The 59,737-nt window shown below is 43.3% G+C and overlaps 2 protein-coding genes and 1 gene segment (V, D, J or C); 2 read left to right on the top strand and 1 right to left on the bottom strand.

Moving 5' to 3' along the window:
* The first annotated feature begins 19,128 nt into the window (after window positions 1–19,128).
* On the top strand, window positions 19,129–26,511 carry LOC135243127 (Ig lambda chain C region-like). The segment is given in 4 exon segments: window positions 19,129–19,233; window positions 19,355–19,668; window positions 25,125–25,158; window positions 25,964–26,511. Coding segments are annotated over 3 exon segments (609 nt in total).
* A 2,235-nt stretch (window positions 26,512–28,746) lies between these two features.
* LOC135243124 (transmembrane channel-like protein 6) lies at window positions 28,747–47,051 on the bottom strand. Of its 2 annotated transcripts, none has more exons than XM_064314690.1 (21): window positions 46,900–47,051; window positions 42,776–42,945; window positions 41,857–41,981; window positions 41,378–41,521; window positions 39,789–39,938; window positions 38,383–38,491; window positions 37,483–37,570; window positions 36,775–37,032; window positions 36,213–36,403; window positions 35,874–36,018; window positions 35,574–35,720; window positions 34,125–34,300; window positions 33,537–33,627; window positions 33,071–33,168; window positions 32,447–32,542; window positions 31,689–31,764; window positions 31,434–31,567; window positions 31,002–31,178; window positions 30,786–30,864; window positions 30,203–30,301; window positions 28,747–29,907 (listed from the first exon to the last, which is right to left on the bottom strand). In XM_064314690.1, the coding sequence occupies exons 2-21, from the start codon at window positions 42,829–42,831 to the stop codon at window positions 29,890–29,892; spliced, it is 2,457 nt and encodes an 818-aa protein (XP_064170760.1). In that variant the 5' UTR covers window positions 42,832–42,945; window positions 46,900–47,051; the 3' UTR covers window positions 28,747–29,889. The 2 variants fall into 2 exon arrangements, with proteins under 2 accessions (XP_064170760.1, XP_064170761.1); XM_064314691.1 differs by having other exon boundaries at window positions 42,776–42,940; window positions 46,900–47,046.
* Window positions 47,052–50,312: 3,261 nt separating this feature from the next.
* On the top strand, window positions 50,313–58,002 carry syngr2a (synaptogyrin 2a). The gene is made up of 4 exons (XM_064315154.1): window positions 50,313–50,543; window positions 53,961–54,201; window positions 54,546–54,679; window positions 54,948–58,002. Exons 1-4 carry the CDS (start codon window positions 50,445–50,447, stop codon window positions 55,158–55,160), a joined length of 687 nt encoding a protein of 228 aa, XP_064171224.1. The 5' UTR covers window positions 50,313–50,444; the 3' UTR covers window positions 55,161–58,002.
* The last annotated feature ends 1,735 nt before the right edge of the window (window positions 58,003–59,737 follow it).

Here is a 59,737-nt window from a genome sequence, read left to right on the forward strand (position 1 = left end):
AATTAAAAATGTGGAGGCAGGAGACTCAGCAGTGTATTACTGTGCCACATGGGACAGCTCTGCGAGTGAGTACGTATCACAGTGATTCACGCCATGACAAAAACCTCTGAGCTTCACTTCTGCTTTAAAGCTGCTTCAGAAAGGAGAGAAGATGTGCATTTACTCAAGCTGAACCAGGCTCTCTCAGCCATGGAGCCATTTCATCTACAAAGTAATGTTAAGAGAGAAAAGTCCCCTGTCCTCAAAGCTGAAGAAACTACAAGCAGCAAAATCAAATGAGTCAATCAACAAAAAGACAAATATCAATAGTCAATAAAGATAACATATTTGGCATCTGCAGTAACAGCACTGTTCATTGTATCCAACTCAATCCAACCAGTCAGCCCATTAGGGATATAAAAGCTATATCTCCCCCCAAAAGAAGCCTTAAACCCAATTTGCTGAGGATGCCAATTTAATGTACATTTCTATTCCCTAAACATTACTGGATACTCAGTGAACAGTTTTGTGGTGAACAGTTGGTGAAAGGCCATCTAGGTGTTAAAGTGATAACTCAAATGTATTTGGTTGGGAATTGAGTTTTCTAGCTGGCTAGGATGTACCCAGGCTAAATCCAGGTAAAATCTGAACTATATTGATGTTAACCTAGTCCGTTTATGTCAAAACGTCTCTCAACTTTCACCCTTACAGAAATCTATATTCCCACTTTTGCTCATTGGGTACTTTACTGAAGCAATTTAAGTTACTTGCCCAATGGTACAACATGCAGTGCTCTCCCTAGGAATCAAACCAAAAACTCTGGAGTTGCATGTCTAGTTCCCTGAGCAATATGCTACAATTGTGATGTTCTGTGTAAGGACCCACACGCAGACCAGGGAAATCCAAAAAACGTTGTCTTTAATCAGTGCGAAGTTCGAAGCCAGGTGATCAGAGAGAGTGCGGTACAGAATCGAGTTTCCAAAAGAAAAGTAAAAAGACAGGCAAAAAGTCAAAAACCAAGAGATCAGAAATAGCGAAGGTACAAAGGGGCAGGCAAAAGAGAAGTCAAAGAAAAGCGAAGGTCGAACCAGATCAAACAAAACCAAAAGGGGCAGGCAAACTCGAAGTCGGGCAAAGGGGTGTCGCAAGAATCTCAATAAACAAAGGCTTACAAATAATCGGCACAATGAATATGATCAACGTTCTGACACGAAACAAGTGGAAAAGACTGACATTTATACACTGGGGAAGATAACAATCAAGGAGGGGTTAAGTGAGTGAGGGAGGAGTAACAAACAACATCCAGGTGAAGAACATTAGGAAAACTAATTAAATGACAGGGGACTGACAAAACGCGGACTGGAATCACACAGACAACAATGATAATAGACGGCCTGGGTGAAGCAGGTAAAACACGTGCAGAGAGAGAGAGGTGCAGTCAGAGCAAGAGACAGGTGCAAGCAATTGCAGAACTCAGCGTTAGAGCAGGCTAGAAAGAAAAGGGGCGGAGCTACAGCGCAGCATGGAAAAGGGGAGACTGGTTAATGTATTAGTATAGTGATCTAAACTATCAAAAACCCAAAACTAGTGTGTGTTAGTCCATTAGTAATATTCACATGTTAGTATATTAGTGAGGTTAGTACTTTACAATCTATAAGTTAGTAGGGATTAGTAGAAATTAGTAAAACTAGAAATCAGCAGGAAGAAAGTAAAGCGAGACTGGAAAGAAGGGGGGAAACCACGAAAACCCGGAACCACCCGAATAGTGAAATCACACAAGTACAGGGGAGTGAAGCAGCTCAGGGAACACAGACACAGAGACAGTACTGGGGAGACAAGTGACCGGGAAATACAGACTACAACAGTACCCCCCCCCCTAGGAAACGCCTCTTGGCGTTTTCACCGGTGGCACAGGGTGTTTGATATGAAAGTCCTTAATAAGCTGCTTATCCAAAATGAAGCGAGAGGGGATCCAGCTTCTTTCCTCGGGGCCGTAGCCTTCCCAGTCCACCAGGTACTGAAGGCCGCGACCCCGACGACGAACATCCAGCAGTTTGTTCACAGTGTAGGCATCACCACCATCAATGAGTCGGGGGGAGGGGGGGGCTCAGGGGCAGGGCAGAGGGGATGGGTAACAACGGGTTTTAAGCGGGAAACATGAAAAGTGGGGTGAATTCTGCGCATGGTGGAGGGTAACTTTAATATAACAGCAGTGGGGCTGAGGATTTTAACAATAGGGAAGGGGCCAATAAAACGAGGAGCTAACTTCTGGGACTCAACACGTAGGGGAATGTCTCTGGTGGTGAGCCAAACACGCTGTCCAACTCTGTAGGAGGGGGCTTTAGAGCGGCGGCGATCGGCCGTCACCTTCATCCTGGCGCTGGCGCGAAGCAAGTTGAGGCGAGCGGTCTTCCATGTTCTCCTGCAGCGCCGGATGAAGGCTTCAGCTGAGGGGACCCCCACCTCCTCCTCCTGACTAGGGAATAGAGGCGGCTGGTACCCTAGGCAGCACTCGAACGGAGAAAGTTTGGAAGCGGAGGTGTGTGAGTTAATGGCATACTCTGCCCAGGGTAGTTGATAAGACCATGAGGTGGGGTTCTTGGAGCAGAGGCATCTAAGGACAGTTTCGATCACTTGATTGGCCGCTCGGTCTGGCCATTGGTCTGGGGGTGAAATCCTGAGGATAGGCTAATGGAGGAACCCAACAGTGAGCAGAAAGCTTTCCAGAAACGTGCAGTGAACTGGGGGCCTCTATCGGATACTATATTAGTGGGGATGCCGTGTAATCTAATAACGTGATGAATGAGTAAGTTGGCGGTTTCTTTGGCAGAGGGAAGCTTGGTGAGGGGAACGAAGTGAACAGCTTTAGAGAACCTATCAACTATGGTGAGGATAGTGGTGAAAGTGTTGGATGGGGGTAAGCCTGTGATGAAATCTAATGCTATGTGAGACCAGGGGCGGTGTGGGATGGGGAGGGGCTGTAACAGACCTGAGGGTGGGTGGTGAGAGGGTTTGTTCTGGGCACAGACCAAGCAGGCAGCCACAAAGTCCAAGATCTCTTGTTTCATGGAGGGCCACCAAAAACGTCTCTGAATAAATGTCCTGGTTCTGGTGGCCCCCGGGTGGCATGAGAGTTGCGAAGCGTGGCCCCAAAGGAGAACTTGAGAGCGGACTTGGGCAGGAACGTAGAGACGATCCGCTGGGCAATTACTTGGACCAGCCTCATCCTCCTGGGCCTTACGAACCATCTCCTCGATGTCCAAGTGAATGGCATTGATGAAACAGCTCCGCGGGAGGATGGTGTCAGGTGAAGGATCTTTGGTGGGTGGTTCAAACCGGCGGGAGAGGGCGTCAGGCTTGGTATTCTTTGACCCGGGGCGGTAAGCAAGGGTAAAGTCAAATCTGGAGAAGAATAGTGCCCATCGGGCCTGGCGAGAGTTGAGGCGTTTGGCTGTGTGAAGGTACTCCAGGTTCTTATGATCAGTCCACACCAGGAAAGGTGTTTGAGAGCCCTCAAGCCAATGGCGCCATTCTCCCAAAGCCATCCTCACCGCCAACAGCTCACGGTTCCCAATGTCATAGTTCTGTTCTGTGGGTGTCAGGCGGTGAGAGAAGTAGGCACAGGGATGGATCTTATTGTCCCTGGAGGAACGCTGAGAGAGAACGGCTCCCACCCCAATGTTGGAGGCATCAACCTCTACGATGAACTGAGCCGCAGAGTCAGGATGAACAAGGATGGGTGCAGAGGTGAAGTGGTTTTTGAGGGCTCGGAAGGCTGTTTCAGCCTGGGCGTTCCACTGGAATCGGGTCTTAATGGATGTGAGGGCGGTGAGTGGGGCTGCCAGAGAACTGTAATTACGGATGAAACGGCGGTAAAAGTTGGCGAAGCCCAGGAAACGTTGCAGTTCCCGACGACAGTCTGGCTGAGGCCATTCCACAACCGCCCGGATCTTCTGGGGGTCCATCTGAATGCTGCCGGCGGAGATGATGTATCCCAGGAAAGAAGTGGTGTTGCAACTAAACTCACATTTCTCCGCCTTGACAAATAAGCGGTTCTCCAACAGTCTCTGGAGCACCTTGCGGACCTGGATGATATGTTCCTCCTTAGTTTTGGAAAAGATCAGGATGTCATCCAGGTATACAAAAACAAACTTATTTATCCAGTCCCTCAGAACATCATTCACCAGTGTCTGGAAAATAGCTGGTGCGTTTGTGAGCCCGAAGGGCATCACCAAATACTCCCAGTGTCCGGTAGGAGTGTTGAAGGCTGTCTTCCATTCATCGCCCTCTCGAATGCGCACCAGGTGATAGGCGTTGCGCAGGTCCAGCTTGGTGAATATGGTGGCTCCTTGCAGGAGTTCAAAGGCGGAAGCCATGAGGGGGAGTGGGTAACGGTTCTTGATCGTAATGTCATTGAGGGCTCGGTAGTCGACGCAAGGCCGGAGTGAGCCATCCTTCTTCCCCACAAAGAAGAATCCGGCCCCTGCTGGTGAGGATGAAGGACGGATGATGCCGGCAGTCAAGGACTCCTGGAGGTATTTATTCATAGCTTCCGTCTCCGGCCGAGACAGAGAGAACAATCGACCTCTGGTGGGAGTGGTGCCGGGCTTCAGGTCAATGGTGCAGTCGTAAGGGCGGTGAGGAGGCAGAGAGGTGGCTCGGGACTTGCTGAAGACCTCTTCTAGGTCCAGGTACTCGGGAGGAACCGCCGACAGGTCCGTCGGCTTCTCGGGAGGAGGTGACTCAGGAACAGAAGAATGGGCCTCTCGCAGACAAGATGCTAAACAGAATGGGCTCCAGCCCAAAATCTTGTGCGAGTTCCACTCCAAGGTGGGGTTGTGCTTCTCAAGCCAGGGATGCCCGAGAATGATGGGTGAGTGGGGAGATTCAATGATGTGGAGCCGAGCTCCTCTTGATGGTTGCCGGAGAGCCGAACCTTGAGAGGAACGCTGGTGTGAGTAATATTCGCCAACCTTTGACCATTGAGCGAGTTGGCCACTAGGGGGCATGACATCTTCTCCAAGGGGATCCCCCATCTCTCGGCGGCCCCAGCGTCCAGGAAGTTCTCCTCGGCCCCGGAGTCGATGAGGGCGGTGGTCCCTTTGGTTCGTCCATCCCACTCAATGTTGACAGGCAGGCAAGTCCGGTGTTTGGAGGAGGATTCGGTTGGAATCATACCCACTAGTGCTTCTCGACACACTAGCGGGCGTTGTCTTTTTAGCGGGCAGGCTGCGACATAGTGGCCTGGTTTCCCACAGTAGAGGCATGACATGGTGTGCATTCTTCTATCCCTCTCCTCCTTGGTCAGGCGAGCACGGTTGACTTGCATCGGCTCCGAGTCCGACATCATGACTGGAGGAGGTTTGAGATTGGTAGAAGGTGCAGCAGTGGTTCTGGACCTCTCAGTGACTGCTCGGTTGTAGACCCCTTGACTGCGAGCCCGTTGGCGCTCTCGGATGCGTGAATCCACGCGGATAGCCAGGGCAATGAGATCGTTTAGGTCCTCGGGCAGGTCCCGGGTCAGCAGCTCGTCCTTCACGCTCTCAGACAGGCCATTGAGGAAGGTGTCGTACTGAGATTTCTCCTCCCAGCCACTGGCGGTAGCCAGAGTACGAAAGTCGATGGCGAAGTCCGACACCGTCATTCCCCCTTGGCGCATGCGCAGGAGTTCTTGCGCCGCATCATGGCCGTGCTTGGAGCGGTCGAAGACCCGTTTCATCTCTTCTGCGAGCAGCGTGGAGGTCTGCACGCAGGGAAGCCCCTCCTCCCAGGCAGCCGTTCCCCACTTCCTAGCTCGCCCGGTGAGCTGCGTGATGATGTAGGCAACTCGGGCCTGCTCAGTGGGGAAGGTAGCTGGCTGTAGCTGGAAGATCAGCCGGCACTGGGTAAGGAATGGGCGGCAGCCACCAGGTTCTCCGTCGTACTTCTCCGGAGGAGGAAGGTCGGGCTCACGAGCACGTACAGGTGGGATGTCAGGCGTAGCGGGAGCCGCAGGTTGCTGGGGAGCGAAGCCAGGCGAGGAAGCCCGGAGTGCAGATATCAGCTCCGCCACGCAGGAGGTTAGGGTCTGCAGCTGGTGAGAGACCGACTCCAAGTGGGACTGGTGGCGTCCCAACATGGCTCCCTGCTGCCCAAGTACAAATTGTACCTGGGCAGGGTCCGCTGGGTCCATCCTGGTCAGAACGTACTGTGATGTTCTGTGTAAGGACCCACACGCAGACCAGGGAAATCCAAAAAACGTTGTCTTTAATCAGTGCGAAGTTCGAAGCCAGGTGATCAGAGAGAGTGCGGTACAGAATCGAGTTTCCAAAAGAAAAGTAAAAAGACAGGCAAAAAGTCAAAAACCAAGAGATCAGAAATAGCGAAGGTACAAAGGGGCAGGCAAAAGAGAAGTCAAAGAAAAGCGAAGGTCGAACCAGATCAAACAAAACCAAAAGGGGCAGGCAAACTCGAAGTCGGGCAAAGGGGTGTCGCAAGAATCTCAATAAACAAAGGCTTACAAATAATCGGCACAATGAATATGATCAACGTTCTGACACGAAACAAGTGGAAAAGACTGACATTTATACACTGGGGAAGATAACAATCAAGGAGGGGTTAAGTGAGTGAGGAGGAGTAACAAACAACATCCAGGTGAAGAACATTAGGAAAACTAATTAAATGACAGGGGACTGACAAAACGCGGACTGGAATCACACAGACAACAATGATAATAGACGGCCTGGGTGAAGCAGGTAAAACACGTGCAGAGAGAGAGAGGTGCAGTCAGAGCAAGAGACAGGTGCAAGCAATTGCAGAACTCAGCGTTAGAGCAGGCTAGAAAGAAAAGGGGCGGAGCTACAGCGCAGCATGGAAAAGGGGAGACTGGTTAATGTATTAGTATAGTGATCTAAACTATCAAAAACCCAAAACTAGTGTGTGTTAGTCCATTAGTAATATTCACATGTTAGTATATTAGTGAGGTTAGTACTTTACAATCTATAAGTTAGTAGGGATTAGTAGAAATTAGTAAAACTAGAAATCAGCAGGAAGAAAGTAAAGCGAGACTGGAAAGAAGGGGGGAAACCACGAAAACCCGGAACCACCCGAATAGTGAAATCACACAAGTACAGGGGAGTGAAGCAGCTCAGGGAACACAGACACAGAGACAGTACTGGGGAGACAAGTGACCGGGAAATACAGACTACAACAACAATACCAATCCAGTACAGGATTTCTGTCTCCCTATAATGTAGCAAAGAGCATTCTCTGATGAAATCCTGTATTATCCAGGGCACACAAAGCTCTTACTAAATACCATGTGCAATATTAGCTATGGGATATAGTTTGTGATCAATGTTTATTATTATCAATATGAATAAACACAAAAAAGAAATGTCTATATATCACCTCATCTGAGGTTCTGACTCTGGCTACAGTAGGTTCACACACTCCAATTGATTGAATAACACTTGAGTAACTTGTAATAGATGTGCAAGAAGCCATACAGTATGTCCAATTGGACTTACTTTATGAAATCTGCTGAGAGCAGCTGATAGTCTGAACCCGTCCATTTTGATACTATGATTGGCTCAGTTAAGAAGCTCCTCCCTCTCCATCTCCCTGACCGGCTCCTTATATCTGGGTCCTGCAGCCTCTCCTCTCCTCACACTCCATCCTGCTCATCTCTCAGCTGGACAGTAAGGGCCGTTCACACCACACACTGACAACATGCTGGGGACACTCTGCACTCTCATCACTGTGCTCTCATGTAAGAAATTACTATTTAGATTTTATTCTACCAATTATAACTGAGTATGATGTGAGCCATACAGGAGAGGTTCCTCTCTCATTCATTTAAACTTTCTGTGTCCTATTCCCTTGACAGGTGTTGGAGGTCAGACACTGTTGACACAGAAACCCTCAATGCTGAGTTTAACTAAAGGACAGACAGCAACCATGGACTGTAACATTGGCCCAAAGGATTCAAATAATATTTACTGGTACAAGCAGGTTCCAGGCAGTGCTCCTCAATTTGTGCTGCGTTTCTATTACTCTCACGGCTCTCCTGATATCTATGGAGCTGGGTTCTCCTCCAGCCGCTTTACCTCCATAGCCCAGAGTAATACAGATTATCAGTTAATAATCACCAATGTGGAGGCAGGAGACTCAGCAGTGTATTACTGTGAGAAATGGGTGAACTCTGTGAGTGAGGAGGTATCACAGTGATTCACACCATGACAAAAACCTCTGAGCTTCACTTCTGCTTTAAAGCTGCTTCAGAGAGGAACAAACTTCAAACTTAGAGCAGGATGTGAATTCACTCAAGCTGAGCCAGGACTTCTCAACCGTGTCAGTAACAGCATAGACCATGTAACTCTGTACATCTGAACTGTGTGTATGTACCCACAGTCTGCATCTCTTAGCATCGCCACCACACCCTGATTCAGCATCTCCGGTGCCTCTCAAAGCAAATGCTGCTCCGCCATCTTCAGACTGAGAATGTAGTTAGAGGAGAAGAGCAAGAATCCTGCAGGATTCTGTCCCCTCCCCTCTGATGCTCCCACACCAGGAGTCACACAGCATCCATCAGCATTCACACATGGAGGAAGTGAGCGGATCTCTGGCACTTTGCAATGTCTATTCTACCGACATCTGTAAAGTCTCACTTAGGAGACTCCACATTAAACAGCCAAAACAGGGCAGCACTCACTGCCATTCATTTTTCCTTTGAAGAGTGAACGACTAATGATATGAACTGGTACTCCAAGAAGAGAGTTTGACACCTTCTTTCGCAAATAATTTCCACAGTAGAGTCATCACTCCTGTAGGAAGAGCTTCCCCTCCTCTAAAACAGGTCCCACCTCCTCCCTTACTGCACATTTTGAAAAGCTCAGATAGATCATTTGATCAACCAATTCTGAATAGTCATGGAAGCCATTTCAGCTGCACAGGTAAAACAAAGGCCAACACAAAATATGTTTTTTGTTCCTGAGGTCAGGCCTCCGCAGGTACACGAGTAACTTATCTGGACTTTAACTGGACTGTTGTTAAATGACATTACATGACATTTTTGACATTTAGCAGGAACTCTTAAACAGAGTGACTTACAGAGCTTACATTTTTTGTTCAAGTGAATCCATGAATACAACTGGACATTAACTGGAGAATTCAGGTTCCCACCTGGGAGCTGAACCCAATCTTGAAGTTAAAAGTCAAGTTCCTTAATCATTATACCACACTAGCACCATAAATGAGAAGCATTGAAACATTTAATATTTCGTCACAAAGGGAACTGTCATCTTCTCTCTTGATGAGATTTTTCCACGATGAAAGTGTTAAAGAAATAATTCAGACTGACAAAAAAGAAAGAGAAAACTTGTGAACGCGTTCGAACCTGATAAAATGTGTTTTTTCTTATTTTCATGGATAAACTATCATATGACTGACAACCACGTGGCCAGATGAAAAACATTATTGCAGAAACAATTATTTCTTTTTTCCACATAATCATTGATTGGCTGAGTGCACAGGCTCCTCCCACGTCATCTCCCTGCCTGGCCCCTTATAGTTGGGTGCGGCAGCCTCTCCTCTCCTCACACTCCAACCTGCTCATCTCTCAGCTGGACAGTAAGGGCCGTTCACACCACACACTGACAACATGCTGGGGACACTCTGCACTCTCATCGCTGTGCTCTCATGTAAGAAATTTCAATTTTGCTTTTATTCTACCAAGCATAACTGATTATGATGTGAGCCATACAGGAGAAGTTCCTCATTTATTCATTTAAACTTTCTGTGTCCTTTTCCCTTCACAGATGTTGGTGGTCAGACACTGTTGACACAGAAACCCTCAATGCTGAGTTTAACTAAAGGACAGACAGCAACCATGGACTGTAACATTGGCCCAGAGGATATATATAATATTTACTGGTACAAACAGGTTCCAGGCAGTGCTCCTCAGTTTCTGCTGTATTTCTACCACTCTCACAAATCTCCCACATATGGAGCTGGGTTCTCCTCCAACCGCTTTACCTCCACAGCCCAGGGCAAAACAGATTATCAGTTAATAATCACCAATGTGGAGGCAGGAGACTCAGCAGTGTATTACTGCCAGAAATGGGTGAACTCCGTGAGTGAGAGAGTATCACAGTTATTCACACTATGACAAAAACCTCAGAGCAGACCATCTGCACTTCTGCTTTTAAAGATAGCTAGAACACACACTCACTTCTCATTCTGATAAACAGACATGAAGTAAACCTGAACCAGAGTGTTGGTGACAGCAGTTCTCTCCTACTCTCAGTACCTCTCGTGAGTTGGTCAAACAAACCCAGAATGTATTTATATATCATCACAATTTTCAGTTGCACTTTCATGAAAAACATTTTCCTTAATATGAAACATTTTCAAACAAATTGCTTTCATCTGCCAGCCCTTTCCACAGCCAAAGCAGATTAGGTCATTTAACCGCATTCCACGTAAACTAGTCCACACATCTAATTTGCTGTTTCTCAAAATTATTTTGTTATTTTAGCAAATTGTAAAATTAATAAAACAAACAACTCAGATCTTTGAAAAACCATCAGTAAAAATGTGATGTCAATAATGTTTCACAGAAACACATTTTTAAAAATGAATCTTGAAAAAAATGCTAATTAACCAAAGCTATATCATCATGTATTTATATGATCATACTATATGCCTGTGTATATGATGTTGTCCAATATCACACTGAGTTTTGGCATCATGCAGTGCTCTCAGTATATGACCCCAGAACTTTGTGAAAAACTGAAAGGATCCAAATGCATTTCACCATGAGCTTCTGAGCTTCATTTTGTATCAATAGAAATTAATATAAATATATTCCATGTGTAGGAATATGATATGGTTGTGTGTGTTCGAATAAATAAAGATATCTGATGTTGTACTGAACCTGGGATATTGTTTTCATAAATATAGCCACAAAACACTCATTACACATTAATATTAATGAAAGGGTAGGGATACTAACCCCATTTCTGTGTCCAAAAAAACCGCAATCGCATATTTATTTCCCAGTGTGCAAATGGCTTCCTGATTGGCTGTATAATCCCCATCAACTCATCACCTCTGTATGAGTCCTCAGATCAGCACTATTAATGTGAGATGAGCTCCCAGTTCACTTCACAGCTTAAATAAGTGGAGAATAAAATAAATCAATTTTATACAATTAATTTTGGCAAGTATACAGTTTTATTAAACTGGCTCAGCAATATGTTATATTCTGTTACATTCTGTGCAGCATACAATGACCAATATACTTTATATTTGCATACATTGTAAATAGACTTTAATTAACATCGGTGATGGGAGCATTGTGTATTATTAGTATTACATGACTGGCCTGGATGAATGTGAACACTTGTTCTGTGATTGGCTGACTGCAGTAGCTCCTCCCTCTCCATCTCCTCAACTGCTGCTTATATCTGGGTCCTGCAGCCTCTCCTCTCCTCACACTCCATCCTGCTCATCTCTCAGCTGGACAGTAAGGGCCGTTCACACCACGCACTGACAACATGCTGGGGACACTCTGCACTCTCATCTCTGTGCTCTCATGTAAGAAATGAATCGTTCAAAAATATTTTCATGGATTTGTCATGTCTGTCATGCATGTTATGTTATTTGATTATGTTTATTGTTTCTGAGCAGGTGTCAGTGGGCAGAAGGTTTTGACACAGAAACCCACAATTCTGAGTCTGACGAAAGGACAGAAGGCGACAATGGACTGTAATATTGCCAGAGATGATGGCTATTATGTTTCCTGGCACAAGCAGGTTCCAGGCAGTGCTCCTCAGTTTGTGCTGTATTTCTACCACACTCCCACATATGGAGCTGGGTTCTCCTCCAGCCGCTTTACCTCCACAGACCAGGGTAAAACAGATTTTCAGTTAATAATTACCAATGTGGAGGCAGGGGACTCAGCAGTTTATTACTGTTCCACATGGGACAGCTCAGCTAGTGCAGGTGTATCACAGTGACTCACACTGTGACAAAAACCTCTGAGCTTCATTTCTGCTTTAAAGCTGCTTCTACAACCCATAGAAGATATGTCTGCAGCTGAGAAAGGATCTCTTAGTCCTGGAATCAATTTCATTATCAGACTACTGAGAATGCTTAATAGTATCTATTCCCTAATATGCATATAGTACGTTCTACATATTAAAATTAAATGCAATCATTAACTTTCACAACGGGCTCCCAATCTTAAATATATATATATATATATTCAAAAAGAAAAAGTCATTTAAATAATTTAAATTCTCATAGTTCACCAATAACTCCAATCACTTGTTCAAAAATGTTAAATCAATCTCAGTCATGTGTATCTGCAACAAACCATGTGTGGAACAATCCTTGTTACAACTTTAGTCAAGATTATGCATATTTCTGCAACTTTGTCTGTTCATATTTCAAGCCTGATTGAAATATTGCAGGACTGATAATGAAGTGCAGTTATAGAAGGGAGTGTATAATGCAACTGAGACTGGTGTAAGCAAAATTATATTCAATATTATTAAATTATTCCCATATACACAGTAATATGTAAGAGTCCATTAAATTGTTAGGATTGCAATTGCATTGCGTTTTATTATATGATACCCTTTGTGTGCAGATGTCAAAGCATTATTCACTGAAAGGAGTGAACTGACCTCTACCAAACTAATGTGTGGTAACTACGGAGCAATGCATGACAGCCATATTGTGATGGACATCAGCTGAGGTGGACAGGGAGGAACTATTCAATCAGTTGAAGAATCAATAACCTGGTCTGGATGAATAAGCAATCAGAGGGTTCACCAAAAATGGAAACATTATTTCACTGAATGGGTCTGACTCTTTGCCAGAGATGAGCTCAATTAGATTATAAGATCCATCAGTAGCCATCAGGGCCCTGCAGGTCAGTGCAGAGAGCATTAGAGGGGCAGGAGCTCCAAGTGAAGAAAGGGCCACACCAGACCAGCTGTGCTGTAGAGATTTACCTGTGGGATCTGTTAGGGAGCTACAGCTGTGCTGTAGAGATTTACCTGTGGGATCTGTTAGGGAGTTACAGCTGTGCTGTAGAGATTTACCTGTGGGATCTGTTAGGGAGCTACAGCTGTGCTGTAGAGATTTACCTGTGGGATCTGTTAGGGAGCCTCAGCTGTGCTGTAGAGATTTACCTGTGGGATCTGTTAGGGAGCCTCAGCTGTGCTGTAGAGATTTACCTGTGGGATCTGTTAGGGAGCTACAGCTGTGCTGTAGAGATTTACCTGTAAGATCTGTTAGGGAGCTACAGCTGTGCTGTAGAGATTTACCTGTGGGATCTGTTAGGGAGTTACAGCAGTGCTGTAGAGATTTACCTGTGGGATCTGTTAGGGAGCCTCAGCTATGCTGTAGAGATTTACCTGTGGGATCTGTTAGGGAGCCTCAGCTGTGCTGTAGAAATTTACCCATGGGATCTGTTAGGGAGCTACTGCTGTGCTATGCAGGTTGACATGGGAGTTCTAATCAGGAAGAACAGATGTGCTATACAGATTTATATTTTGTTTCTGTTTGGGATATTGCAGATGTGCTGTCCATATTTACATGGTTCTGACTGGAATTACAGATGTGTTGTCAGCATTCAGATTTGTGTCCACAGTGTGTTTCAGTTCCCTCTTGCTGTGTTCAAACTGAGCTGAGGTTTTTGTACGGGGGTGTACATCATCTGTATCACTGTGGTATTCGGCCAAGGCACCAAGCTGATTGTCACTGGTAAGTCTCTTTTCATCTCTTTGCAAACTCTTTTAAATATGCAGTTTTCCATGCTATTGTGTTGTTCTGTCTGACATAAATTTTGGTATTTTAAATGAGGCTTAAAATTTTTCAAATGCAGCTTTGTGCATATATCTTACAATTCAATGCTGAGATACAAATCTCATGCTTCACGTCTGATTATCTCTCTCTCTCTCTCTCTCTCTGTGGGTTTCAATTTATAAAAAAATGTAACATTCAAAAAATATAGTCTTTTTGCTTCGTTTGGAATCCTGGTATTGCTATTTGCTAAATTATTATTGAAAAAAATTAATATTCTGTAATATTTAACTGAGAAATTTGATGTAAAACTGGCATGTTATATTTGCTTTGAAAAAATACACGGCAAGTTATTGTCCTTTAATTCAAAAATATATACACCTTTAATGAACTTTCATCGTAACACCTAAATTAGGCTATTTGTTGATTATGCGTAAAACACAAAGTCTATTAAGCCTCAAAATGTAAAATCACAAACAGATTTCTTTGAAATATTAATATTTACATTGTCAGTCAAAATTCGGTGAAAATGACGTGATAGGAATGACAGTAACAGAAAACACCGTTCGGTCGATTTTTCACTCAGTTTAAAGGCGGTAGAAATAAATAAAAAAATCACTGGAATGTTACGCGGTAAGGGTGTTTGGATCTGTATCCAAAGCTGTTTTTTCGAATAGCACTTTTATTTCTACATAATGTGCGTTACATAGCCTATATGCTATTTGCTGGTGAAAATATGAGCACCCTTTCAATGAACCCGGTATCTCATCATTTCTCTTTTTCAGACTCTTCTCTTGCTGCGCCTACCCTCTCTCTCCTGCCTCCATCCAGCGAGGAGCTGAAGACAGAAAAAGCCACGGTGGTGTGCCTGGCGCAGATGTCTGTTGGGTTCGCTGATGTCAGCTGGACATCGGGCGGGAAACCAGTTACCGGCGGGGTTTTTACCAGCGCCGCCGAACAGAAACCCGACAAAACCTTCGGTTTGAGCAGCTTCTTAACCATCAAGCCCTCCGAGTGGATTACTGACCGCGTCTTTACCTGTAAAGTATCTGTCGGGTCTAAAACCTCAGAGAAAAGTATCAAATTGTCTGACTGCAGTGAGTAAATTATGGCTATTATATGACTCATTTTTACTTATATTTTGATTAGCATGGTTTTCCATTTGTAATAGTTTATAAACCCATTATCAGTAGCCTAAATTGATTTCTGGCAATACCTTAAGACTTTTTCAGGAATAAACTTTCACGTTTAACATTTTCTTTTTGCTCTTAAATCTAGAAAGTGTGTTTGTTATCTTTGTGTTTGGATTGTGAGATTAAATAAAGACTGTTGCATGTTTAAAAATACTCGATTTCATTTATGTGTTTTTTAAAGTAAAACTAAATGACTAAATACGATCAAATCTGTGCTGCTGTTCCAAAGTTTACCAATATATTATTTCTGTGAAACCTGGAGTACAGATGCCATCAAACAAAGTTTGATTTTTCAGTATCAAAAGCAGCAGACTGCAACCCTGGTCATGGAGAGCCACAGGGTCTGCTGTTCTTCCTTGTTACAGCACTTACCAGATTTAAACAAATGTAGGGGATTACACAGGTAACTCTGCTCACCTGGTCTCATATGTCTCGATCACTTGCTAATTTTAAAGTGAAATTAAAAACCAGCAGATCTGTGGCTCTCCAGGACCCCGGTTGCAGACTTTCCCAAATTTTCTGACCCTACGGTCCACTCAATGAGCAAATTAATTTTTTAAAATGTAGATCGATAATTTCAAATTTAGTTTTAATCATATTCTTGGAATACAACTACAATGACACGAAAATCAGTGCAGTGCATGCAGTATAGCATGTATAATATTTGATTTGATTGGTGTGAATTTCAATGGACAGTCAATAGACCATTTTTTAAATCCCATGTGTATCTCACAATGCTCTTCAACACCATCCATCAACCATCAAATAATCCCAATCCACCGTCTGGGAACTACTGGTCAATAGGATGGTTCTGCTTGCACTGAAAGAACTGTCCACTGGAGGGTAGAAGAGCAAATGAATTAGTCTGCGATGCACGTTCCTCTCCAGTACAAACCTGACTGACTGCATTACCATCACATCCCTGCAACAGTCACACTGCTGCAATGTCATGGAACTGTTAGCATAACATTGTTTGTGGGCTGTGGAGGGGGCTGCTTGAATAAACTGGCGCTGCCGGTCCAGCCAAAGTGACCCAGCAGAGGGCGACAGAGAAACAGACCCGCTACTGAAACTGAGACCCACCTGCAGGGTTTAAACACGTTATTTATAGCGCCATGCAAATGAGGGAGTGATTTCAGCTCCTTTCACAGCTCAGAGGGACAGCCCCGTGTCTGCTTATAGACCTGCAGGTGTGAGGAGGGGTGAACCAGACTGCACATAATGTTGCTGGAATGTTTTGGCAACGTTGCCATTTTGCTAGAAAAAACTACAGTGCTGTCTGTTACCGTGTGGCATGATGGGAAAGGGAGGAAAGGGGGAGCAGTGCAGGCAACGTTTCTCTCGTGTTCCAACAACATTATGGCACTGCAACAGCCAAAGCATAATAATGCTTTCTGTGCTTTCTGCTGATGCAGCTGCAGGTATGAAGGTGGTGCCAGAATTAATATGTTCTGGCAATGTTTATGTAAAGCTGCAGCAATGTTTCACATTACTAGATATCAACAGAGATGCAGCCATGTCTGTTAATAAATTTTCTGGTGTTGGAAGGGGTCCTGCTCATTACATTAATATTACTTATCACACTGTGAGTGTGTGACAGTAACATTGTGAGGTTGTGTGTGAGTGGGTTTGGGGTGGAGTAGCAGGTGTGGCACTGTCACGCTTTTTCACAGTTTCTCCTGTGTGGCTCCAGTTCTGTGTAGGAGCTGAGAGTGTGGAGTCACTGGAACAGGGAGCACAGATACAGACAGCTGAGCCCATCACATCTGAGGATTCACAGTCACTGAAGGGACTGAGGATTCCACTCTCTCACTTACTTTATATATATTATCTGATTGTGCATGTGTCTGCTGGTGTGTTGGTGCTTTTCTCCTTGTGTGTAAATGGGATTCCTGGGCTCACACCTGCCTGCTGTTGCTGACTCCACACCTCCATTATGAGTGGGGGAGTCTCATTAGCATCAGTCCCTGAGCTTCTTTTTAAACAGGAGGGACTGTGAGCAGAGAGGATGGACAGTGCACACACAGCTTCTACACTTCTAAGGAGCCACCAGCTGATTGGAGAATAATTAATTGGCTAGGCTGTGAAATAAATGCTGTTATCACATTCTCACTAATGGAATTAAGGTGGACAGAATCCTGAGCTGCTGTGATTGGCTGAGTGTAGAAGCTCCTCCCTCTCCATCTTCCTGACTGGCCCCTTATAGCTGGGTCCTGCAGCCTCTCCTATCCTCACACTCCAACCTGCTCCACACACTGACAACATGCTGGGGATACTCTGCACTCTCGTCACTGTGCTCTCATGTAAGGGAAATCTCACGAAGAAAAAACCTAAATAAAATATAAAATTGATGTAACTTTCAATAGTACTTAATAACATTCATATTGTGAACTGAAATGTAATTTATATTTTCTCACAAAAGCATATTTTTTCCCCAGGTGTGAGTGGAGTGACAGTGGTGACACAGAAGCCTCCTGTTCTGTCAGTGAGTAAAGGAGATACGGCCACTATGGACTGTAACCTCGGGACTGGGGGTGGTCATGCTCTCTGGTACAAGCAGGTTCCAGGTGGAGTTCCTCAGTTTGTGCTGCGGCTCTATAAAGGTGAACAGTCTCCAGATAGATATGGAACCGGTTTCTCATCCAATCGCTTCACATCAACCCGTCAGAGTAATACAGACTCACAATTTATAATTAAAAATGTGGAGGCAGGAGACTCAGCAGTGTATTACTGCGCCACATGGGACAGCCCTGAGTACGTATCACAGTGATTCACACCATGACAAAAACCTCTGAGCTTCACTTCTGCTTTAAAGCTGCTTCAGAGAGGAACGAACTTCAAACTTAGAGCAGGATGTGGATTCACTCAAGCTGAGCCAGGACTTCTCAACCGTGTCAGTAACAGCATAGACCATGTAACTCTGTGCATCTGAACTGTGTGGATGTACCCACAGTCTGCATCTCTTAGCATCGCCACCACACCCTGAATCAGCATCTCCAGTGCCTCTCAAAGCAAATGCTGCTCTGCCATCTTCAGACTGAGACTGTAGTTAGAGGAGAAGATCAAGAATCCTGCAGGATTCTGTCCCCTCCCCGCTGATGCTCCCACACCATGAGTCACACAGCATCCATCAGCATTCACACATGGAGGAAGTGAGCGGATCTCTGGCACTTTGCAATGTCTATTCTACCGACATCTGTAAAGTCTCACTTAGGAAACTCCACATTAAACAGCCAAAACAGGGCAGCACTCACTGCCATTCATTTTTCCTTTAAAGAGTGAACGACTAATGATATGAGCTGGTACTCCAAGAAGAGAGTTTGACACCTTCTTTCCCAAATAATTTCCACAGTAGAGTCATCACCTGTAGGAAGAGCTTCCCCTCCTCTAAAACAGGTCCCACCTCCTCCCTCACTGTACATTTTAAAAAGCTCAGATAGATCATTTGATCAACCAAATCTGAATAGTCATGGAAGCCATTTCAGCTGCACAGGTAAAACAAAGGCCAACACAAAATATGTTTTTTGTCCCTGAGGCCAGGCCTCCACAGGTACATGAGTAACTTGTACTTTCTGTAATTGGACTTTTGTTAAATTACATTCATGACATTTTAGACACTCTTAAACAGAGTGACTTACAGAGCTTACATTTATTGTTCAAGTGAATCCATGAATACAACTGACATTAACTGGAGAATTCAGGTTCCCACCTGGTAGGTAAACCCAGTCTTGAAGTTTAAAGTTATGTTCCTTAATCATTATACCACACTACCAACATCAGTGGGTAGCATTTAAAACATTCAGCATTTCTTCACAAAGGGAACTCACATCTTCTGTCTTGATGAGATTTTTTCACAATGAAAGTGTTAAAGAAATAATTCAGACTGACAACAAAGAAAGGGAAAACCTTTTTAAAAAGTAAACCAGTTTTAAAGCAACATGAAATAACTGGTTAAATGTGTTTTTTCTTATTTTCATTGATAAATGATCATATAACTGACAACCACTTGGCCAGATGAGAAACATTATTGCAGAAATAATTATTTCTTTTTTCCACATAAGCATTGATTGGCTGAGTGCACAGGCTCCTCCCACTCCATTTCCCTGACCAGCCCCTTATAGCTGGGTCCTGCAGCCTCTCCTCTCCTCACACTCAACCTGCTCATCTCTCAGCTGGACAGTAAGGGCCGTTCACACCACACACTGACAACATGCTGGGGACACTCTGCACTCTCATCACTGTGCTCTCATGTAAGGGAAATCTCATGGTTCAAAAAACTAAATAAAAATGATGTAACTTCCAATAGTACTTACTAATATTTATATTGTGAATTAAAATGTGATTTTTATTTTCTCACAAAAGCATATTTTTCCCAGGTGTTAATGGAGTGACAGTGGTTACACAGAAGCCTCCTGTTCTGTCAGTGAGTAAAGGAGATACGGCCACTATGGTCTGTAACGTTGGGACTGGGGGTGGTAGAGCTCTCTGGTACAAGCAGGTTCCAGGTGGAGTTCCTCAGTTTGTGCTGCGGCTCTATAAAGATGAACACTCTCCAGATACATATGGAACTGGTTTCACATCCAATCGCTTCACATCAACCCGTCAGAGTAATACAGACTCCCAATTTATAATTAAAAATGTGGAGGCAGGAGACTCAGCAGTGTATTACTGTCAGACATGGGATAACTCTGCTAAAGAGGATGTATCACAGTAATTCACACCATGACAAAAACCTCTGAGCTTCACTTCTGCTTTGAAGCTGCTTCAGAAAGGAGTGAAGATGTGCATTTACTCAAGCTGAACCAGTGATCTCTCAGCCATGGAGCCATTTTGTCTACAAAGTAATATTAACAGAGAAAAGTCTCCAGTTGCCAAAGCTCAGGAAAATTATAAGAGAGACAATCAAACGAGTCGATCAGCAAAAAGACACCAAACAACAACAGTCTGTTAAGTGAACATATGTTTGGCATCTGCCATAAGAACACTTTTCACAGTATGTAACTCAGCTCAACCAGTCAGCTGCTTATGTGCTTCTGTTTTTGCATGCTATACCTTTCCAACAAGAAAACAAAAATCACTATATGCTAAGGATGCCAAACATATAGAAATGATTTGTTCTTCTGAAACAACGCCCAGCTTGTTACATTTATTTTTAGAATTCAACAGGTGCTCTTGTCTAGAGCGACTCACACAGTTCACATTCTCTAGATGCAATCCATTTACGCATCTGGATATTTACTGAAGCAAATTAGGCTAAGTACCTTGATCAAGGGTACAACATTTCCTCCCTACCTGGTAATCTAACTTACAACTTTGGACTCACAAGCCAAGGTTCATTACGATTATGCCACACTGCCCTTCCTCTACATAATCTCTGTATTCCTAAAATGTTGTAAAGGATATTCTCTGATTGATAGAAGTCTGCATTACCCAGGGCATACAAAGCTATCACAAATTACCATGTGCAATTAGGATGTGGTAGAACCGTAGAGGCAAAACACAGACTAACAGAAAATATGTTTCTTTTCCATGAGGACAGTTCTCAGAACAAAGATGAGCAACCTATCTTTTATTTTATTTGACTTTTCTTAAATTATAGAACAATGTAGGCATTTCATAGAGACTCTTGTCCAGTGAGATTTACACAGCCTGCGTTCTTCTACGTTGAACCCTTTTATACAACTGGATCTCTATTGAAGCATTTCAGGTTCCTGCCAAGCAAATTAACCCAGTCCTATTTATATTTCAAGGTCCAGTTCCTAAACAATCATGCCACACTACCACTTTCAGTGCATAGAATCTAATACATTCAATAATTCTTCACTGAGGTAATTGTTGTTTTCTGTCCTCAGGCGATATCCATAATTTCACGATGAAGGTGTTTAAGAAAAAATAGCGACTGGCAGAACTGAAAGTGAATATCTGAAAAACTGAACCTGTGTGAAAGCCACATTAAACAACAGGTGAAATGTGTTCTTGCTTTTTTCCACTGAAACATAACTGACAACTGCTTTCCCATATGAGAAACAGAATTACTGGAAAAAAATTTATTCGGTTCCTCAAAACCTCTGATTGGCTGAGTGGACAGGCTCCTCCCTCTCCATCGTACTGACTGGCCCCTTATAGCTCAGTCCTGCAGCCTCTCCTCTCCTCACACTCCAACCTGCTCATCTCTCAGCTGGACAGTAAGGGCCGCTCACCCAACACACTGACAACATGCTGGGGACACTCTGCACTCTCATCACCTTGCTCTCATGTAAGAAATACCAAATTATGCAAACAACTAACTAAAATAAAAATGTATTTAACTTTCAATATTGTCTAATTACATTAATATTGCATTTTAAAATATGCTTTTTATTATCTCATGAAAGAATTTCCTGTTCCAGGTGTGAGTGGAGTGATAGTGGTGACACAGAAGCCTCCTGTTCTGTCAGTGAGTAAAGGAGATACGGCCACTATGGACTGTAACCTCGGGACTGTGGATGCTGCTCGCTGGTACAAGCAGGTTCCAGGTGGAGCTCCTCAGTTTGTGTTGTATTTCTACCATTCAAACAGCGCTCCCACATATGGAGCTGGATATTCATCCCCTCGCTTCACTTCCAATCACCAGACTACATCAGATTATCGATTGATAATTAATACTGTAGAGGCAGGAGACTCAGCAGTGTATTACTGTAAAACATGGGACAGCTCTGCTCAAGAGTACGTACCACAGTGATTCACACCATGACAAAAACCTCTGAGCTTCACTTCTGCTTTAGAGCTACTTCAGAAAGGAAAGAAGATGTGCATTTACTCAAGCTGAACCAGTGATCTCTCAGACATGGAGCCATTTCATCTACAGAGTAATATTACCAGGGATAAGCCTCCAGTTGCCAAAGCTCAGGAAAATTATAAGAGAGAAAATCGAAAGAGTCGATCAGCAAAAAGACACCAAACAACACCAGTCTGTTAAGTGATCATATGTTTGGCATCTGCCATAAGAACACTTTTCACAGTATGTAACTCAGCTCAACCAGTCAGCTGCTTATGTGCTTCTGTTTATGCATGCTATACCTTTCCAACAAGAAAACAAAAATCACTATATGCTAAGGATGCCAATCATATTGAAATTATTTGTTCTTCTGAAACAACACCCAGCTTGTTACATTTATTTAAGAATTCAACAGGTGCTCTTGTCCAGAGTAACTTACACAGTATACATTCTTTACATGCAAACCATTTACGTATCTGGATATTTACTGAAGCAAATTAGGCTAAGTACCGTGATCAAGGGTACAACATTTCCTCCCTACCTGGGAATCTAACTTACAACTTTGGACTCACAAGCCAAGGTTCTTTACGATTATGCCACACTGCCCTTCCTCTACATAATCTCTGTATTCCTAAAATGTTGTAAAGGATATTCTCTGATTGATAGAAGTCTGCATTACCCAGGGCATACAAAGCTCTCACAAATTACCATGTGCAATTAGGATGTGGTAGAACCGTAGAGGCAGGACACAGACTAACAGAAAATATGTTTCTTTTCCATGAGGACAGTTCTCAGAGAAAAGATGAGCAATTTATCTTTTATTTCATTTGACTTTTCTTAAATTATAGAACAATGTAGGCATTTCACAGAGACTCTTGTCCAGTGAGATTTACACAGCCTGCGTTCTTCTACATTGAACTCTTTAATACAACTGGATCTCTATTGAAGCATTTCAGGTTCCTGCCAAGCAAATTAACCCAGTCCTATTTATATTTCAAGGTCCAGTTCCTAAACAATCCTGCCACACTACCGCTATCAGTGCGTAGAATCTAATACATTCAGTAATTCTTCACTGAGGTAATTGTTGTCTTCTGTCATCAGGCAATATCCATAATTTCATGATGAAAAATAGCGAGTGGAAGAACTGAAAGTGAATGGAGTCCTACTGCCAGCCCCGTCCACCCACTCATTTTGCTGTGTTCTGCACACACTAGTTTATGCGTCAAGTAGTTTTTTGTCCGTATTATGTAGCTGTGAGTTGAAATTGCAAAATGATCGATTGTAAAATTCAGATTTTTGAAAACCAGTCACTTAAAATGTGAAGTGAATAGTATGTAAATGTGAATCCTTACATTATTTCATGAAACAAAGGTATGTTAATATATAATAATATTATGGGCCTTTATGCCTGTTTTTTGAAACCGACCAGCTTAGTCAAGATGCAAATCATGAACTTTCTGGACAAACTTAGAAGATCCAACTGCATCATTTATTTATTTATTTTTATTTATTTCTTTCTTTTTTGTAAAAATGCGAAGATATGAACGCATGAAGATATGTATGAAGATAAATGCTGTCTATGCCTAAGGATCTGGGATAATGCCTGAATAAAGTAGTTTGTATGATTTTATACCCAGAGCTACACAAGTGACTTATAAATATATCCTGGATACCAACAAGACAAATGAAAAATTGATGACCTGTCAAACAGCAGTCACTGAGAAAGGATCTCTTAGTCCTGGAATCAATTTCATTATCAGACTACTGAGAATGCTTAATAGTATCTATTCCCTAATATGCATATAGTACGTTCTACATATTAAAATTAAATGCAATCATTAACTTTCACAACGGGCTCCCAATCTTAAATATATATATATATATATATTCAAAAAGAAAAAGTCATTTAAATAATTTAAATTCTCATAGTTCACCAATAACTCCTTGTTCAAAAATGTTAAGCCAATCTCAGTCATGTGTATCTGCAACAAACCATGTGTGGAACAATCCTTGTTACAACGTTAGTCAAGATTATCCATATTTCTGCAACTCTCTCTGTTCATATTTCAAGCCTGATTGACATATTGCAGGACTGATAATAAAGTGCAGTTATAGAAGAGAGTGTATAATGCAACTGAGACTGGTGTAAGCAAAATTATATTCAATATTATTAAATTATTCCCATATACACAGTAATATGTAAGAGTCCATTAAATTGTTAGGATTGCAATTGCATTGCGTTTTATTATATGATACCCTTTGTGTGCAGATGTCAAAGCACTATTCACTGAAAGGAGTGAACTGACCTCTACTCAACTAATGTGTGGTAACTACGGAGCAATGCATGACAGCCATATTGTGATGGACATCAGCTGAGGTGGACAGGGAGGAAGTATTCAATCAGTTGAAGAATCAATCACCTGGTCTGGTTTAATAAACAATCAGAAGGTTCACCAAAAATGTAAACATTATTTCACTGAATGGGTCTGACTCTTTGCCAGAGATGAGCTCAATTAGATTATAAGATCCATCAGCTGCCATCAGGGCCCTGCAGGTCAGTGCAGAGAGCATTAGAGGGGCAGGAGCTCCAAGTGAAGAATGGGCCACACCAGACCAGCTGTGCTGCAGAGATTTACCTGTGCGATCTGTTAGGGAGCTACAGCTGTGCTGTAGAGATTTACCTGTGGGATCTGTTAGGGAGCTACAGCTGTGCTGTAGAGATTTACCTGTGGGATCTGTTAGGGAGCTACAGCTGTGCTGTAGAGATTTACCTGTGGGATCTGTTAAAGAGTTACAGCAGTGCTGTAGAGATTTACCTGTGGGATCTGTTAGGGAGCCTCAGCTATGCTGTAGAGATTTACCTGTGGGATCTGTTAGGGAGCCTCAGCTGTGCTGTAGAGATTTACCTGTGGGATCTGTTAGGGAGCTACAGCTGTGCTGTAGAGATTTACCTGTAAGATCTGTTAGGGAGCTACAGCTGTGCTGTAGAGATTTACCTGTGGGATCTGTTAGGGAGTTACAGCAGTGCTGTAGAGATTTACCTGTGGGATCTGTTAGGGAGCCTCAGCTATGCTGTAGAGATTTACCTGTGGGATCTGTTAGGGAGCCTCAGCTGTGCTGTAGAAATTTACCCATGGGATCTGTTAGGGAGCTACTGCTGTGCTATGCAGGTTGACATGGGAGTTCTAATCAGGAAGAACAGATGTGCGATATAGATTTATATTTTGATTCTGTTTGGGATATTGCAGATGTGCTGTCCATACTTACATGGTTCTGACAGGAATTACAGATGTGCCATCAGCATTCAGAGTTGTGTCCACAGTGTGTTTCAGTTCCCTCTTGCTGTGTTTAAACTGAGCTGAGGTTTTTGTACGGGGGTGTACATCATCTGTATCACTGTGGTATTCGGCCAAGGCACCAAGCTGATTGTCGCTGGTAAGTCTCTTTTCATTTCTTTGCAAACTCTTTTAAATATGCAGTTTTCCATGCCATTGTGTTGTTCTGTCTGACATTAATTTTTGGATTTTAAATGAGGCTTAAAATTTTTCAAATGCAGCTTTGTGCATATCTTTTACAATTCAATGCTGAGATACAAATCCCATGCTTCACATCTGATTTTTTTTCTCTCTCTATGTGGGTTTAAATTTATAAAAAAATTCATATTCAAAAGATATAGTCCTTTTGCTTCGTTTGGAATCCTGGTATTGGTATTTGCTAAGTTATTTTTGAGAAAAATGTAATATTCTGTAATATTTTACTGAGAAATCTGATGTAAAACTGACATGTTATATTTGCTTTGAAAAAAATGCAGGGTAAGTTATTGTCCTTTAACTCAATAATATATACACCTTTAATGAACTTCACCCTAACACCTAAAGTAGGCTATTTATTGATTATGCGTAAAACACGAAGTCTATTAAGCCTCAAACTGTAAAATCACTGACAGATTTCTTTGAAATATTAATATTTACATTGTCAGTCAAAATTTGGTGCAAATGACGTGATAGGAATGACAGTAACAGAAAACACCGTTCGGTCGATTTTTCATTCGGTTTAAAGGCGGTGGAAATAAAAATAAATCACTGGAATGTTACACGGCAAAGGTTGTTTGGATCTGTATCCAAAGCTGTTTTTTCGAATAGCACTTTTACTTCTACATAATGTGCGTTACATATATTTGCTGGTCAAAATATGAGCACCCTTTCAATGAACCTGGTATCTCATCATTTCTCTTTTTCAGACTCTTCTCTTGCTGCGCCTACCCTCTCTCTCCTGCCTCCATCCAGCGAGGAGCTGAAGACCGACCAAGCCACGGTGGTGTGCCTGGCGCAGATGTCTGTTGGGTTCGCTGATGTCAGCTGGACATCGGGCGGGACACCAGTTACAAGCGGGGTTTTTACCAGCGCAGTCGAACAGAAACCCGACAAATCCTCCGGTTTGAGCAGCTTCTTAACCATCAAGTCCTCCGAATGGATTACTGACCGCGTCTTTACCTGTAAAGTCTCTGTCGGGTCTAAAACCTCAGAGAAAAGTATCAAAAAGTCTGATTGCAGCGAGTAAACTGGCTATTTTGTGGGGTGCTCTCGAACTGTATTATTTCATTTTGGTTTCTGCAATAACAGCTTTAACATGCGATAGTGTATCTAACATTTTGGGATGGGCTACCAAAAAGCTAAAAATATAAAGGCTAGTATATCCTGAATAAGGATGCTTTAATGATTACCATTTATACATAGTGAGCTGTCAAATGTCAAGATTCTGTGCATTTAATAAAGAGCATGAAATGAATGTATTTGTGCAGTTTTTTTGAGTGTGTATATCTGAATGAATATTTACGTTGGTCGCCTGTGTGCTTAATCTTTTGAAAAAAAAATGTGGGGACTATGATCACAGTGGTGGTTGATGTTGGCTATGTGCATTTTTACGTAGACCCTACTGTAAATCTAAAGTAATGTGTAGCCTCTTTCAGATTGTATAACCGTACAAAAAATGTAGCATATTATTGCAATATTATGGTCACTTTAATGATTTTTACGTATCACTTTAATTGTTATTTTTTTATTATTTAGCCACACAAATGTCAGATTTTATTTTTGTAGCCTATCGTATATTGTGGACGATAGCCTTTTTCTACCGTTCATTATAACTCGCAAACGGTAGACTACCGAAGAGTTGGGAAAGGGGGGAAGTTTGTTTTTCTTTTTCTTTGGTACAAATAATCATGAGTAGAAATTAATAATCATATGAATACTACAATATAACCTGCACTTTTAGGTTACTGTACATTCATTTCAATCAGGAATGAAAGTAAAAATTCAAAAATCTCCACAATACAATTTGATCCGCAGAATGTATAACACACAGGAAATACTGATGTCATTTTTGTCGTCTCATGTAAAAAATGCAAATAAATTCACGATAATTACCACTTCACAAACATTAAACATTTAAGTCTGAATTTATAAAAGTTTAGGATCGCTCTAAATGGCATTTCCAACCCCATACTGCCATTTCAACTCTAATAAAAATCAACCACCCACCTCAAAGGTCTGAAAAATTGGCTTTTCGCCCCAGTTGATTTTCAAATATGATTTAAATAGCGCTCTTTCAGAGTCTTCCAGACAGGCTTACACTTGTGTAAATATAACTGGTAACTGGATCTACAAATGTAAGTTTATATTGCACATACATTGCATAGCACTGGCTATAACACACGGAGTACACCATGTACAGCCCAGGAGCAGCATCACTTCGCAGGTTCATAAATGTATCGCAAGATGAGCTGCCTGACCAGCCTCATTCACGGTAAGTGCGCGTATGTATGAGCTTTACAGACAAACCAATGGACAGTTACTCCTGGTCCAATCAAGACCTGATGTACGTGGGGCTCCAATTGGCGGCCATATTTCAGGCCTAGTCCGTTACCGAGTATAACACAACACTGTCCAAAACTAGCTGCATGCAATCATATTGCAGGGAATGGAAACCACAGTACCTGCGTTTGAGCAATACTTACAAAAACAAACTACAATAAAAATACTTTCACAAAAGGGCAAATGCTGACAAAAACAAATTGACTCCCGAGATTTTTTGCAATCAAGTGACACCTAGTGCAGCATTTTAGTAATGCAAGTATCCAGAATAAAAACTCTATTGACATACAGCATATTACTCTGAGATCGGAGATAAGAGATTTAACTCATAATTGCTCACCATCATGCTTATGGGTCCATATTTAGCAGCATTTAAATGTGATGAGAAAATTTGACCTTTCCTTTCATCTGTACAGTTCACAAGACAAGTTGATCTCAAGGAAAATCTTGTAGCATATTTTGTCCAAAGATAAATAATTTGCGCAGTGAAAACTGTGAGATCAGTTTCTGCACATTTGAATTATGAGCCTTCATTGACACTGACGTAATTCTGGGATGGGGAAAGGAGACCCATATGAAAGAGAACAACGGTATCATTCATGAACTACAGCACAGACATCAGCAAAGCCATAGCTATAACGTAATTCCGCTCTCGCTCCACCAATGGGCTCTTTCCTTTTTGGACGTGGTGCATATGGAGTCATCTAGTGCTCGTATTCACGGTGCTGTCAGGTTGTCGAATGATATTGCTGCAGAGTTAAAATGATTGTTGTGATGTCATGGGAGTGCGGATGCCCTCGGAGTCTTTCAGGACGGGGGGTCTGGGGGTGTGGGGGAGAAGCAGGAGAGAAGAAGCGTTTGTTTGCTTGTTTTTACAACTTTAATTTGATGGCCCTATCTGCATTTTCTTTTTCTAATTTGTATTTTATCCTATTCTCCCTGTTGTAGTAATAAAATAAAATTTGTTCCATATTCCATCAGCATTACCATATTCTTTCTTTTCATGGTCCTAATGCTGTTTTTGGCCACCTGCTATTATCTACTGATTGGCAACAACAGACTAATATACACATATTCCTCATTTGCTGATTGGCTGAGGCTAAGACGTGTTTTGGCTGTAGACCAATAAATGAGTAACGTTAGAAGCACATGATAGAAAACAATTTACTTTATTTACAAGTCACAGTTTTCCTTCCAATCCATTTGAACACAGATTTTCCCTAAGCTCATCTCATTGCTGCAGCGTCAGTGATGGACAGCATCTTCCCTGAGGCTTGCGCCGCCAACAGGCATTTCAGCTGGTGCTCTATGCAGTCCACAAGCCCAGATGCGCAGTCACCATGCTGGGGGAGCACACTACCTGCGCAGCTGGAGCGGGTCGAACGCAGACGCAAGCAGACCAGAGCAACTGCCAGGAAGACGGTGACGAGCGTGACCTTAGCGTGTTGAGCACCCCCAACAAGCACGGGTCTACACACTTCACTTCTTTAAACAATACAACTGAACGGCATGCGTCAGCTGCAGTGAGGTACATGCAGCTGGAGCTCTAATGCAGTCCTGTAATGCAGTAATCCGCTAGACCACAGAAATGCTTTTCAACTGCAGCAGCTAATCCTTGCTCCACAGCTTCGGATAGCCGTCCAGTTGTAATGCAGTACTGAGGTCTAGGGGTTTAAACCTGAGGTTTAAACTCCAGCTAAACACGTCGCATTTGACCCAGTAAGACAAAGGAATGAGCACGACACAAAGACAGCACATATTCACTAGCTGCTACCAACAGGTACACAAACAGCCAAAGCAGAAAAGGTGAAAATGTCACAATACTCGAAGGTTAAACTGCCAAAGGAAACAGATAATATACACCCTTGTGTCTTTGGCTTTGCAGACCCCTATATCACCTATACAACTTATACATGTAACTCCCCTCTGCACATGCCCGTGTTCCATTCCTCATGTACAGCTCCTTGTTCAGATGGTTTCCAGGGCAACCACCAAGGCCTCTAGTTGGCTAGACCAAATGCTTCTTTAATGTCTGTCTATTAATGCGCCATTGTGCCCATTCAAAATCTTATATCCACCATACTGTCTGACCACTAGAGGGCAGTGCAGGTGCATAAATGACAGAGGCAGGAGTCAGAATCATCATTCTCCTGTGAATGATTGCCAGTTCTTTACTCAGATGGAGATTCTCAACACAGGCCTGTAATTTGGGGCTATATGTAGCAGGTTCATAAGACTCAATGCTGGTGTTTTGTTTTGTTTGTTGTAGCACTGAGATGGATCTGTACTGGAATTAATCCATACAAGAGTCCTGCAATTCAAAGAAGATAAATATGATCAAATATCATCAAATAACCATAATAACTTTGCACAGACCTGTCAGTAGGTAAAAAGGAAGCGTTGTGTGTGTGTGTGTGTGTGTGTGTGTATGCGAGGCGAATTTCACAGACAGAACATAAACATGCATCCAAATATTTCAGCTTTGGCAGAAAACCTGTTTTGAATTCACATAGCTAAGTCAGCATGGGTCTCTGGGGCATTACAGCACAGTACAGTAATACACAAAAGTGTTATCCAATCAAATCCAATCAATTCCATGACATCACCTCTCTGCTCCTCAGCTCCTGTCTTGGAGAGGAGGTAGAGCGTTTCTCCTCATGGGCCATCTGCAATTTACTGATGAGAAACTTCTTGTCCTGCCCCTCCTGTTGACAGGTTTAAGAAAAACACAGGTAAGTAAATCCTACTCTTCTCAACTGCGGCCCGTTGGTCCAAGCTGCACCAATTAAACATAAAACCACAGCTGCTGGGTGGCTCATTCGGTTACGGCACCGTGTTGTAGGGAACCGATGGCATTGCATTGCCCAGGGTATGGGAGAGTTCCGTTGATTATATGGCGATCTAGCGACCCCCGCTGCTCAGTTGGGTCAATCCTCAATCAACAGTGGATTTCGCGCAAGAAGATGGCTACGGATGCAGACAGCCATTCCAAATCAGGGTGGGAATTGGGCAGGCTCAGCCAGAATCTGGTGCCAAATATTTTTTTTTAAAGCATAAGACAACACTTCTAGCCCACAGCACGTTCAACCAGCACAGGTACCACTAAGTGCACCACCAACAGGCAGGTTCCACTTCTAGAGCAGACTGACCGGCTCGCACCGCCACACACATCCCCCCTCCAGAGCTCACATTCTCAATCTGCTCCTGCAGAAGAACGATGATTTTCCTCTGTCCGTCCACGACCTGGGTGTGGAAGTAAGTGACGATTCTGGAAGACAGGAGGAGGTCAGAACAGCAGGGCTGACTAAGCACTTTCTTCACCTCCGCCAGGACGTCCATCCGAGGCGTGTTATTGGTGCAAGTGGGCGGGGTCTGACAGGCCCCTCCTGTAGGGCGGGCACTTACAGGAATATCCCGGCGACGACAAACAGGAAAATGGGGTTCTCCACCAGGTGACTGTGCACCCAACAGAGCCAGGCCAGTTTGGGGTGGGCGTTCACCAGCTCCGCAACCCAGCTCTTCCCAGACATGGCCATGGTGGAAAGCTTCCTGAAGGGCCCGCACTCTGCCGATGGCTCTAACCTGGAACGGAAGGGCGGGGCGGGGCGGGGCAGGGCAGGGAAGGGCGGGGCAGTGCAGGCAAGCAAGCGAAGTGGACAGGTATTAATTCACATACCATTACTGAGGACTTACCAGCCTCAACAGGGTGGTTCCATGAGAAAATGAAACCCTGCATGTACGTGTGTGTGTGTGTGTGTATGCCTGCATTTGTGTGCAGAACGTCCATGTGTCCCATGGCCTACGGTTGCTCGGGTTCCGTGCGTCAGAGGGTCTCACATCCATATGGTGTAGGTGACGCACACGGCGGCCCCCAGGAAAGAAGGAAAGCACAGCAGGGAGATGAAGAACGTGGTCATCTGACTCGCCCTCCATGGCCTCCGAGGGGCTTGGCAGTTCATCATCAAGCTGGTCTGGAGACAGAGTCACAACAAACCTCACTGTGATGAGAGCATCCCCCCCCCACCCGAGTGTCCCTGTCCCAGACCTATCCCACTGTTCCTGAGTGAATGGGGGCAGGCTGGTGGGGGCTACCTTTTTCATGTAGAACAACAGCAGCAACTTGATGATCTGCACAGCAGGGAGCAGCGGACTGAAGAGCACACCCAGCCTGGATGGGACACACACACACACACACACACGTGCACATAAGTAAGCTTAACACTCACTGCCCCCAGTACAACACACAAAGAACTTTAACGGTCATATTCTGATGACCAGAATAGACCGGTAGAAAGGTAGGGGACATTGGTTAACACCACTGAGAGAGGCTACTCTGCACTGTGGTCAGAGAAGGAAGGTGTGGTTAACTTTCGATCCTTCGAGCAAAGGTCTTTTAGTGGTTCTCTGCTCCAGAAGCGCTACAAAGAGCGATCGTGCACTTTCCCTTCACCCACCATTTGCAACAACCACCCGTTAACCATTAGCTCTGCAAAGTCTCAAACGCTTTTGAAAACAGACCTGTTTAAATTTCTTATAATTTGCTGTTGTCTTCTCTTTTTGCTCTTATCTTATCTATTTATCTTATCTATTTGATTTTATTGTCCATTGTTTTCACTGTGAAGCACTTTGTAACTGTTGTTTGTATAAGTGCTTTAGGGAAGCAATAAGAAGATTTATTATTGTTATTATTATTATTATTATTATTATCTTTCTATGCTGCAGTGAGCGAAGTAGTGGGAATGACTACCAGTCTATAAAAAAAGTTTTTGGGGCCTAGTTAACAGTCTACACTGGTACGGGAGGGACAGGCTGTAGTGAACAGATCACACTGGTGACATAGGACTGGTTACCAGGCCAGTGTCTGTCCGTAGACAAGCTCCAGCACATTGCGTGCAATGTCAAAAACCGGCTTCCTCTGCCTCCTTAGCACTCTCTGCGAAAATAACCTGTGGGTAGGAGTTTGAGGAGGGAGGGGGAGAGAGAGAGAGAGAGAGAGAGAGAGAGAGAGATCCAAAAAACAACAAAAAGATAAGAAAATACGAAGCACACATGAGCCAAACCCTGACATTAATTATCAATTCTCCATCTTGTACTAAACACGAGTCATAAATTCTCCTACATCATTAATAAACAAATACATAAATTCCAGTATAACCCCTCAGCTAATCAGGAAATGCAACCACTTTATTGCATCTGTTTGTTAGGTCAGTGTTTTCTTGTGTTCAAAATAAACAGTTCAGCTTGCCCAACCACAAACAGCTCTACTGTGTTGCACTCGTGTGTACTTTAGGCAATAGATAAACACTGACTTTTAGAAAACAACCCTGAATGTTTCAATAGCGCTTGACAAAAAAATGAAACAGGGCCGTGAGCTCTTGACAGCCTAAAATATGTTCTGTTGTCTGCTCACATCCACAGAAAACACACTTTGAATGAATTCTGGGATGCACCCCAGGGAGAGATGAAAAGCTTACTTCCAGAGGAATTCCCCAAACAGAGTGTCCAGTATGGTGAATATGAAGTCCATCAGCAGGAAACGATACAGCTCCTGCCCCACGTAGCTCTCCCAGCACTGCAGACCAACACACACACAGGCACACACGCACACGCACACACGCAAACACTCAGCACTCCTGACCAGTTAGCTCGAAACAGACTTTTCCTTAAGACTACTGTCTGATTTTAAACGCACGCCCGCATCTCACACGCGAACGTAACACCGAGCATCTTTCAGGCTTTTCCAATAAATAAAACTCAGAGTGCAGAACATCGGTACAACCGTGAAACTAGTTCCTGTAAGAGGTTTCAGGCGAACTGAAGGATTGGATATTGAGAATAGTTCAGGAAGGCTTTAGATATGAAATGAACAGGCTCATAAAAGAAGAGGACCCGGTTGGCTTGGAGGGGGGGGGGGGGATTTTGTCGGGTCAGGTCACTTACTGTCAGACCGAGACTCTTCGAGTTAGCCGCGATCTTTCCCAGCCAATGGTAACAGAGCACTCCCAGAACACTCACTTTTAGCAGTAGGTTCCTGTAAAAATAAAAGCACTGGTGGCCACAGACTCCCACAGGCTCCAACCAAGGCTGAGCTGTGCACAAACATCCTATAAACAAACAGAGCCTATCAACTGCTTCCTGCCAAGATATTTTTGGGAATTCCGTATTATTATAAAGAACCTTAACAGCTGAGGTTCCACTTTCCCCCTTCAATAAATATAAAACATACAATGTACAATAAACACTAGAAAAAACAATGAAAATGCACTAGCATTAGGACACTGCAATGACCGTTCAAGTGTAAAAATAAAAAAAGGTGAGGAGGGATTCCTTTACATTTTGGGAAACATATTACCTCGTTGTTTGCGTCCACACTGAAATAAAAAGCTGCTCCTTTCTGGTGTTTTTTATTTTTTATTTTTTTTAAAATTAGTTTTCTTGCCTGAGCAGAGTCATGGCCCAACTGCAAGAAAAGCACACAAAGAGAACTGCAGCCTGACTCCGCTGTTACCGGAGCACAGAGGCACTCACCTGAAGATGGCGACGTAGGTGCGCACGCTGGGGGAGTCGTACTCCTCCATCCAGGCCACAGCGTTGAAGAAGCCAGGCTGCAGAAGGTTGATACTGGACACCAATGCAGGCAAGGCCAGCAGACTGGCCTCGTCATTAGGGGACAGTGGACTTCTTGAGTTCACTGGCCGATGGTACTGGTGGCATTTATATTTATTAATTTAGCAAACTCTTACCCAGGGTCATTTATGATGCAGTGCAAACAAACAAGCGTAGATGAACACCTGCACAAATACAAAAATTGACTAACACAAGAACAGGCGAAAGTAGGCAAGACACCTCCCACACAAAAAAGCACATACAGGCACAGATATTTAAAAAAATACAAAAATATAAGCTAACAAGTTGTTATTGTCATTTCCGCTGATGGCCCACACACACACACACACACACGTGCACACACATGCACAGCCATGCATGCAAAAACACTCACACACACACGCGCGCACACACGCGCACACACACATTAACACACACATGCACACGCATCCTTTCAAAATCACAAGTCAGATATAGAACACGTGGTAGCCTACACAATGACATAGGCATAAATAAACCAATTCCACCGAAAAAGGAAGTGGCCGTCTGTACACAAGCAGCGATCTGCTCTGGGTCTTCAGACATTACCCTGGGCTAAGCAATTTCACCATGCAAACATACAGCGCCACACATTCAAAACAGCCTCTGCATGCGTCTGCATTTCAGTTCCCTGAGACATACTGGCTCCAGGCTGGGTCTGTTGCTGGTCTAAACGATTACACCAGCTTTCATAACTGCACTAAAGTAGCTAATGATAGTTGTCATTACTACAGATGGACACAGACTAATCAAAGAAGAGGAGCGTTTGGTTCAAGTATTTATAACAGAGGCTTAATGAGATTGTAATGTTGCCTATATTAGGCCTGTACTCCATGGCTGTTCAACCCTGGCCCCAGAGGGCCAAGTGCCCGCAAGGCTACTGAACTCCAGTCCTGGACGGCTGCATTCCCCGCAGGGCTACTCAGCTATGGCCCTGGTGAACCACAGTGTATGCACAGCTACTCAACCCGGGTTTCTGAGGACAACATAGCCTGAAGTACAATTCAACGCCAGTACCGGAGATCCTTGGGGTCTGAAATAACCCTGGAGGAGAGTATCTGGCAGCAAACGAATACTCCTGCTAACCTGTAAACTATGCAGTAACCTAATGAGAACTGTAACAAAAATATCAATACAAAACATACAAAACAAATGTGAGTGGCTAAATAGCGTGCTCCATTACATTAGTTACACATCATTACTTGTGAGTGCTTCCTCCTTCAGGACCTCTGCCCTGTCTACCTCCAGGAGATGGGGCATTTCAAAGGGCCACCCCTGCTCAAAATCTCACATCCCAAAGCCCCTGGCAGGTCTCCAAGGGCCCCCCCTCACCTCATCCAGGAAGAAGAAGACCAAGCAGGCACACGCCAGTGTGCTGGTCAAGCACATGGTCCAGGCCAATGCGTGCACTGCCAGCCAAGAAAGTCTCTGTACCTGGCTCTTCTCCACCTGCCTGCAGTTCACCTCTGAGAGCAGCTCCTGAGAGGACGGGAGATGGAGAGCGAGAGCAAGAGAGAGAGAGAGAGGACAAGAGAGTGAGAGAGACTTTTCACATCCTTTAATAAACCATGTCACCTACAAGAACTCGCACGCAAATCCACACAAAAACGCATGCAAGTAAAATCAATTTACCTTCAGCTGCGTACAGAGATTCTCTGCCTGCAGCTTCACAGAGGACTTCTTGATGACCTTGAAGTCCCAGGAGAAGAAGACCTTCGTAGTCAGGTTGCTTCGGGACTTCTTTATGTGGAAACTCTGCCCAAAAGACTTGGACATACTGAGGAAACAAGACACACAGGTAAGCAAACATGATCGCCTTCCATACATCAACCCAACTGCTCATCACCACTGACCCAGAGTGAAATCACCTTCCCCACATCACCCCAAACTGCAAGCAAACACTGACCCAGTCAGAGCATGGGAAGAATGGGCATAAACAGTGTATTTTGTGGAGTTGGTTGTACAGCACACCTGTAGACGAGGATGATGCAGGTGACAAAGAAGGCCGCCCCGGTGGTGAAAAAGTAGGCCGCTGGTATGTTGTAGGACATGTTGTATGTTGTAGCCCCGGCGCTGGGGCGGTTCTGCAACGGCTGGCAGGTTTCGTTCAGCGAGGAGTTTGTGTAGTAGCCATAAAACATCACGGTGTCCGTGAAGTAGCCCTGTGGAAGATGCCCGGGGGTTACCCTGGTAGATGCCCCTATCACACGGCAACTCAGATTAAAGACACCATTCGTTTTACACTGCTGGGCAATTATCCAAAGCAATTCAGGTACGAGCAAGTACTGTGGTCAAAGGTACAATGACAATGTGCCGGCTGGGAACCAGACCAACCACCCCCTGGTTAAGACCACTTTTAATCTCGGGTGCACATTTGATGATGGGGTTTCCGATCTCCCTCTGGTTAAAAAGGGCCATCCAGCCTGGCAACATGCCCAGGAAACAGTGACTCTGTAAGACCATATTTGGCCTTGCGTGTGACGGGTGTGGTCGGAGGTGTGCGGAGAGATGAGAGGGATGCCGATCTCCTTACTCCGCCCGTGAGCAGCTCCAGGCCCGTAAAGTTGATGTCAGCGGCACTGGGGCGTGGAGGGTTCACAGCCTGGGGGATGACCAGGAATAACCCGTTGACAAAGAAGTGGAAGACGTTGAAGAGCAGGAGGGTCTTGAGGAAGAGGAAGTAGGACAGCACGCCTGTACCGAAGCGCCCCCCAATCGTCTTTACCGCCACCTGCCACAGCTGCAGGGACTGCAGGAAGGACAGCCAGCTGCACCAGCCATGCTGCAATGTCTGAAGAATCAAACACACACACACACACACACACACACACACACACACACACACACACACACACACACACACACATTCACATGTGCACATACATGCACACGTGCACACATGCAGAAACACAGGCACGCAGACGCACACACACATGCATACACAGATGTACTTAAGTCAGTGACTAATCGTGTTTTCGGCGGATATTCAAGACACAGTAAACTGTAATAACAACTTTTTGTCCCTTTCAAAATCAAAACAGCATATGGCACGTGGCTCTCCATTTGTGCTTTCCTCTATGAAACAGTGGAAACTGCAAGATCACTACCTGAAGCGTGATGTTTAGATTGGTGGGCATCACAGCTAGTGGGGCGAGCTTTCACACCTACTGTTGCTATGCAGACCAGCGAGAGCACCAGAGCGCTGATGTAAATGGACAGGTGCATGCTGGGTAACACTCACAATAATCACGTAATATTTCACACGGCTGAAGAAGGAGATGCCTGTGCTGGAGCGTGGACGTTTTTCCTTGAAACCGCATGCCAGCTTTCTGGAAATAGGTTACCACAGATAGCAGACAAAGTTGAGAGAATTTCACAATCGCTTCTTTGAATAACCCGGGGCCCCATTTTGCAAGACTGACTCACCCCTTACAAGGAAGAGACTGAAGTAACCCCGCATACATAGACCCACAGGGCGTCTCGCATGGCTGCAGTTCCCGGAGACGGGCTATTTTGCCTATGCATGCAGGGCAACGAACCATAACGTAACACAACAGTTGAATCTAGCACTTCTTGCTATAAAATTTTTGATTTTAAGAGCATTATCCATTGTTGAGTAGTACTTTTGCGCATATTTAAAAAAGGATAATAAGAAGCACTTTGTTTTATAAAATAATGTGGATATGATGACCTGCAAAATAAATTAAGAAATGAAATAAATGACATTTAGCAGGTGCTCTTATCCAGCACAACTTACAGTGATTAAATTTCTACATACAATCCATTGATTCAAAAGGATATTTAGAGAAGAAAATCAGGTAAAGTACTTTGATTAAGAGTACAGCAAACACGCCTCAGGACAGATTCAAACCTACACGCTAAAATAAATGCAACTAATGAAAGCAGTGTAATGTTATTGAGCTTATTAGTGCCTTCCAGTAGCCCCATCATTTAAAAAATGAGAGCAGCAAGCAGTCAGGAGGGTTCGAAGCATGGATATCTCAGTTAAGCACACGGTTTGCTTTATGTATGGCAAGCCAAACAAAGGTGGGGGTAAAGATTCTGATAAGTGAGGTTCCCCAGGGAGGGGCCTGAAAGGGAGGGAGGGCGGGGCCTGAAAGGGAGGGAGGGCGGGGCTTACCTGAGTTCACTCTTCTCTGTCATGTTGATGGGCATGGCCCTGAGCATGCGTATGCGGTCGCCCGCGGAGAGGGCCTGCAGGTTCTTCACCAGCTGCTCTCTCGTGTTCTCTTAAAACACACACACACGCACGCGCACGCACACGCACACGCACACGCACACGCACACGCACACGCACACGCACACGCACACGCACACGCACACGCACACACACACACACACACACACACACACACACACACACACACACACACACACACACACACACACACACACACACACACACACACACACATCCCCAAGGAAATAAGTTCAAACAATTCAAATATTTAAAAAGTTTTAAACGTACTTTTCTTGTGCTTGCTTTTGCTCTAGCAAACCCAGTGAATGCAGCTGTGAACTTTGCTCTGAACAAGGGCACCTGCTAAATGAATGCAATGCATACACAGGTTAAAAAAATAAGTAAATAAACAAGTCATTTTGATGTGATGTTTGGCACGTCGACCTTTTTTGCATGCATTTTCCCTTTGGTACACATACGCATGTTAGTGAGATGACCTGCGACCGTATATGCATGAAAACAGTTTGGTTTACCCTCTTCCCCATTAGAGGAACTAGGGCTGCCATGTCCCCATGTATTTCAGCCCATGTATTTAAAATAGAAAAGGAAGTGTAGTGTAGTGGCAAAGTAATTGGGCCAGTAACTAACAATAATAATAATAATAATACATTTAATTTGATTGGAACCATTCTAGACACTCAAGGTCACCTCACCTTACATTTAAAAAAGTTAAAACACGGGAACAAAAAAGACAAAATAGTCACTATAAAGCAACAAGGTAGGAGCATAGACAAAATCACAATAACAATAACAAAGAGAGAGGTTACAGTGGGCAAATAAGGGGGAGTCAGTGGAAAATACCAGTGGAAATTGATCTTATGGTGCCACACAATTTGGCCAAGGAAGCAGAGATAGATCAGGGGTGTCCAATCTTATCCAAAAAGAGCCCAAATGGGTGCAGGCTTTTGTTTTAGTCCAGTACAAAGACATCCAATTAAACTTATTAACTAATCATGGTCTCCAATTCGAGACCTTGATAAGTAGAATTAGGTGTCATAATGCTGAGCTAAAACAAAAACCTGCACCAACACTGGCACTTTTCGAATAAGTCTGGAGACCCCTCAAGCAGATATTTAATAGGAGAAAATGATAATGTAACTAAGGTTCAAGGCCCAGGTATGGTGCAACAGCTTTAAATGAGGTATGTGAGCCAGACTGCAGCTCTGTCCCTGCAGTAAATTACCCAGCTCTGTGAAATGGACAGCATTTTGAAAATGAAAGCTGTGCAGAAAAGGATTTTTTTTTTCCATTTCCAATATTTGTCATCAGTCCAGCGGGAGGCTCACCTTCATCCTCTGAGGTCACCTCCATGCGGTATCCACGGATACTGGGCCGGGCGGAGCGGGAGAAGTCCCGGATGGAGGGCTGGCTCTGGCGGCGGAGACGGCGCACGGAGCGATTGTAGCACTGGGAGATGACGGCGTTCTGAGACCGTCCTGGGACAGGGGGCAGGGGGCAGATTCACGCATTACCCCGGAGACGGGGACCACGGACACTGGACATGGACTTCCCCTTGCCCATCTTCTGAATTCCAAAATCTTACATGTTCAATTTGCGCCAGAATCTGGGAATATTCAGGAAATTACAATGCCGTGAAATAATATTTGCCCTAATTTCCTCTATTATTGCATATTTGACGCACTGAACGGTTTCAGATCTTTAGACAGGGTATAATATTAGACAAAGGGAACCTGACTAAACACAAAACACATTTTTAATATTATCATTTTATTTATTTAATTAAAAAGTTATCAAACACCCAGATCACCCATGTGAAAAAGTGGCCAATTATTTAAGGGGGAAAGTACTTTTTCACATGGGTGATACAAGTGTTTGTTAACTTTTTAAATTAAATAAATAAAATAATCATTTTTAAAATGTGTTTTGTGTTTACTCGGGTTCCTTTTGCCTAATATGACATTTTGTTTAAAGATTTGAAACTATTCAGTGTAACAAGTATGCAGTAATAAGAGAAAATCAGGAATCAGGGGCAAATACTTTTTCACAGCACTGTAAACTTCAAAACCTGACCAATGTTGGTTTAAAATGCACCCCAGTGCACTTAACATCTGCTAGCCTTACTCAGCCCAATTAATCGAGGCTTTACAAATTTACAGTGAAAATGGCACGGAAAGGACCGGCTCAGGGTGTTTTTAAGAGTCTCTTCCTGACACTGTCTTCACAAAACCCTTCTACAATTTGTGCATCTAAATTTACTGTCACTGGATGAAACGCACGGCTTCTGTGCTGTTATTATTCTAACAGAGGCCCAGTGAGAACACAAGGTCTGCAAACAGGAACTGCATGACCAAGACCACTCACACCATGCTGTTCATTAATGATAACACAATATGACACCACAAGATAGTGACCATGATGTTTGTAGACAAAAAAACTGGGGCGACATAGCTCAGGAGGTAAGAGCGATTATCTGGCAGTCTGGCATTAGTTTATTTCTAAGCCTATGTACCAGAGTGCAGTCAAAAATAGTGTCACTCTCCCAGTACTTTTGCAATTAACTGTACATCTGCAATGAAGACGGGCTACACTTTTTCCAAGGCTGGGATCTGAGAACAGGCTGAACTGACAGGCCAGAGGAAGAGAGCAGGACTCGGACTGGAGCACAGAGCGGGAAACGCGCACGGGTAACCCTACCACCACGAAACACAGTCGTTTACGGACAACTACACGTCGCTGACTCATTCACACACTGTTCAAGTGCAGAGCCTTCTAGAAAGACTTTCAATCTAGGATCAATCTACCTGGTGCTACTACAGCAGAGTTGCAGTATGGCAAGATGAACACACGATTGCTGCCAATACGTCAGCTCACGATCATTTGTAAGCGGCTATAAATATGGTCATAATGGCCTCACCAATAGTTCGGCTGGGCATGGAGCACAGAACCCGCTGTGTGGCTGCGGACCATCGTGCCCTGACCAAGGGGTTCCCCTGCTTGGCTCCTAGACGACCACGCCCTCGCCCCACCAAGGCCGAGCTCGACAGGAAGGCCTGGTCATCTGTGTAGAGATATCTGAATCAATCGCCTTTAAAGACCACAGGAATTGAGTAGTTACACTGGCCAACCAAACAATCGGTCCCATCGCTGCTATACCAAATGAGATCAGGTAATCCAGCAGGGCGAATGGCGATTGGCCTAAAGACTGACACCCAGAGGGGTGGAAGAGAAACAGCACGGGGTCCAAAATGACCAGCCGCCAGCGGAGGAGAGATGAAGGAGGGGGCCGGAAGGATTCCAGACATGCCGAAGCGGCCCTGTCCCACGCATCATCTCCCCCCACCAGAGCGCCAGCGGGTCACGAGGAAAACAGGAAGCGGAGAGGCGTGGGAGTACCGCCATCCTGCTCCTCCGTCAGGTCCTGCATCTCCACGGCCTCTCTGCGCTCCTCCGAGCTCGGGCTGGCCTCCTCGATCAGCGGGCTAAAGGAGCGGTGGACCACGCGCTCGTCCACAGGGCTCCTGGGGGAAGAGGACGGACATTCACTGACCGTTTGGACACAAGCACTGGGTCTGTCCCAAAATAATCATTTAAAAAAAGCAGCCAAAAGTGATTATGATGACAGAGAGCAAGGGGACGACAGACCTCCTGTAGAGGAGGAAGAGGTGGACTTCCAACATCTTGAAAAATGTTGAAAGCAGAGTTCCACTCAGGACTGCAGCTCAGAAAGGCATTAGAGACTACAATGGGTATCTTCAACAATGCCCCAAACAGGAAGTCCTGACTAAATTTCAAAAGTCTCAACTACTTCCCCCACCCACACACTCACAGATCGCGAGAGATTTCTGGCAGGTGTTAGCATGTCAGACTACGCCTTACTGACTGTCACACAGCAAATGAGGTGAAGCAGTTAAGGTAGAATGTATTCTAAGGAAGAAAAATCATCCATCATTTACACTGAGATTCAATTCTCCCTTAAGCCTCAGTGAAAGATCTCCGTTCTCATCAAGATCGCACTCCTGCATTTCCTGTCTTAAATTTCTCTGCTTGTGCCTGTACTGCCTTCAACACACCGCCCTTATGTCTAACTGTGACATCACTAACGATCGCAGAAAGTAGTGTCAGGAATTAGACACAAAGAAAATTAGTCCCCCTGTGCCAACATTTTTTTTCCATTTGCCATTCCTCAGAGGACACAAGAAAACAACAAAATCTCACATAAAAAACTATTCAAGTCAAAGACGTTCAATAATGTGCAGACAAACAAAAGGCCATGTGACAGAATGAGCTTGGTCATCACTGAGAGAGAACTCACTCCAGCCCCGCCTCCATGTGGTGTGGGTCCTGACTGAAGCCAAAGTTGCTAGCCATCCTTCTTGGCCAGTCTGTTCGTCTTCACCTGTCAATCAAAGGCGTCAGCAGAAGGGTCAGCAGCAAGGACTCTTCCCACCCAACCCAGGTCTCCGCCCCGTCGTGGCTCCTGTTCTGAGGGAGAAGGAGGGGGAGAAAGAGAGAGAGGGGAACAGCGAAAGTAACAGAAAGATTTTTGGTCAGTGACGGGGTCTGGCGGGTAACGGGAGGCCTCAGCGTGTCCCGGCGCGCCTCCACATACCAGCGCACACATTCCGAATTCCTGCAGTGAACACCGCACTGCGCGCCTCCGGCTGGCCCGGCGTTTGCATTTGTAACCCTAACGCGTGTGTGCGTGCGTGTGTGCTAAATTGAGTTCTAGACCACTATATCTTGCGAACATCATAAGAGAGTGGTTCTAGTTTTCAAAATGGCAATCCACCAGTTGCTCCTAATCTGCCACTAAAAATCGGCCATGTCACCTGTTCTAACCCACTGTAGTCAGCTGTCCTTACCACCGTGAGAATCTCTATCTCTTTAGCCCTCCACAGCTATACAGAAGACTAAAATTACACATACGCAGGACTTGTGATTTCCTTCCTCTTCTAAAATAAATAGCTCAGAACCCATAGAGAACCTGGTGTTGACGACCAGCCAGGAAAACCACAGAAAACTTACCCGGCACAACCCGCAGTGCGGACCACATGCACAGTAAACAGGGACCAGCATCACTCCGGCTCTGAAGAGGCACGCTCTGCAGGCATTCCTCACTATTCTGCACTCAGGTGAACGATTAAAGCGCGTGAATAAATACCGGACGACATCGAGGCTCTGCGGGGGACAGTTTTTAAAAAAAATAAAACATCCCTGCTGCAGTAGAGCTCTGCGGAGTGGCTTGTGTGAAAGCACCTTGCTGCAGAGAAAAGGTGATCTGCATTTTATAGGATGTCTCAAAATCACTGGTTGAAGAAGGGGTAAACGTCCCTATTAAGCCCACGTACCATACAAGCCCACTTGCAACTTCTGAGTCAAATAAAAAAAAAACTACGTCATCATTTTTTGCTGTGTGATGTTTTTTCAAATGAAGCTGCTTGTTACAGAAATGACACTTTTTATTGTAAGTCAATCACATTTGTCGATGTTATCGAAGCACATGTGTGGCATGTGCCTGCTGATCCCAGAAGAAGTTGCAAAAAAACTTAGAGGTGATTTTGGTACCCTCAGAAAATAACATTTTTTGTATATTTCTACTCCTGTTTTTGGTAAGTACTCATTTGTTATCAAAATTTAAGTGATTAGTGTTTTGAATGAGACGTATGTTAGAATATTACCTGAATTAGAAATATTGTTTCTTTGGAAATCAAAATATGAGTTTTAGCACACTAGGAAACAGACCACATGCTGCACTAATGCAATAGCTACATAGTATGGTTCATTGCAATGACATAAAGCATGATAAGCATGTATCGTTTATATTTTTGTATGCAGTTTATATTATTATACTGTTAAATAGACAATAAATGTGTATGTTTGTCTTTATTTATTTTTTAATGAACATTTTTACCTGGTGGGCTTAAAGGGGACTCTGTCAAAAAAATCACACTGTCTGGGGTAGATGTAAATGAGTATAGCTAATTACTTCTCTGCATGATCAATTTATACTTTTCATATTATGTTAGTGCACCATATATAGACTTATTTCATATAGTTGTTTTTTTAATGTCATGTGAGTAGAATAAAATATTCTGTCTTTTAACCATAAATTCACTGATGTTCCCTTTAAGCCCACCTGTTCCCATTAAGCCCACTTTACTGTGTTTCAATGGGGATTTTCTCCCTTTTCACCTTTGAACCATTTTCCTCCCTAATTTTGACCTCACCTGATGAACCAGCTGCATAATTCAGATAATTAATACCCATATTTAAATATCAGTGATATTGCATAGGTCAATTCATTCTGGATAGGCCTGTGTTCTATCTTAACATTAGCAATCATTTTTTAATCTTTACTTTTCAGATGAGTTTTAGTTTAAGATGACTAAAACACGAAAGAACTACAGTTCATGTCCACGCATGATAGAAGCGCAAGTTCATCCTCTGCAAAGCAGGGCTGTAGGGACCTGGACCATTCTATTTGCGCAATCATGAGGTCATTGAAAATCTGTACAAAAACAAGATGAAAGCCATGAAAGACTTGTTAGAGATAGACAACCACAATGTGGACAAAAGATTGAAACAAACAAATAAAGCTTAGACCACCCTATAACCTATGTTATGTTACACTACTAAGATGGAGCATGGAGCAAATGATAGCCTTACTAAAACGATACAATCACCTCAAAGAGCATAGGCCTACGTTTAGTCTAGGAGAAAGTAGAAATTGCAGAAACGTTGACATCTTTCTTGTTTATTTTGTTTAAGTTATAGGCTAATGATACATGAGCTTCAAGATGTTATGACTGATGTCTCCTCATAATGAACTGTGTTTTAATGTTACTCCACAATGAACTGAATGGTTCTAAAATGTTGTTTTACAATGTTTTAAAACTAATATCCTAAATGTGATTAACATTTGAAAATAAATTAAAGTTATTGTTTAATTGCAAATCCTGAAATTGACTCATTTACTATCCTTAGAACATTAGTATTGAACCTGAAATTGTTTTTCGTTCAGTTCGTCGGTCTTCAGAAATCTTCATAAAAACACCTGCACTTTCAACCAGCTGGCTGGACCAGAAATTTTGGCCAATTTCAAATGCCAACAGCACACCATAGGATAGAGATACAGACAAAATGACAACACATATTGAAAGATGAAGTATTGAAGAGCAATTTCCACTATAGTTTTGATTTTGTTTTTTGGCTGCATTCCAAAGAAGACATGTTGTAATTTTAGCTTTTTCTGTGTTGACAACACAGCAAAAAGGCTGGTCATGCCTATTTCAAATGCCATTTACAGGCAATAGGATAGGAGTGGAGACAAAATGAAAATAGCTATTGAGAGCTAAGAGATTACAGATTTGAACAGAACAGCTCTGTATTGTTAAGATTTTTTAAATATATATTTATTTATCAACAAATCATGAAGTGGGCTTATTTGGAACACCCATGGGCTTAAAGGGTATGTTAGGTACCCATTAAGCCCATGCCAGATTTTTGACATATTTTGACAAATTAAACAATAAAAACATTAGAAATTGGTATAAATGAATTATTGACACTTCAAATGAGAGATTAGACTTTCATTTTAACTAAAATGTTCTCACTTAAATTGGGGCAGTATACATAAAAAATGTCTGAAAAGCGGATTTGGTGGGCTTAATAGGGACGTTTACCCTAATTTGTTTCTTTCTACAGTCCTGTATTCACAGAACAGTTCAGAAGTGGGAATATTTTTTTGTACCAAATATAAACTATAAGTGCATAGTGGCCTGAAATACAATAAACAGCCAACTACTCCAATAACATGACTTGCCACTGTAAAAACTAATGAGAAAAAAACAAGAGAATCTTGTGGGGGTTGTCGGGGAGGGAAACTTTTTTTGAGACAGAATATTTAGCGATTCCAGCTACTTGTCAATAGCAACCAGAAACATCAAACCTTTTTCTCCCTCCCACAGAGCTGTCTGTGGGAGGCAATGCCAGATAGGTCTTTTAAAGTTCACAGATAATTCATTTACATAAATCGTTTACATATTATTTCCTGAACATTCCTTTTTAAAAACGGCGGATTTCTAGCTGCAAAAAGGTCTTCGTTTAGCGGAGTTCTTAAGGAATTAAAGCAATGTTCGATTATGTGAATATTCATAAATTCACGAAGGCGCGTTTTTAAAAGTCACTAGCTAAATGCGTATTTTACAGCCATTTAATGAAAATTAGAAGACTAAAATAATACGAGCTATACCAAAAAGATAACTGTGGAATTCAACTAAGTTATGCAGTGGTATGGCTCCAGAGCTCTATGCGCGTTCACTGGTTCTCACTATGTAGCTCCGGTATCCAAAAGTAACTTTTGGTAGTGGGACAGCAATAATTACACAAATTCCGGTTTAAATTACACAGATGTATCGGTGTTAATATATTACTCACCCATATGAATCGTAACCGAGAACGGCTCCGCAACCTGCTATCAATTCGTGTAGTCTTAATCAACGGGGATGTTTGTAAAGACAGTCATGTGCTAGCCGGAATACGCACGAACCATCGTCTCACGGAGGGGAGGGGGTGAGTCGGTTGAAAAAGATAGTAGAATTATCTACACCGTTGCGCGGTTCGTGGTGTCTTTTAAAGGATAATTTAAAATCGTATTGTGTTAAAGCCTCCTTTAGTTTAACGTTTCCGTGGTCTGTCAGCCATGTCGCAGATAGCATACCTGGTGAATTTTCGTACTCCATATGTGGCAAAAATCTGTTTTTAAAAGGTCCCAGCTCGTGGTACAATCCTTTCACAACTTTTGTTTCTCATGTTTCTCTACTCATTCATTCAAGTTTTTCCCTTTAATTTCTCACCCATCTGTACATACATACATACATACATACATACATACGTATACATAGTCAGTCTTGACATTACAGAATTTTTTAATTTTTAAAAACAATCTCTGAGTTACAAATGTGGGCAAGTGTTGCCTTTGTTTTATTTACTTGACTTGATTCCAGTAGCTGCCAACATTCCAATGTTATACATGCTGAATTTTATTAAGTTTACAAAACAATGACTATAGCAATTGGGCTGAAAGCCCAATCACTTTTTTGGGGGGCATTGTGTTTTATTTGATCCAAAGGGAATAATGCCCCCCTACTGGCCCACCAGAGCTGCTTCCTTTAGCAGCTGGAACTTCATGCATTGCCAATATTTGTGCAGACTTTTTTGCAATAATTTTTGTTTAATTTTTAAGTTCCCTTCATTGCCCAGTTTGTAAATCTTATCAGATTTGCAAATTCATTTGATCAACCTAAGTGGCCTGACCTATTGGAATGTGAAACTGGCCATTTTATTCATATATTTTTACGGAGAGCCATCTGATTTGACTTTGTTGCTATCTTTGGTCCTGTGACCACTGTAATTTTTTTGTTTTCCTATGTGACTTTAAAGCCCATGCAAAACAAAGAATTCCATATTATACCTACGACTATGATGCAAATTCAAAATTCATCCAAAATCCAATCTAACATCTGGTTCATCAAGTACTCATCATTGAGTATGACTGTATTATTATATCTATAGAAAAATAAAATGCGTAATATATGGACATTTTAAATGACCTTTTTTTCTAAACTACCAATCAAACATATTTGGAAAAAAAATGTTGTATCGTCACACTATGTCATCTCTTGTATTATTAGGTATTGCTGCTAGTCTGGACATGCTACAATCTGTAACGTAAGGCCCATCTCTTCTTTTCTGTGTTGAATTGTTGCACAGACATCTCCAGTAACGCGCAGCTGTGTAGTGTTGTCTTTCAGCAGTACCAGCTGCAGCCACATGAGGACGCTTTTGCCTTTTTTAAAGGACTGGGCAAACCGGACAAACAGACTGTGCCTGCGATCCAATCAATATTTATGCTTAATTTACAAGTAAATGCAAGCGCTACACATTTTATTCCCAAACTCAATTTGGCAAGTTAAAGATAATTTTTTTCTGGCTTGATTTTTCATTAATCCATGTCCTTTAATCACAAAGCAGCAGTTCTATGTTAGTGTTATCACTGCTGTGTACTGATGATATTATCAGTGAAATTATCTGATAAACTTCAACAGCTGATCTTTTTGAATTTGAAATTCCTCTAAAGCAATAGTGCACTTTTTGTGGGTTTTGATATTATTTCAGTTTTTGTGTATGTAAAGGATATTTGAGATAATTATAAAAGTTTCCAATGACCTGCTGGCTTGGTATATAGAATGGCAGATATAGGGCATTCGGTGCTGCATGGTCAAGCAGAAAATATACTTCAAGATGCAGTGATCTAATTTTTCCTGAGGCTGTGCATATGAACAGATCATTGTTTTAGTGTTTATTCAGAATTCTAAACAAATATAATATATGTCAGTGCCATTAGCTTGTGTTTCTCCTTTTTATTTCTTTTTTATTATTATTTATGAGGCATGGATCTCACACGATTGCATATTTTCCTGTCTCCAGCCCTAGTGGCATTTGTTTACAGTGTTAAATGCTAAAAGCATCTTCCAATTGTAAATTGTAGTGGTTGCATAATCTCTGATTAGTTACTTGCATTTTCAGACTTGTGTGTTTCATTGACTCATGCTGATCAGTCTGATCATTGACACATGCCTTTTTCGTTACTCTCAATGTACAGCATGTGACAATGTGCTCTCAGTTGTTGCATGATCTCTCCTGTCAGTAAAATGGGGTTTTTAACTGTGCTTACTTCTCATTCATAAACACTGCAATGTGGCTGCGTGCGCCAAAGAATATGACCATATTGTTCTTTGTGTAAAGAAACACACACACACACACACACATTGGATGTAAAGCCTCTGAACCATAGTTGCATCAGAGGAGAATATTTGACCTTAAACGAAGGTCAGTATAAAATGAAGAGCTGGGCAAACAGGAAAGTACTACTCACTGTGTTAGGCGTTACATTTCAAGGAATACAGCTCATCGTTGGTAATGTGTGCGTACACGATGGCTGTGCAAACAGAAAGGGTTAATAATTAACTAGCTGCCGGGGTTCCGCCATTATGCGTCAGCTCATGTATGCAAAGAGGGTGCCTGTACACCCTCGGTCACACATTAACTTATAAAATATTCGTGCCCTTTATGCAGTGATCCCTGGATGAGTCTCCACTTTGTCCCAGAGATAAGGAATAAGAATGAAGAACACTGCAACTGTCACTGTACTTACAACCAAAATCAGATCTGTATGAAATAAAAAACATATGGTTGAAGTCTGGAAAACCAGGAACTCAATTTTCCATTATGCACTGTACTCTGTTACTCTGTTTTGTAAATGCACAGTAGTAATTAATTATTCATTGCAAAGCATTTCAATTGCATTCTTTCCAGAACAATACTTCAATTGCAGCAGTTCGTTCACATACATTCTTTCTCTCATTCCCAGTGCACTATACTTATTCAGTCTTATAGTTTTATTATTATAAACCCATAAGGCAATTTGTATAAATACAATTTTATGGTCTTCCTGCAACTCCTAACACCTATATATGGTTTTAGAAAACATATATTGATTAACATGGACGCAACTAAATGAATATTTGGGAAATAGCCATCTGATGGGTAATATAGTGCTGTACGTTAAGAAGCTTGTTGGACAAAAGAGAACGAGACTGGTGGCAATCAGTTCAGAGGGACCGTCCCGTAACACAAAAGTTCATCGCTTTTTCCTCGTCGAGCACAGACGCACTTACGTGTGATTGGTTCGTTTCCTTAGCTGACCCCACAGAACCAATCAGAAGGGCGTGTGTGTGGTTAAGCGAAGAGGGAAGCCGTGCGCGGATTCTGCGCGTCCGCCTTTCCGCGATGGGCGGTTCTTTCACTTTCGGAAAACAGTCGGCAGTGAAAACAAGCTGCCCGATCTGACAAGAAGGGACCTTCACTGCCTCAGTTCCAGGCCTGTGACTTTTTTGAAGTTTGGTTAACAAAAAAAAAAAATGGAGACCGGCGCTTATGGAGCCTCGCTGGCCGGAGGTGCATTTGACATAATGAGCTTTCTGAAACAGCCACAGACAATAACACGCATTTTGAGTTGGGTAAGTCAGTGAGGACTATGAAGTCCTGTTCAGCTCATGAGTCATAGTTTACTTAGCTTGCTAGCTAACGTTAGCTTGTCAAGCTAGCTTACAGCTGGCCGCAAAGTAGTTAGCTACATAGCTAGTGACAGATCTCATAAGAACAAATCTACCCATTTGGCTATTTATGAAGCTAGTGTGGCACGTATGCTATACTTTACTAAATTGCCTATCTAGCTAGTAAAGATAACGAGTCAGAAATTAGCCACTAATATTAGCTAACGTGCTATCTTTGACATTTACCTCTTATTGGAGAGCCTTGTTCAGTTTTGTCAGCAGCGCACAGCTATGATCGTGGCTGTTACTCTTCGAGTGTTTTCATTAAACAAATACTGCAAATAATAAATTCAAACAAATAACATTTGCCAATGCTGAACTGAATTTTTTCTGAGCTAACTAGGCTATGGAAGGAAGTCATGTGCACTATCAACTGGGCCTAGCCAGCTAGCTAACACTAACTTTCAAAAAAGTTTCAACGTTTTGAACGGATTACACATGACAACATGAAAACGGTACAGCAGCAAAATATTGATTGTTTAAATGAAAGTCGTTCGACTAAAGAATGTTTGTCGCTAGCTGTGGTGGACTGTGCAACATTTTAACTAAATTAGGGTACTTAATTTACACAGAAGCTAGCTAACTACAGGTTTCTCAGCCAAAGTGGACGCTACACGCCCTCATTGTAAATATTTGCATTTAGTCTAGCTCCTTATTCTTATTGTACACGTGTTAGCATCGGTAGTTGTAATGGTACGTTAGATTAATTTAAAGTAAATTGTCGTAACTTTTGATAAAGAGATGTGTGCATGGTTACAATTTTAGCTTGCTTGTTCAACCTGCATCAGTCTCCCCTGTATGAAAATGTATGAAGCTTTTCTTCTCTGTATAAATAGCTTGACATCTGCTATGTATTGTCACTGGCTACGTACGTAACTCGTGGCTGTACGGGGGAGTTATCGTCAAGTTAGCAAATTTCAATCTGGATAAAGGCCAGCTTTATTGTGCGTTTATCTGCTGAGTTTTACTGTCAGTCACAGCGTTACACAAGAGTTTTAATAACTTTTAATAACCTCGTTTGTTTGAACGATTTGCCGTTAAAATATTGTGTTTTCAATTCATTAAAATCCCAGTAATCGTTAGATCTCGCGGAAACCCCCACGAACCCCAGGTGTCGCATTTCCTCACTTTCTCGTGGCTTCGTTTCCTTAACGATTTCCTCCATTGGTTGCCAAACGAAAGTATTTAAGAGGATCTGTTCGGGTTTATTGTGAATTCCCCTGGTGTTCCTGTTGTTTTCAAAACAGCATTCGCTTGCCTTCGCAAACCTTTGATTGACCATTTACAGATTTGTCATTGGTTTTTGGCGCAGTGTGCTCCCGTTTCTTTTAAGTGGGGATGCTTTTTATTGTTTGTACCTACTATGATGTGTAGGGGCAGGGGTCTAGAGAATTTGGACCCCTGAAATTCAGTTGCTGGTTTACCGGTGTACCCCAACAGTACAGAATGTGCCCCTTGGCCACCCCGTCTAAGCTGTGACAGAGTAAACATAAGCATGTGACCGGGTATGTGATATAGCAGACTGCATGTCATGCCTGGTCACCCCCCCCCCCCCCACAAGACACTCAAGAGCAACATTACAGACAGCGCATGGTTCATCTGGTGTCTTCAGAAGAGAAAGGAAAAAGCAACAGAGAGAAAGGCAAAAACAGTAGAGCAGAGAAATAAAGACAGGTATAAGGAGAGAGAGAGAGAGATTAACCATGAGACAGACGTGGGCACAAAATAACAGAGAAGCAGACAGGCTGGTGGAGAGAGAGAGAAAGACAGATTAGGACTGAATTAAACAGAGAGAGAGATGTGGGCAGGGAGACCACATTAAGTCTTTAGCTTGTGCTGCTAGGAGGAAGGGTGCCAGGAGAGGGGGGGTGAGGGAGTGGGGGAGGGAGCAGAGGGAGTAGGGGAGGGAGCAGGTTCTCACGCGTGGGTCATGTGTTGACTAATTGATTCTTGTGGATCTCGGGATGTGGGCTTGTGTGCTTTTAGCAGCAGCTGCACCAAAAAAAAAAAAAGAAGTTTCCTTTAGATTGTGAGTGCCGGAGGCTTCACAACCCCAATGAAGGCAGCTCTGCGCGCCATGGAAAAGAACTGGTTATAGACAGACGCAGCAGACACTTGACTATGGCTCTCTGTTTTTTTCTAACTGACCCTCAAAGGGGGCCGCAAAATAGTTTCTCCACAGTGCCTTCTGTTAGACTAGGTTGGTAGCTGTGCGAGTGTTTTTAACTGAAGCTAGTTGAAGAAGCGTTTGTGCCCTGGAATCTTCCCCGCACTTCTCCAAGTGGATCACAAATCACGTCATTGCACCAGACAACAAGTATTGCATTACAGTACAACACCATCTGTCCTCATTAAAGCCAGCATCATCGGCCAGTTCCACGAGACTCTTACAGTCCTGCTTACAGTCATGGACATAAAAGAGTTTTTACTGAGATGGAGGTTGTCGTATTAAGGATGAGAGTATTTGAATAATTAGATGAAGTTTACCCAACAAGGGGCTCAACAAGGACTTGACAGTTTCGGGATTTAATCATATCAGGCCAATAAATGTATTTGCTCTGACTTTCTTTGATCATGAGGTGTAGCTCAAGACTGCACACGTGCCGTTTCCTTGGCGAAAAGGTTTTGCTGTGGTCCGATGCAGCAGATCACCAGCAGTGTTTACAGGTCTTTAGGAAACCAAGCCAGGGCATTCGTGTGGCATTCACACTGGCACTCTGCAGCGAGGCCAGGCGGGTTACTGGCACCCGATCGCCAGAGGAGTCGTTGTTTAACGACCGGGCGAATTTGGAAATCCCCCACTAGACGGAATTCTCCCTTTATACTTGCCAGTAATCTGTCGCCTTGTTTCCCTGTCACCGTCTGCACTGGCATGGTTTATATTTAAATTGTCAACTGCCACAGGCAGACACACCACACAAGAATATTATTATTATCATTTTTTTGTTGTTGTCATAATTATTTTGATGATGGTGAGGATGATGATGATTGTTCTTGTATTAGACAGATATATGTACTTCAGGTTTATCTCTTTTAAAGTGTGTGTGCATATTGAATGTGGATAATCCCACCAACTGAGCAGCAGACCTGCCAGACACATCCAGTGCAGGCCCCATTTGGGGTTGGGTACCAGCCTGTGGGGCGCATCCAGTGTTTTTGGAGTATGAAACAACCAACACCCCCACTCACCCTGACACAGTTCTGCTTTCCTCTTGGTGTTGATGGGAAATGTCAGATGCGATCTGATGTTTGAGTGTTGTCAGTCAAGCTGGCCGTCACCAGCTATCCCTGGTAAAAACCGCAGCCTCTCCACCCTCGCAGGTCTTCGCCATCGTCGTGTTTGCGACCATCACGGCGGAGGGCTACGTCAACCCCAGCGCCACGGACCCGACGCCGAAGTGCATGTTCAATGGTACCGACTCGGCCTGCCAGTACGGCATGAGCGTCGGGGTCCTGGCCTTCATGGCCTGCGTGGCCTTTCTGGTCGTGGACGCCTACTTCCCTCAGATCAGCAACGCCAAGGACAGGAAGTACATTGTCATCGCCGACCTGGGGTTCTCAGGTGAGCGGCTCTTCGCCCCCCGTTAACCTGTCTTTCCTTGTGTGTGTGTGTGTGTGTGTTTGTGTCTTCGTGTGTCTGCTTGTGTGTGTGTGTGTGTGGGGAGGGGGTGATGAAATGATTCAGCCAGTGAGGACTGTACTTGTTGGAGGCTGTTCAACTTCTCCCTTCGGTGCCTCCCTTGAATTTCTCATGACGGTGACATTGTCTTGTCAGTTCAGAGGAGCATATGCCTTCCCCTGAATACTGTGTAAATATTACCCTCCCCCAGCAGCTCTGTGACCCGTGTGTGTGTCTTATTGGCTTTGTCAACTTCTGTGTCTCGGTCCCTCTCCTGCTCTTCCCAGGTGTGTGGACGTTCCTGTGGTTTGTGTGCTTCTGCCATCTGGCCAATCTGTGGTCGCACACGGACGCGAAAACCACTGCGGCCGATGCCGCTCGAGCCGTGGTGGCCTTCTCCTTCTTCTCAACTGGCAGCTGGGTGAGTCTTTCTCTCTTTCCCTCGCCCTCTTTCCTCCCTCTTTCTGTCTCTCTCACTCTCCCTCCCTCCCTCTTTCTGTCTCTCTCTGTCTATGTGTTCAAATCAAACAGTCACAAGTGGAAATCCTGTGGGATGAATGCTGTTGTATGGTTAAGCAGTGTACCAGTAGATTAATTGGTTCAGTAGATGTCTAGCTGTATCAGTTGTGTGTGTGTGTGGGGAGGGGGAGGAGAACTGAAGGTGTATAAGTAACCTTAACCATCTCCAGGGATTGCTGACCATGTTTGCCCTGAAGAGGTACCGCCAAGGAGTGACTGAATTTGGTGAGAGCTACACTGACCCAGCCAACGACCATTCCACCCCCTACCCCCCAACCTACCCCCCTTACCCCACCAGCGGCCCAGAGAGCTACCAGCAGTCACCCTACACCCCCCAGTCTGAGCCTTTCGGAGATGGGGCGTATCAGCCGCCAGTCTACTGAAGTCTGGGTAGGGAAGACGGTTTTGGTCACGTGACTTATAGATGGGAAGGCTTTGTTTTTTTTTATTGTTTTATTTTTTTTTGTTTAAAGAAAGCAACCAATGAGAGCTCACCTGTGAGGACTGGTCCTTACACTCCACTGTTAATGTGTTTCATCCAGAGTATAATTTATAGCCTGTTGTGTGTGTGCTTGTGTATGGAATGTTATGCCTGTAACATGTACACACAGTATATATTTGCATCCAAAGGTTTTGAATGAGTATTGTTTTTGTTTTGTTTTTCCTTATATTTACAAAATGTTGAGCAGATATATTTGAGCACACAAGAAATTGGAATATGATCCAAAATGCCATTTATTTACTAAAGCACAGATTATTGTGGGACTGCTGAATATGAATACTTACAGAATCATTTGTATCTCTGATTTTGCCACTAACAAGACTTAAGATGTCAAGTGCTGCATGTTGCTTAATGGATGCACCAGTTAGCAAAAGAAGTAGAAGGACGCTAGTGTCTAATTTACGTACAAATTGAGAAGTCTGTGTCTGCTGGTTATGTTGGTCATGCCAAACATCACGCGTTCCCCTCCGAAATGCATGTTCTGCAATTTTTTCTGTTTGTGTGTCACAGATGCATTGGCTGCATTTGGTTCGTATTTTTTTTATATTACAAACCTGTTGGTCTCTTCAAATAAGTGAAATTTGTACATTGTGGGGGCGGAGCCGGTCAGAGCCACTTCCTGTTGCATTGTTGTGCGCTGCTTTGGGAAAGCTGTGACTCTTTCGCTGTCCCATCGATGTCGGTCCTCTTTAAGGCACACGGCATGTAGCCAGGCAGCAGAGTGAATGGCGTCCTTTGCGCACAAGGTTACATTCTCGCCAGATGGGCTGTGTTCAGCAGTGCCAAACGACAGCACCCAAAGTGCGATGAGTTAACGTATATTTGTCTCACTATGCAGAGCGAGGTGAGCACAGCCAGTCTGTGGCACTTAGCGTACAGAAATGTCAGACTTAGGCTTTGCTTCGCTCTCGATACATTTGTTTGCTTGCAGGGTGTGTCCGGCCTGTGCCAACATAAATGTGTTGGACACCGTGCGTCGGGTTGGCACGTTCACACGTGCCACGCTGTAGCAGTGTGAGAGGAAAATTTTTGGGTTAGTGGGCTGTATTTAAACCTGAAGTGGTCCCACAATCACCACCAATTTCAAAAATGTAACTAAAGACACAGAATACCCAGGGGAAATATGGGGCTAATTCTAATTTTTTATTTGCTTATTTTTTTTAAAGAGGTGGGGGGGGGGGGTAATAATGCTATTGTTGTTGATGCACTGGGCCGCCCAGATTGCGGGGGAAGTGGATCGGGGTTTGCTGGGGTTTGATATGGGTTTGCTGCTCCAGACAGACATACTGGGCAAGGAGGCAATACTGCAAGAAAACCTATCCAGGGATAAAGATGTATATATTTCAACGCACATATTGTTTTAAAGATAAATCATGGAAATCCCCCACATCCCCCATGTGGAGTAAAAAAATATCTACACTTGATGTTTGCCAAATAAATACAATGCTCACTCAGCACAAATGAAATTCCACTATTCTCGCAGTCCAGTTTTGATTTTGACTACATACAACCACTAAAATACATTTGGACTGCAATCCATCCTAGATGATGGCCACCTTGGCTTATGTTCTCAAAAACAGACAAGATGGCGAGTGATTTGAATTGCAAAATGAAAAAAAAAAATATATATATATTCTGCTGTTTTCAGTGGGGGCGGGGGGATCTCCAGAGTGCCCTTTAAAAAAGGGAGCATTCCCTTGGAGCCTTGCACACATTTCCCAGAATTCCCTTCGCCTTTGCAGTCTGTCTGTAAGCAGCGCTTTCATTTTCCAGTGCCACTGAAGTCTCCAGACCTGTTTCGCACACTGGACTAAAAAGTGCCTTATTGGCGTTTTTTTTCTTTCTTCTTATTTGTTTAAATATGCGCTTGTTAATATTAACAAAATGTATTCTTATTTTTTAAACATGTTAGCAAGTGGTTCCTTATGCAATGACAGCTGCAGTCTTAGCCTTTCTGCAGTTTTTGGCTGTTGTGGTTGTATATTTATATCTATGCAATGCCAGGGTCTGCGCTCAGAGCCTGTTGTGGACAGGTAAGCTGGTTTGTTCTGCTTGTATGAGACTGAGTTTCAAGTGTCAAAGTGCCCTCTGAAGGATTCTGCCTGCCACAGTGGCATCGCAGTCTTACTTCTTGGGCTATTCACAAAGCCTTAACAATATCTTGACTTTCCCATGCTTTTCTGTTTCTTTTTTTTTGTTTTGTTTTTTAACCTATGAAAATTTGCAGTGTCACTGTAAATCCTGCGGTTGGTCCATTTAAGAGCTTTGTAAAAAGTGGTAGCTGCCTGTAAGGTGGATGAGTGAGGTGTTGAAGGTGAAGGGGGAAATTAAGATGGTCCTAATGCTCCATGAATAATGTGCCGCTTGGCCGTCTGTGGCCCCGCCTCTGCTCAGACTCACTCATAATGCAGCAACATGGCATCCCAAATGCCGATAAAATCGTTACTCACCAACTAGTACAAATCTCCTTTTCCCAGATTCACTGTCATAACTATGACATCACATCCTGCTACAGTTTGCAGTCTGAGTGAAGGGAGGTGTTCTGACCAATGCCGCCCCATGACCCCCTCCCCCTTCCAAAGTTAAGTCTTTACCTACTGGGCTCTGTACACTTTGCTCTCAGGTGCAAAGGAAGGGGGTCCTTGCCATATACTGTACTAAGTGCCTTTCATATGTACACGTCCTGCAAGAGGACTGCTGCCAAATAAAGTCCCTATGCCTGAGTTGTGACTGGGGTCTTTGTGACAGGTTGAAGACAGATGAAACTGTTTCACTTCATGTACTCTGGCGGGTAATCGCCATCGCTGTCTGACTGTATGCTTCTCTTTTATGTGCTGGAAATGCATTTTGTGTGATATGGAGTTTAATCACTGTTGAAGTAATCAATTACAGTCGTTTTGTTGGGCGTTGTTGGTGAAAGTTCGGTTTATAAAAGCAATTCAAGTAATAAGAAATAAATCTGTCCCGTCTTTTGAGACTTGAATAATTAAAGTGGTAGTATCTGAAATTTGAGCATTTTTTGGAAGTTTGGGACAATATTTATCTGTTGCATGCAACTTGATGCTTTTATACTGAGTTGATTGTGCAGTGGTGATACTTATCTTTGTTATTTTTTTATTTATACAAATAAAAGTAATCCATAGTAATCGTGAGTTCACCACTCAGGATTACTCGAAACGATTTTGCATTGCATCGTGGGATGTTATAGTGGATAATCACAGTTGATATTTCACAAGTGCAAGAATGTGATGCATCTCATTCATAAATACACTGGGCGTATCACTTTGCAAGAGTTCTTGATCATTGCCAAGCAGGTAAGAGATCAGTTCCAGTATGACTTCAATACACGTCTCCTTTTAGGGACAACAATCGCATAGCTGGCTTGAGTTCCTTCATGAACAGCAGTTTCACATTTCTGCAATTTAAAAAGAAAAGCAGTAGCAAAAAAAGTTGTCCTTTTCGTGATTGTGTGCACAAGTTTTTGAAAGTACAAGACGGCTTGCAAATTTTTACAGCCATAACCAAGGTCAAGGCCGGAGATTTTAACTCCATTCCAAGATACGCACATTTTGTTCTTTGCTCCAAAGGTTTTTATTTTTATTAAAGGCCTTTTCTAAACCCAGTGTACAAAATGAGAGCAAAAATTTGTCTCACTGGCAGAAGATAACATGGTCTTCGTTCGAGGCTTTTCATTGCAGTTCCTTGTATGGAATGCATCACTGTAAATCCTTACAGCCAATTAACCGTAACACTTGCAGTGCTACCAGGCTTTTCATAATGAGCCATTGGCTTCATTCATCTAGGAAACATACAGCATACCAGAAAGCTTCCTGGCTAGACTGGTTTGGTAGTCTGCTTTGAAAGGCCCCACATCAGATTAACTGCACGGCACTTAACGGCAAGACGTCCAAGAATAAACTGCAGTATTTCCCCATACGCTGAATTTATTTGTGCGGCCCGCCCAAATAAAGAGAGACATGGCATTCCGAACACAGGGAAGTAGTGGAGTGTTGCTTTGTCCTTTTCTCGTTTTAGTGTCAATAGCTCGAGCCCCCCCTCCCCCCCTTCAAACAAACACGCTGTCAACCGCCACAAAGAAATTCTCCACCTGTGAGACACTGAACTGTAAAATATAGTGAAGTTTAACATTAATCTTCTAACAGCACCATATCTTAAATAAGTTATAATTTGCTATTTATTTTCTGCAGCGCAAATGCAAAAATGTTTGTTGTCCACGATGTGCCATTACACGCATCCTACCTTAATTAAATGTGCATCCTTAACATCCTAAAATTTAAATGTGCAAACTGCATTTAATATATTTATAGCTCTTAAAACTCATCTTTCACATACCGTGTTTCACAGGAAATGGGCGTCTTCGCATTTAACACACCACTGATCATCTTAGACACTTCAAGTAGCCTGGTGGCTCCACCAACAGTGCCACAGTAACTTCCC

The sequence above is a fragment of the Anguilla rostrata genome, chromosome 17, assembly GCF_018555375.3.
Source record: "Anguilla rostrata isolate EN2019 chromosome 17, ASM1855537v3, whole genome shotgun sequence".
In the NCBI taxonomy this organism is placed as follows: Eukaryota; Metazoa; Chordata; class Actinopteri; order Anguilliformes; family Anguillidae; genus Anguilla; species Anguilla rostrata.

What these genes read in the sequence shown, in the direction of transcription:
- LOC135243124 (XM_064314690.1), bottom strand. Translation starts at nt 42,831, where the DNA reads ATGGCTAGCAACTTTGGCTTCAGTCAGGACCCACACCACATGGAGGCG. An exon ending in CACATGGAGGCGGGGCTGGA is followed by an intron (nt 41,982 to 42,775) that starts GTGAGTTCTCTC and finishes CTCTTCCCCCAG; the next exon opens with GAGCCCTGTGGACGAGCGCG. An exon ending in TGGAGCTGCTCACGGGCGGA is followed by an intron (nt 36,404 to 36,774) that starts GTAAGGAGATCG and finishes CATCTTCCACAG; the next exon opens with GGCTACTTCACGGACACCGT.
- syngr2a (XM_064315154.1), top strand. Translation starts at nt 50,445, where the DNA reads ATGGAGACCGGCGCTTATGGAGCCTCGCTGGCCGGAGGTGCATTTGAC. An exon ending in TAACACGCATTTTGAGTTGG is followed by an intron (nt 50,544 to 53,960) that starts GTAAGTCAGTGA and finishes CCACCCTCGCAG; the next exon opens with GTCTTCGCCATCGTCGTGTT. An exon ending in CGCCGACCTGGGGTTCTCAG is followed by an intron (nt 54,202 to 54,545) that starts GTGAGCGGCTCT and finishes TGCTCTTCCCAG; the next exon opens with GTGTGTGGACGTTCCTGTGG.